This window comes from Amphiura filiformis, chromosome 19 (genome assembly GCF_039555335.1).
Source record: "Amphiura filiformis chromosome 19, Afil_fr2py, whole genome shotgun sequence".
NCBI lineage: Eukaryota > Metazoa > Echinodermata > Ophiuroidea > Amphilepidida > Amphiuridae > Amphiura > Amphiura filiformis.
The window spans coordinates 47,698,458-47,770,546 of NC_092646.1; the positions used below are offsets into that span (position 1 = coordinate 47,698,458).

At 37.8% G+C, this 72,089-nt stretch overlaps 1 protein-coding gene across 1 annotated transcript; it reads left to right on the forward strand.

Annotated features, from left to right (window-relative positions):
* Window positions 1-2,370: 2,370 nt before the first annotated feature.
* Window positions 2,371-47,392, forward strand: LOC140141635 (uncharacterized). The gene is made up of 12 exons (XM_072163546.1): window positions 2,371-2,546; window positions 7,855-7,930; window positions 8,501-8,588; window positions 15,454-15,621; window positions 18,642-18,718; window positions 21,981-22,003; window positions 23,701-23,788; window positions 24,300-24,390; window positions 33,664-33,740; window positions 35,960-36,055; window positions 43,638-43,706; window positions 45,959-47,392. Exons 1-12 carry the CDS (start codon window positions 2,484-2,486, stop codon window positions 46,084-46,086), a joined length of 1,044 nt encoding a protein of 347 aa, XP_072019647.1. The 5' UTR covers window positions 2,371-2,483; the 3' UTR covers window positions 46,087-47,392.
* The last annotated feature ends 24,697 nt before the right edge of the window (window positions 47,393-72,089 follow it).

Genomic DNA, 72,089 nt, shown 5'->3' on the forward strand with positions numbered 1-72,089 from the left:
GTACATGTATCTCGCAGCCAGTTTCGAAAAGAGTAGAGTGTTAACCCCTGACTGTTCCCAACCCGTCCCGGTGTTCAAATGGACCCCAATGGAAATAAGCTTCAATAGAGGCTTTCTTGGGTTATCCAGGGTTATCAAAACCCGAACAAATCAAATCAAAAATGGTGCTCCCCATTACGGGTAGGTCGAAGTAAGGCTTTGCACCCCCAGCCTCTTGACTTGTAATGAGTACCGCAGGTTAGTTTGCGAAGCTCCCCTGGTCGGGTAGTATCCCGGGGGTTCTTGCCTAGTAGCTAATTTGCATGGACCGTTGAGCGTTTTTGGGTTGGGTAAGGATAAAGACAGATTCCCTTCTAAAAAACAATGGCAAGTGTATATACATGTACTGAGTATACATTCAACGAAACTGTTACTTTTTATTTATGAATATTTACTTCGTTATGCTAATTAAAATTAAATTTGCATAAATTTAACTCCAGTGGTGTTATACGGACTTCAGGAGCCCTCGATAATTTTCTTTTGTCATGTAAAATTTGCATTTAAATCGAGCTGTAAATGCATTTGTTCCGTAATTCTATCTGAGACTAGTAACCAACTCAGATTCTACATGTATGTTGTGATTCTTTCCATAGTGTTTCTAGAATGTCCATGGTATTCCTTTTGTTTAGCTCGCTGCCCGAGACCGTTATCTTGAGCTATTGTGTTGATAATGGTCTCTGGGCAGCTAGCTATCTCCATTACTCTAGGTAATGGTTGAGACAACGGACCTTAAACAAAAGGAATACAATGGATAATCTGTGAATAGAAAAGGGCTAGACGTATATTTATAAATAGTTGCTCGCTACTTTGCATCGACCTCGAATCATTGACCTGTATTAATAGTATTATTAAAGCACCCCTGATTTAAATAAATGAAATGACACAGTTACTGTGTGTTTTGTTTGTATTGCTGATGTCAAAGTAGTGGTCACTTTTGATATGGATACACCAAGACCAGCAGAGTACGTATAAATAGTCGCTCGCTAATTTGAATGGACTACGAATCGTTGATTCGTATTGATCTTATTATTAAAGCACCCATGATTTAAGTAAATGAAATGACACAGTTAGTGTGTGCTTTGTTTGTATTGCTGAAGTTAACTTTCTACTTGACTATGGGAAAATTGTATATGTCAATCTGTTTTGCCATCATTTACGTCTACATATTATGGAGTAACGCTTTTTAAAGCCATACGATTTTGGTCAAATATTCTATTTTTGTTACTTTTTGTCAAAAACTATGAAAAAAAAACCCCGATCTTGGCCGCTTATATATACTGTGGTGTTCTGTGGGGATATAATATCTTTTGAAATAAGACATAATTTCAAGAGGTCTCTGTTTCCTACAAGCTCAATGAATTTGGCTGATCTCAATTAGGTGTAGACTTGTATATTACCAATTTGACAAGCAATCATAATGTTTATGGGTCCAATTTGCTGCAAGTTCTAAAGTACAATTAAAAGTACTTTTAATTGTACTGTGAGTCCTAAAGAACAATTAAAAGCTGCCAGTTTTTTAATCATATTGGAACTAGGTGCTTGAGAAATATTGACTGATTTCATAGAAATTGTGAAATGATATTGTTAAATCCATTGTTTATAATATAATAATGGCGGAAGATCACTGGGATATATGGCTTCCTTGCATTATACAATGTCATTGGGTGCGGCGGGAGTCGTTGGGTTTCCGACTTGCAAACAAAAGAGGGCCTATTGACAGGTACATCATGTACATGACGTGCCCCAATATTGGTGTTCCCCATTATGCTTTGAAGAGTCGTCCCTGGCAACTTTTGCAGATATGGGTCAAATTTCCTCCACTTGAAGTCGCCCCATTTAGAAAAATTATGGCTACGCCAATGGGTACATCAGTATTTTGAATTAAATTTTTAAAAGAATATTGTTAATAGTTGGTTTCGTGTTAAGCAATCAAAATTATCATAGGACTTTTGGAGTCTGAATTTTATTATCAATTCTTTTGATATTAATGTCCATATTGATGTCGTGCTGAGAAGCAGAAAACACCCGGGTTAATTATTGAATGATGACACGCCTTTCCCATCCATACTGTTTCCATGCATATAACCAATAATATCCACCAATATTGTCCTTACACCTGCCCTACACCGATGGAAACGAACAAAGATTTTTCCGAAGTGGTCCACCCACTTCGAAACTATCCAATGAGTGCTTGAACATCACCACCATTTCTTAATACGTGCTGTAAACACGACAAGAGGACCCGCCCACACGCCTGATTGGCTGGCTAAACAATAGAACTTCACAAACCGGTGCCAGGATTCACCAACTTTACAAATAAAAGCGATACGCACAAGTGTAACCGTCGCAGTTGGGACGTTTATCTTCTCAAGTTCAGAAATCACAACTTTCGGATTATAATATATATTACCTCTACAAGTTGGCTGAAAGAATAGCTTTTCATCATGCGTGTGTTTGTATGCCTGCTGTTAGCTTGCCTTGCCATTGGGGCCTATGGAGCTGCATTGGTAAGATTAATATTATTCATTGTTTCTTGTTTGAACCTTGTTAAAGGTTTCAAAATATATGGTTTCTTTAGGGTATCAAGTCAAACACAAGTTGATTTTAAGTTACTGTCATGCTGGCCTATGAAATGCTTATTATCATTTAAAGGCCTATTCAGCAATTAACTCATTAATAAAATCGAAAAATCATCAACATTCAATATTATTTGCACATTTCTTTGTAACATAGATGCACCAAAATAGCCTGCTAGTGGTTAAGCCGTGTTCAAAATATCACATTTGTGTTATTTCTCTACTTAAGGGATCTAGAATGAGCGTTTTGAGCATTACGACGGTATTGTTTGTGGGACATGAGAGCACACCAGACGTATCGAATTGCATTCTGAATACGAAGCATGTCTTTCTGATATTAAATAATTATTTTTATATATAACAGTCCTCGAAGTACATTTTATAAATCTAATTATATATTCTCAAAGTGTATGTAGCTGGGAGGAAAAGCCGATGATCAATTGAACATTTTGACCTTTAAATATCAAAAATATCAATTTTTAATGATTTGCCATAAAATGTGTATTACATTGCGAATTTCAAAAAATCAAAATTATTTGATATCAGAAGGGCATTCTTCGTATTCAGAATGCAATTCGATATGTCTGATGTGCTCTGATGTCCCACAATAAATACTGTCCAAACGTTCATACCCATTCTCTTAAGTAGATAAATTAGCTACATGTATTTGAATGGGGCTTAGCCTTAAGTTGTCAATACTGTATTGACAATTTTAATGACTTACCTTTCACGTTTAAGCAATACTATTCAATCGCCAGGGATTTTTCTATATTTCTTTTCCGTCTCACTTGTCATGCGTATGTCACATTTTGGGTTTAGCATTTTTTGTGTGTTTGTTCTCCTTCTTTCATAAAATTATTTGCTTTGTTATTTCGTATGTTGAGTACTTTATTTGATTGGATTTTATAATGGCTTCAAAGTTTTCGAGAATTCGCTTATTCTTAACTTCTGTATTAATTCAACATGTTTATTATTTTTTTCCTGTCTTGTCTCGTTGACTTATTTACCATCATATCGTTATGAATTCGGCCATGTGAAGAATCGAAAATGTTGAGTAACTTGAGTTTACCAGGTCATTTGTGCCTAGCCGAAGTATCGTCAGCGTTATCTCTTAGGTTTTCTGTTAGTGCCTAGATATAATAAAAATCGTTAATACTACCTTACACGACGAATAAGCAAATAAACATCTCAAAAAAGTAACTAACCCCCTTAAATAATGGCCATATGTAGTTGCTGTAGTTGTTGTTGCTGCAGTTGTTGTTGCTGCTCCTGTTGTTAAAGCTGGTGACTTATGATGATGATTGTGGTGATCATTTTTATATAGATCATTATGTTACACTGCAAAATTCAAGTGTTTAGATTCTAAACAATTTTTGTAACACTTATGAAACGTGTCACAGTAATTATTTTCTAAACATGTCACAGTGTTTAGTTTCTATAACAGTCAACACCGTGTTTAGAAACTAAACACTCACCGTGTTTAGAAACTAAACACTATAATGTCCAGCTCAACTAAACACTACAGGTAACACAGCTTCTAAGTTCCCGACTAATACTTTTTAAAATGAGTCGAAACATACGAGTATTTTACGAAATGTAAAAATGTAAAAAGATATGTATAGCCCTGTTTGTTTTACACCTGTGAACTAATTTATACCTCATTGCGTTCAGACACGTTCAGACGTCAGAAATTTGCATACCTGGCTGGAACTTTTGTGCGCTACATGTTGTTTTCATTATTTTGGAGGAAGCGGCTAAATACTGCTCATTTAATTATGTAGTTCTTTTGTTGCTATCAACAGGAAAGCATCGATCTTTTTGTGTTTAGTGGCAATGACAAAACTGGTCATTCCTCATGAAATAATCGTGTGAATTAGACGATCTTTAGCTTGTTTTCGTTCTTGAAAGGGATTCGATCATGTTTCGCCGTTGTTTATCATCGATTAACAATGATGCGTCTGCGTCGTCTGCGTGGTTTACTTCGCAAGGGCAGCTAAAGGCCCGGTCACACTATGACGGCAGATAACCAACGAAAGGTGACGAACGTGAAAATCACAAAATGTTGGCGGCAAAGCGACGGCAAAAGGGGAAACGCTGACGAGAGGGAACGACCTTCAGCGACAACACGACGGCAAGGGACGAAAGGCTGCGGCAAGAAACGGAGACTATCGACCAAAATCGGACGTTGTCCGGGCGGCGAGTGACGATGTCTCGGCGGAGCCCGACAACAAGCAACGAGGTCACACGGCTTGCAGCGGATTTGCTGGCGGCAAGGAACGGCAGTTGACGGTAGATTGCGGCGACGATGACGTGACTCAGTGGCCGACATCAAAGCATGTGTTTGCGGGTCGTATAGTCCACTTTGGCGTTCCCACTCTTCACAACGTTCTGGTCATCCCCTCAAAAATATTAATATCAATAATAATCATAAATATTAACATCAATATCAATAATAATAAAAAATAATATTGCACATATCAATAATGATAAAAAAAATGAATATAAATAGCAATAATAATCCGAACTTTTAATATCCATATCAATAATAATCAAAATATTAACATCAATATCAATTATTATAATCAAGGATATTAACATCATTATCAATAATAATCCAAAATATTACACATATCAATAATAATAATAATAATAATAATAATAATAATAATAATAATAATAATAATAATAATAATAAATTAATATAAATATCAATCAAAATATTAAAATCAATATCAATAATAATCAAAATATGTCAAAAATCGCACACAAATCGTGGACAATCGTTTAAAAATCGTAACCCATCGCAGACCACCGTTTCAATGCCGCAGGTACTCGCAAACGACCCGCCATCAACAGTCAATATCCGTTACCCTCCGGACAGAATTCGCAAGTCACTGTCGCACCAAGATCGTTACAATTTCGTTACTTGCCACAATGTGTCGTCAGGGTTCGAGATGTGATGTCACTTGCCGTTGTTTTTTCGTCAATGGTCGTTGACAAGGACTACCAACGAAATTGTGACGACCTCAAAACGACTAAAGCCGGCCTCGCACGGTATGGAAACGTCAAAGAAATGAGGGTTGCGGTCTCCAAAGAAATCTGAACGGAATCACAACTACTTCTTTTGCCGCCACAACATTTTCAACATGTTGAAAATTTGCCGACGGACGCGACGAATAATTTCGGCCGTCTGCGGTCGCTAACGGATTCGTCAGCGACAACTAACGGCGATATACGATGAGTGACGGTAAATTCAAAATTACAATTCGCAGCTTAACGTCGCTTAATGCGCTTGCCGTTCACCCCTATTCGCCTTAATGTGACCGGGCCTTAAAGCTAAACATTAAGCTGCCCTCGCGAAGTAAACCACGCAGACGATGCAGACGCATCGTTGTTAATCAGTGATGAACAACGGTGAAACACGATTGAACCCCTAATTACAGAAAACCTGACTGCTATGGGCTCAGGTGCAACTTTTAAAACGGCCTCTTTTCTTACATAATTAACCATTGTGACTGAACGCAATGATGTGTGACGCTATAAATTAGTACACAGGGGTAAAACACACAAGGCTATATATATCTTTTTACATTTTTACATTTCATAAAATATTTTTCGACTTGTTTTAAAAAGTATTAGGGGGAACTTAGAAGTTGTGTTACCTGTATATTATTTAGTTTCTAAACATGGTTTTGACTGCGGTAGAAACTAAACATGTCACAGCATTTAGAAACTAAACACTGTGGCATGTTTAATTACCTGTAACACTTATTAGACACTGTGGCACGTTTAGTTTCTACATCAATCAACACCATGTTTAGAAACTAAACAATATAGTGTTAAGTTTACCTGGACATTATAATGTTTCGTTTCTAAACATGGTGTTGACTGTTCAAACTGAACACAATCAACACATGACATATTTCGGACAATGTGTTTAGCCAAAAGTTTTTAGGATTTTCAATCACATACCTAATCTTGAACATGTGATATGTTTAATGTGATTTCAACCAAAACATGATAGATTTTCATTCCTACACCATTTTACGTTAAAGTAAAATATGATCATGTCATTGATGCACTGCCTAGTGCTACAATTGTTGTATACAAACATACAAAAAACATTTTCTTTGTCATTTTATTAATTAACCAAATTTCAGAAAACACATTACTTTCTTCAACCATTTCCATGTTTTAACACATTTTGCAATGTATCAAATATGAATGTCATTAAATAAGGAACACTATTCCACTACACGGTACAATATATCCTTACAATTTATCTGACATAAATATGCTAATAAACATGCATAATTAAATATTCACAAACATGCTCATGAAAATATCAGAAAATGAAATAAGTTAAATCAGTTATATTAAACCTGTTAATGTCTGAAACTATTTTTCAAATTATACCTTAAAACGAAGTGACAGAAAAGTTGAAAAGGAATAGTACGATCTGACGAACTAATTTTGTGAACAAATTGACATTTAGCAACTTTGTCTAAAATAGTGGTAAAAACATGTCTTTAAATTTAATCCAAGCATCATTCACATTACTAATAGATACAATGTCTTGCCAATGTACAGTTGACATTTCTGAGATAAATGAAACAGCATCAGTTTTCAGTGATCTGATTTGAGCATTGGGTTTCTAAGCTATCATCGGTCAAGTCATTTCTATTCCTAAACACAATGTCATTTCTGATAAAAGTGGAAACCCTACCCCTTCTCTATTCTCTAATTCTGTCCTTCCTTATAACATAGTAGCCGTCTATCATTATTTCACTATCAGTCACAGAATCATTAAGCCAATTTTCGCTTATAGATAATGACGGCTGCTTTTGTTTTCCTAACCAAAGTTCTCAGTTCGTGTAGCCCAGGCTATCAAGACATGGTTGCAGAATTCATCTAAGCTTATTGATGATAAAAGTCTTGTCATGCAGAACATGTTTATTACCTTAGCAACAATTCACCTAGAAGCATTCACCTATGAGCTACAACCGGAACAACAAAGATGTAACTTCAAGGTAGATTTTCCCGGTGATGTAGAAACACGCCTTTTATAAACAGCCTTATAGCTAAATACAGCTGGTTTCCCAACTAAACACTGTGTTCAGTTTCTAAACACGACACATTCTCGGTCACATGCCACATGTTTAGTTCCTAAACGCGTCACACGTCACCAATTTTTACAGTGTATGTAATTAGTATTTGCGGTTTGTTCATATTTCTACAGGATAACTTGAACCGTCAGAATCTTGAGCGGGCCCTTTTGATAGATCTTCTTGAAGCGAGAAGTGGAGGTTCCTCAAGTAATTATCGTTCTTCTTTTTATTGTATTTAAGTTTGTTCCATTTCTTTTGTTTGTTTTAAATGTAAATGAATGCTTTCAGTCAGGCCTACGCTTATGTAACATGATCTGCTCCATGTGGGCCAAAGGAGGCATTTTTGACAATTGAGTTACTATAATTATTACCTACACTAAAAGTCTAGCATACTTGGTTCTAAAGTTATGAGGTTTTGTGATGTGCATTTTCTTATGTATTTTATTGTTTTTTACACCATATTCTTGCCTTTATCTCAGTTTCAAATTTGCCGCCTTTGGCCCATGGGCCAGTTCGTGTCACAATTGATTGATGAAGTAAACTAATAAACTGGCAATCTATCAAGTAAAGTGGACAAGCTTGTTGCTCATAATAACATGCCGCTGGCATCGTGAACGAAATACGAGTAGATGAAAGATCAAAATTGATAAATTGTTTATCTGCAAAAGTTCGTCATGTCAGATGTATTTGAAGATTTGATCAAAAGTGTTTCAAAAAGTATCCTTGTCATGTTTAACAAGATAAAAGCAGCATTGATATTAAATCATTTGTCAACAGAACGGCCAGAGTGTGAAGATGATGACGATTTAGGTTCACATGACTGGCCTAGACATTGTGGTGAAACAGACCATGGCCCATGTACATGGTAAGTGACAGAGACATGTAATACAGACTGTATCAAAATAATTATTCACCGACTTTTTCATGAATTGTTTTATCATGTTGCTGAAATCTGTTGAAATGTTAGTTTAAATATTCATATATCTAAGAATGTCAGGTTTATTAAGAATTTTAGCACATGAGAATAGCACATTCTATGCAGATACGAGGGTCAATCAAAAGTTCTACCTCCATTATTACATCTCTGTTAGCTTACGTGCTAGGCAATTGAAAGTACCCATGATTATACTCTTAAATTTAGGCTACAAAATAGATGTTATTTGATGATAATGTGGTTTTGGTTGTTAAGATAAGCCGGCTAAAGCGAATACAGATATGGTACATTGGAAACAGTTTAAAACTGAAGCCAAACATGTAATAAGCATCATATTGTAGCCTTGGATAATGTCCATAAGAATGTTTCAACTGCTTACTCAGGAGAATTATTTTGGTCCTATCTGTGCTCCCTGGTATGCCTTGGGACTTCAAAACAAAATGAAACATGTTTTATATGAGAAGAAAACATCTAAGGGTTAAACAGACACACAGACGTTAGTAAAATTTGCCAGATTTCGACTAGACCACGCTTAAGTGTAATTCAAAATTACGTCCTATTTTAAGCAAGGGATGCATCTTGACGTGAAAAGAAGATGAACAGGTTGTTAATTACCTTGTTAATAACATTGTATATACTTACAAAATATAAAAACTGTGTTAAGGTGGTATTGGTGGCATTATGGAAGTGCTCTAAGCATGTTTTAAACAAATTAATTGAGTAGAGCAAAGCACACTTATCAATATGCTTTTTGTTTTGTTACGGTTTCCATAATACATCATTTTATATTTTCCTTGTATTCTATTGTTTTTGTCAATAATCAATGTAGTTAATGAGCTAAAATAACTAAAAAGGCTCATCATTATCTATAATTATTTTTGGCAATACTTTGCTAAAAATCCATACATATATGTTCAGGGTACTTTTATTTTGGATACTTTTGCCCTGTCAAAGTGTTTCTAATATGTTATAATGTATTATATCGTGAATCCGACCCTAATTTGCATATTTGCATAAGCAATGAGCTAATTAACATGAGTGCTAATGTAATATACTTTACCCTACTTAATTAATCTTTTTAATTTTCTAGAAAATACCTCCAATACCACCTTAACTTATGAACCAATTAATATACTTGAACCAACAAGTGCTCACCCGATCGAAGTCAACAATCTATGGAAAAGGGTCAATACGAAGGCTATTCTGAACATGTATCGGTTGTGTTGTGCAAAAGACATGATACACATAAAACTGTCCTATCTGCAAGCAGGGTATTAATTAAATATTATTATTTGAAACAAAATAAACCAATTTAATAACTTTCAAAAATAAATCTGTAATGGTTTCCACACAGATGTTGGCAACCTTTTTAAATCCAAATTAGCCTTTCCTTTTAGACCGTTTCCGATATACTAAATCTGTATTCACTTTGACCAACACATTTTAACAACCAAAAATCACATTTTAATCAAATAACGTTTTATTTTGTAGCCACGATTTAAAAGTATATTCTCGGGTAATTGCAATTGCCTAGCACGTAAGATAACAGAGATGTGATGAAGGATGTAGAGCTTTTTGAATGACCCTCGTATGAAGCGGTTTTTTTTAGGAAGGTCTTTTTTCACGAGTTCATCACAAAAATGGGTGAAAGCATTTTTAAACATGTAAACATGTTTACAGCCCTACTATTATTTTTCAGTATATAGTAACGTAGCAAATTTGCAAAAAGTAAGTTCCAGTATTGCATGTATTTCCAAAACTCTATTTCAGTACATAAACTGGCCTCAAAAAGAAACTGAAATGTCAAAATGCACTGACATGGAACAGCTTCCTGGACCACATTCACAGCCAAATAATTGGTACCCAACACAAGAATTCTGTGAGTAACTGGAATAGTGTAGAACAAGAAATATTTCTTGTAGGAAGTGTGTGAAAAGCAGAAGCAGCCCATTCCACACTATTCCACATACTCTTTGGAAATAATCACCTATGTAAAGATCTTGTATGCATTCTCACAGATTTCTTTTGCTGGGTGCCAATTATTAACCTGTGAATGTGGTCCGGGAAGCTGTTCCATGTCAGTGCATTTTGCTGCTGTGTCAGTTGGACAGCTGCTTGGTTACTGAAATGTGTTTAGAGTAGAGTATTGAAGCAATCCTGCGTGTAATTTTTGTTCATGTTTATGGACAGAATTTTAAGATATGACCTTGTGAAAAATTATAAGTTTCTTTTTTAGGCCAGTTTTGTTTGAACACATTTAAGACAAAATTATGACCGCAAAGTACCGAACTGGCACAGTGGAAGCACTCGTGTAATAAATCTTTCAACCAGTGAACACATTATTTTGTGTTGTGAGTGGAATTTGCGGTATCAACTTGCTTCATTTAAAGAACAATCCATGATCAAGGGGAATTAGTCTCGTATCGGCAATTTGCAATTAGAAGTTTTGCACGATGCTCACTTTATGGCGGTTACAAAATTAATGCTATATTTTGATGCAAACCCCATAAAAATCGGACATCTGGCTATGAAAATATATCACTGGCTGAAAACAATATAAAACAAAAGAACACTGTTTTTGCCAATTATCTCAAAAACAATATTGGCGACATCTGACTGATTCCCCTAAATTATGTCACATATTGAGAATACGGCGGCAAATTCCAACACAATCAGCAGACCATGTAGTACATAATCGGTATAATTTACATTCAAAATGAAGTCGATTTTTAATTTTTCTTTGAAATGACGCATGGGTCAAAAACAATCATTTTGATACAAACAGGGTTGATTTGAGTGTAGTTGTAGAAGTCATATAATTATGTGAAAGTTATGCCCATGTTTGGCCATTTATATTATAATGAGTGCCCCCACGGGTGGGTGGCACCCCAGCAAACACAAAAACGTTTTAAAAACGTTTTAAATAGGTTATATTTTGGCTTTTGGTTTAGGGAAAAACGTTTTAATAACATTAAAATGTCGTGAAATAGATGCATTTGTAGGATTGTAGAAATTAAACTTGGTTAAATTTTATGATTGCCAAATCCATAACATACTCACTAATTTTAGACTTTCGCCATCTCGGCTGATGGCTTCTTCAGAAATGACCATTGGGATCCACTTTTCCCGCGGTTTTGGCCGCTGCTTCCGGCGATTTTCTCATCTCTCGGAGGCTTGGTTCTTATAAGTGGATCGTATACATGGTCTAGAGAGTAGCTGCCGATGTCCCTGTTGACTGTTTTGTCCCCCGCCTTCTAATCCAAATCGCTTCTCTGATGAGTCTTGTTTGCTGGTTCCCGTCTTTTTCAAGTAGCTTAGGCTCCTCCCAATTGATGACATGGTTCTCAATGGCAATGTGGTCGGTTATGGCAGATTTATTTAATTCCGAAGTTGATACAGTTCTATTTTTTCTGGTGTATTTTCTGTTTGCGACTTTTTCCGCATCTTTCTGGTGCTCTTTTAGTCTAACTCCGAAAGGACGACCTGTCTCACCAATGTACGACTTGTCGCACCTTTTGCAGCCTATCTCGTAGACCGACCCCACTAGTCTTGGTGGTATCCACTTTGTCCTTTGGGTGTACTAAAAGTCTTTTGAGTGTGTTGTGTGGTTTCATGGCTACTGATATTTTGTGCTTGCGAAATATTCTCTGCAGTTTTTCTGATAACCCTTCCACATATGGAATTACCACCATGCCTTTCGTTTCAGTCTCCTGTGTGGTGTTCTTCTGTTCTCCTTTGCTCTTTACCAACTCCGCTTTACCTTCTACCTGTTGTTTTGCCTTGTCGAATGCCCACTTTGGATATCCACAATTGGTGACTGCCTTTTGGATTCTACTTTCTTCTTCCTTCTTGTCTTCGTCCTCCGTCACGATGGAATGCATTCTGTCAAGTAATGTTCTGATGACGCCTATTTTTTTTTTTTGAAGTGGGTGTTGTGAATCGAAATTCAAATATTGGTCGGTATGTGTTTTCTTTCTATATACCAGAAGCTTAACTGTTCCATCTTCCTTTCTCACAATCAGTGTGTCCAGAAACGGGATCTTGCCATCACACTCTTCCTCATAGGTAAACTTGATGTTTCCTGTCGTGTCTACCGTGTTTAGGTGCTCGGTTAGCTGTTCTGTAGTGTCTTTCTTTATAATTTCCAGGACATCATCGACGTAACGACGCCATAGCCGGGGTTTACATTCTAACGGAGCGGTGGCGATGGCCTTCTTCTCCAACCACTCCATGAAAAGGTTTGCGATTATCGCACTGACTGGACTTCCCATTGCTGCGCCGAATCTTTGTCGGTAGATCACCCCTCTGAATGTGAAGTAGGTAGTAGTCAAGATGAACTCTAGTAAGCCCATGATGTCGCTGGCAGTTAAATTAGTCCTATTTGATAATGTTGTGTCCTCTTCTAGTCTCTCTCTTATGATTTCCATTGTCTCCTGAATTGGTGTGTTGGTGAATAAAGCGACCACGTCGTGGCTATTAAATCTCTCCTTCTTCCACGAGAACGCCAGACAACTCCTCTGCGAGGTGCTTTGAGTTGATGACATGATGTTCTGATTTACCCATGATAGGAGACAAAATTTCCGCCAATGCTTTTGAGGTCTGGTATCCAATACTGCCCATGTAGTCCACTATGGGGCGGATGGGGTTACCCTCCTTGTGTATCTTAGTAGTACAATACAGCCTGGGTATTGTTTCCGAAGTGGGATACAAAAGTCTGTATTGGTTTTCCTCATTTTGCCAATTATCTCATAAATCTGCCATAACCGACCACATTGCCATTGAGAACCATGTCATCAATTGGGAGGAGCCTAAGCTACTTGAAAAAGACGGGAACCAGCAAACAAGACTCATCAGAGAAGCGATTTGGATTAGAAGGCGGAGGGACAAAACAGTCAACAGGGACATCGGCAGCTACTCTCTAGACCATGTATACGATCCACTTATAAGAACCAAGCCTCCGAGAGATGAGAAAATCGCCGGAAGCAGCGGCCAAAACCGCGGGAAAAGTGGATCCCAATGGTCATTTCTGAAGAAGCCATCAGCCGAGATGGCGAAAGTCTAAAATTAGTGAGTATGTTATGGATTTGGCAATCATAAAATTTAACCAAGATTAAAATGTCGGGTTATATAAAGGTCATAATAACGCTTTAAAATATTTTTTATGAAAACACACTACAACAATATTTTTAAATGTTTTCAAATGTATTGAAAATATTTTGGGCAAACATTTTTCGCAAAACATTTTTTCAACCCCAAAATAACATTCTGTTTAGAATGTTTTGTATCAAGTTTTCAAGAACGTTTTTGGAATGTTATTAAAACGTTTATATAACCTTTATATAACCCGACATTTAAATATTTTCTGCAAAACATTTTTTTATTTGCTGAGCAGTAGATTATCAAAAATGTTTTTAAGGTTATGAAAACGTTTTATACTCTTAATATACCCTTTATATAACCCGACATTTAAACGTTTTCTGACAACCTTTTATAACCTTTTGCAAATGATGTCGAAAAACGTTTTGTGTTTGCTGGGACTTAACAAAATGTCCATACGGATAGGTTCCCGGAAAGGCCCCTTTTGGATTTCGCAGCTCTGAAAGTCCCCAAAATTGATCAAAATAGAGCTCCAAAAGACCCTTGATTTGGACATATTATTTCATCTCTAAAAGATCCCTACATTGCTCATTCCTCACATTTTTTTTTTTTTTCAGGTGATTTTCAACCAGAAAGCCCAGAAAGACTCTTGATTTTGACTGTTCGCAGCTCCAAAAGACCCACTTTTATTTGTTCGCAGCTTCAAAAGAGCCCCTTTTACCTGTACGCAGCCAGCTCGCAAAGACCCACCATCCCAATCCGGATGCCATCAAAACCGACTTTAAAATGTCGGGAAATGTGGCTACTATGGTAACTATCGAACCTGTGACTCCTGTAACTATCCTGAATTTGTGGTACTTTTTAATAGTCATTGCGCCTTCTTTTTCTTCTATTTCTGACATGTTGATTAAATATATTTGGATATAAAAAGAAACCTTAAATCGTTAGCTTTAATAAACCAAAACAATTATTTCAATCGGCTCCCAACTTTTGAAGATATGCCCTTTTGAAAAAAAGTACCCGTTTTCACTCAGTCCACGGATAGCAAACAGAGTGGAGGGGATGGCTCATGCTGTGGAGTGGCCTGCAGGATCACCACACCTCACAACACTTGATTTTTTACTTTGTGGCAAAATCCAAGATCTTCGCAAACGTATTACTGAATGCATTCGCAAGTATCCGGCGCACAAGGATGGTATGCAACGCAATTGATGCAATGAGGACCAGGGCTGAAACCTGTATTCGCCAAGGAGGCAACCAGATAGAGGGCAGAGCAGCACAGTAAACTCACTTCAGAAGAACCGAAGACAAACCAAACAGCCTTTTAGGGCTACCTTTTATCCTAAAAAGATAAATGACTTATGTTGTAAATAAAAAAAAAAAAAGAAAAAAAAAACAACAACAAAACAAAGCAAAACAACAAACAACAAAGTAAGAAAGTAAGAAAAACAATAAAACAAAAAGGCATAAATAACAAAGAAAAAAATAAGTAATAATTGCAAGTAAAGCAAAAGAAGTCCCATTCGGCTTCAGAATACATAAGATGAACACGTGGGATTGAAACAAATATTTGGAAAAGCGTTTACAAATGTTTTTTTTTATTATTATTCTTTGGTTCTGCTTTTTTTTTAAAACAATTTTTGTCCCATTAATTATCATTAGAAAAACAAAGTAACAACGGTTGCTGTTGTTCTTTCAGTACATTGGCATGTGTATTTGAAGATGATGAATATAAAGAGAAGGCGACTCCAATTGATGGTGGCGAGTGTCCTCCTCCACGACCTCCACGACCTCCACCATGTGACCAAGACCGAGATCCCAAAGTAGTCGACTACCCGAAGAACTGCGTAGACGCTGAATGTACATGGTAAGTGAAAATAAAGTTAACCATTTGTTATCTAATTATTTATTTTAGCTTTTTTTAGCTTCAAAAGAGAAAAAATATTGAAAGAAAATAAATGAATCCATGCAACTGCGAGCGTTTATAAAGCGGGCTTTTTTATGTTGGGCACCAGTTGCGTTGCATGTGTAGTTTTCAAACAAATCACATGCTTTTACAGGTTTGGTACGATAACTTCAAAAAGTTTACATTAGAACTCAATAAAAGTATATATATTCTGAGAACATACTCAGACGATTTCAGAAACGATACAATGGGAGTCATTATACAGGGTGACCCATATAATATACAGGGTGTAACAAGCAAAATAAGGATGCAAATATTAATTCAGTTAGGGGTGTCACCCCTCGACTTACATTGATAATGTAAAGTTTTGACACATGTTTAATATAGTTAACTTAATTGCCCACCCAGCCATATGGAACTTTTAGTAATTTTTAATTGTCTAATTAACAAATACTGAGGCAATGAATACTAAATATGATATCACTTGGCCGAGATCAAGTACAGAAACAAGTAGACTATGCCATAGTCGAATTTTATTAAAATATGTTATTAGTCATGATGAACCCATTTCGTTGAACTCAAAATTATACTGATGTTTATTAAAATTAAAGTATTCAATAGTAAAATGGTCATAAAGAGTTTTAAAAATATCAGATGATTAGTGGCAATAAAAGTAATTGAATGCAACATTATCTTGCATAATTATAATGGCTCACTTTAATACTGAACAATTCTGATTTTGCAATCTACCAGTTTATTGATAGCGAACCCCGAAAATCCTTGGGAAGCTAACAAACAGAGGGAGTGCGGTGACTGAAAAGATCAGATACAGATGTGAAAATCTATCAGTTACACACAAATCAATATAAATCAGAGTTTTATGCTTAAATGTAATAGCCAGAGTATGCAAAATGGGCAAGTGGACTACGGAGAAGTCTAAGAAACAAGTAGAAATCCATTTTACAGCATTGTGATCCTCCGCCACATGATCACCATTGTAAAGCATTGTGATCCTCCGCCACATGAGCCACCCCTGACTAATTAGACATAACGATTTACAGTAATTAGTACAAATGAAAATCATTAATTTTGTTTCAGAAATTGAAAGACCAATGTCTAAGGAAAAGATAGTACCAAACAAGCTCATAATTAATTTAAAATAAACAAGCTACATGCATGTAAACACGTTTTGATGAGTAAGAATGCAACAAAGCCACCCTTTTTAAGTTGTGGTCATTCAGCCATGAAGTCATGGTCATCTTTCATTTTCACACAACACAAACAGTCATATTATATATAAGTAAAGTTAGTTATTAGTACAAAATTTTGAGAGGGGAACTTATTTCTTGTGATGTGTTTATTGTATTATAAGTACAGACTTATTAAATCTATTACGGACAGCGTTTGAAATAAGGCGCGTCATTGCGTTAAATACCCGTGAAAGTAGGCGCTGACCCGCAAATTTCCTACGGTACGGGTCCACGTGACCAGGGCCGTTCCTAGGGATTTTGCCGCCCTAGGCAAAGCCTCTCCCTGCCGCCCCACCAGCATACCAAAAAGTGTTAAGGGGGGTTACCCCCTTTAAAACTAGCAGGGATACATAATGACGCCCCTTTCATGAAACAATTGCGCGCTTACCACTATTTAATTTTGGTTATAATGAAATTGAATATCGGGCTAAAATTGATATTTCAATTGATTTTGTGTGAAATGCGCAATAATCTGGACTTTCAACATTTGGAGGGGCGCAGAATCGATCCTGAATAATTGGTCGATTCGGCGCCCCGTAAGGGTGGCGCCAAGTGGCACGTGCACCCCCCCCTCGCTACGCCACTGTTTTTTTCCGCCGTTTTCTATTTCTCTTTTAGCCCCCTTTTTATTTTCCTTTCATTGTTTCTTTTATCCACCCTCATTTTTTCGTCCCTTTTCTTTCTCCATTCCTGTTTTGTTCTTCTTTTTCACCTTTTATTTGCGCCCCTCTACGTTTGCCGCCCTAGGCGACCGCCTTACCTGGCCTAATGGTAGGAACGGCCCTGCACGTGACCCGTAAAAATTGAACTAAGCAAAGCGCAGAAAATCCGGCACATAAATCTATACCTCACACCAACGCGCTTTTATATGGGCATAAAAACAACATCGTGGTATCATCCCCATTCACCCGTGGTATGGAAACTCTTGAGGTATAGACGCATTTTGAGTGCCTCATTATAATAATTTATTATGTGAAAATTAGCGAGGACCCTTGAAATTTCAAAAGCAAGGGTCCGGCGTGGGACCCTTCAAAATTGGCGAGGACCCTTAAGGCAAGGGTCCGGAGGACCTCTGGAGTTTTGTCTTATTTCAAAGCCTGGTTACGGAGTGATACTGAATCCTATAATTCGTTATGGAAAGCAATTGAGATTGAGCAACTGACCACTTTAAACTGTTAAAAATAGTTAATGGTCTTCACATTTAGATTTTAAGTACTACAGTAGCCAATCAAAGTTGATATATTATTATATTCAGAAAAGATTGGAAGAGTTTACTTCGTAGCAAAAAACATTTCAACTATTTTTATCAAAGCTTTTTTCTACATTTATATAAACCATATTGTCAAAAACATTAAGGGAAATATTATATCTAACCCAATACAGATATCATATTTCATTTAATGAAGACTACCCTTTCTCCCACTCTTTCTGCATAGACGGCCAATGCAAACACCCCCGACTGCAATCGGAGGTCCCGGGTTCAACCGTCTCTGAATTCCACCTGTTGATTCCTTTTTTCAAACTCTTACCATCACGTCACATTACTTAACCCATGAAGACAAAGCAGTCCACTTTTATCGACTGCAATTTCTTTTATCGTCATTATTCGCAACTCACGATAAAAGGAACTGCAATAGCCTAATTCGAACAATTTTAATTTAAAAATATTCGTGTGAATCCATTTATGTACTTCTGACTTGTAATCATGGTAATATATAATATTTGTTTTAGCACACTTACATGTGCAGAAGTTACTGAATCTGGCGAAACTGAGTGGGAATGGTCAGGAGTGGGTACCGACTGCCCCGGTAAGTTTATCTTACGCCCACAATGCGGCAAAGACAATCCGCCTTTTCTTACCTCATCTATAATAAATTACTGAGTTTTTCGAATTTTTAAGGCTAAACACTTCTACGTTTTACATTATTTCGGAAAACGGATTTTTGCATTTCGTAGAGTAAAGTTGTCTGCACCCCAGCAAAACGTCCAATTTTGTTTTTGTTTACGTTAAGGGTGTCAACTTATGTTAATTAGTTTCAAAGGCAGGGCAAAGTCAGTGGCAGCGCACCTGCATGCTAACGCCAACACAATACACTAATGTTGACAAAGCCTGAATTAGGCCTTCTATCCTGTCATCGGTGTGAGGATATTACGCCTGTAGTCTCAACTATTACATGACACAGTAGAAGCAACTATTACATGACACAGTAGAAACTCAATTAACATCTATTGTTTATTCAACTAATTGATCAACATTAGCATGTATTCTGTGTTTTTATGGATAACCTATAGTTAAAGTGAAACTTTTGAAGGACAAATTAATCAGGGCTGCCAAACCATACCATGAATAGGCCTACTCTGCTTTGTGGTAGTGCTATGTTTAATCATGTTATCAGCATAATGTATGATCAGGTATGATCATAACTTATATGAAATAGAGTGTAAGGAAATGTGAATAAAATTGTTTCAGCTGCACAGTGGTGTAGCCAGGACTTTTTCAGAGAGAGAGAGATGGGGGGCCGAGGCAACTTTCATGGGGGGGGGGGTGTCACAAATGGGCTAAAGAGTACGACTAATTTATCCAAAATGGGCTAACAAATAAAAAGTACAACAAATGCATAGAAATCTAAAATATCAGATCAGCCAGCAGGCCACAGCGGGCCAAGAGGGGTGTGAATAAAATTGTGTTCATCTGCTCAGTGATGTAGCCAGGACTTTTGCAGGAGGAGGGGGCAGCAAGGTACATTTCAAGGTGGGGGACAAACTTTGATGAAAACGATAAAAAATGAGCTAAAAGGTACAACAAATTTGTCCTAAATGGGCTAAAAAGTACTGTAGAAACAAATGCATAAAAATCTTAAATATCAGGGCGACCAGCATCACACAGGGGCAAGACATGATCTAACTGCAATTTCAAGCCATTGATTTATATGGAAAAGATACTAAATATTATACTTCTAAGTTCTAAATGAACGGGTGACCGCTAGTAACTCTAAATTCTGTTCATGTCCCCAAAGCATTATAGATATCACATAATGTACCAGTACTATCTAGTATATTACGACGTTAAGGTACCCAGGCGAGATCAGAGTGACTTTCTGTAATATTTAACCCAGGGTTTTTATAATATTACTTGGTCAGCATACTATCCTGTAATTGACTTCCAAAAAACACGCCAAATTGGTCCGCACATGTTTGTTGCTATGGAAACGGTGGCCATTTTTGATTTTGAAAGGACATAGTTTCTCACCTCTTTAATCTATTTTTTCCCAAAAATTGAAATAGCTAAAGACATGATCTTGAAAGTTACAGAAAGAAATGGGCAAAAACAAAAATTTCGAGGGTGAACGACCTTGAAAATTCCAAGGTTTGTGATTTTTTAGCATTATTTCGTGCGTAATTGCCTATATTTCGCAAAATAAAACGAATTGTTAAAAAGGTTTTTCCACCATCCCTGTGCAATTTGGACATGAGGTTTTGAAAAAAAAAAGCTGCGCATAAGATGCTGCCTTTAAAGAAATGACATTTTGCGCAAATTGCATTCAAAGTCTAGAAACACTGTTTGTTTTAATTTTTCGCAAAATTATGTAAATTTCGAGCCGTTGAATCAATGTTTTATTCACATATTATTATGTTAGTCCAAACCACTAATAAATCAAACTTTCCCTATGATATAGCCTGTTTTATTACATGTAGTTTGTATTGATAAAACCTTAAATATCGCAGGGTAAAAACAGTAAAATACATAAGAAATACAATACATGCGTTTGCATAGGCAAAAACAAAGAGGATCACATTTTTGCGTCACCTTTGATCGTCCACAGATTTGGAACCAAACGTCCGATTTGAATAAAATAAAAAGCAAATTAAAGCCGTAATTGCAAATTATTTTGTAAAAAAATAAACTAAAAATGCCCATTTTACCTATTTGTACTGATTCTTCTTGCCTGGGTTACCTTAAATGACCGTGTTACATTTTGTTGCATGGAGATGATAGCAGTTTCTTCGTCTGCGTTCTGTATAAATAGTACAAACCCGACCACACCACTCCACGCCATACATAAATTCTCCCAGTCACATTTCCCCAATATGAAATTTAAAAAAAAGTTAAATTTTAATATTACTTCTATTAAAGTTTGGCAGAGGCGGGGTTCGAACTCACGGCGCCACCACGTCGCTTTGAATATGCTCTATGAGCCTAGCGCCTTAGACCACTAGTCCACTTGTCTTGATGGAATCCATTTGAAACTTATTTGAAGATATAATCGCAACTTCAATATAGGCCTACCACGTGACAAGCAAAAGCAGAAAACGTACCATATTTTGGAATTTTATTTGCCTAAAAACATTAATGTGTATTAATAGCGCTCAACTGTTGTTAATCCGACAATAATAAATGATAAATGCGCGTCTATATGGACAATACATTATATCGATTTTGACATGTGCTCGCACGGTGTCAGTACATTAGCATGGTCAGTAAAATACTACAGAGGAACCTACCATTTTCTTGTATACACGTTCGATGTTTTTATCAATTACATAAAAAATCCATTTTAGACCCCAAATGTTTCTTCGGGAAATAAAAGATTAGAATACCATAAAAACGAAACAGTAATCTTTTGCCGGGTCTAATGTTATTTATACATAGATTTTTAACGTTTTTTCTATCCTTATTCTTGCTCAATTAAAAAAATATTTTGGCGTATATAAAATTGAAATAAAATTCTCTGCCTCATAAACGACCTCAAATATGCCACAATTGGGTATCACGAATAGTTATATATGATGTGCAGTTAATATTCATATTTTCTTTTATACAGAGGATGCTTCAGTTTTGAGAGGAACAAATATTTTCTTGAAAACCCTCTCACTCGGTTATTTCAAAACAGTAACCACGCTTCCCTAGAATGTGCAATAATTTAGCATTAAAATTTTTCTTATTCTAACAGCAAGCGTTTCTAGAATGAATTATGGCGAAATGTGGTGTAAAACCCGACATTGATTACTTTGCCGTTGATTAGAATTGATTAGAGCTATTAAAACGTATTCTTATATTTTCTTTTTCAGATCATGACGATAAGAGGGACATGGTAAGACGATCAATTATAAAGCCCCATGTACTGCTTTGAAATCGTATTTTACAAAGTATAGAGTACAATGATTCCCAACAAAACGCCAGGAATTCGATACCTATATAGGCCTATAGCTCGAAAAATCGTGCCTGGCTCGCTAATATCTACAGCTAGTTTTAGGCAGATTAGAGTTCTGCACCGAAAGTTGCATCCCTGAATGACTGGACTTAAAGACCCATCTATACAATGAGGCATTCAAAGAGTGACTCTTTTAGTATTTGACTCTTTTTCAAATGAACTGTGTCACCATGTTGATATATATTTTCTCAGATCTTTTGAACGTGTTGTGTCAAGCGCCATTGAGCGTCGAAAGGCGGATACCGGCGCTATATTAAATCGTCATTATTATCATTATCATTATCATTAATGTTTAATGAAGTCGTGCTTTGATTCTTAGTTAGATTACAAGTTCTGAAAAAAAAAAAATGTTGGTATTTATACAGCGCCTTTCACATGTGAACATGTACCAAAGCGCTTTACATTTATTCCGCCGTCATTAGAATATGTCAGCTGCCATACAATGCCCAAGGCATGCTCATACCTTTGGGCGGCGCTCAATGGACAGTATTCATAACAGCTCCCCATTTCACACCTGGGTGGAGAGGAGTAATCGAGACATGTGCCTTACTCAAGGGCACAACACGATGGCGTCGCCGGGGCTCGAGCCCGCAACCTTCAGATTATGAGTGCTAGCCCGTTCCGCTCGGCCACCGTGCTCTCTTCTGAAGTACCCAAAACAGCTAGTTATATCACAAATACAAAAGGACACCGACATCGACGACGCTTACTTGTCAATTCAGGGCAAAACATAATATCAATGTCGTCATGGACCCAGCTTCACCTGTTGTTTCATACAGTTGACCCTCACCTATTAAGGCGCTCTATCAGGTCGCACAACCTTGCCAAGAAAATATCAAGGTCCAACATGGTCTTCCACAGAAGATCATATCTCCCATACTCTGTAGGCATTTGAAATACCCTGCAAGAACATGTAGGTTCATATTATATGAATCTTAATGTTTAATGACGTCGTGCTTTGATTCTTAGTTAGATTACAATGTTTTCTGACCAGTCCCGAAGTACCCAAAACAGCTAGTTATATCACAAATACAAAAGGACACCGACATAGACGACGCTTTGATTTGACAGTTTCGAAGTACCCAAAAGTGTAATGACGTCGTGCTTTGATTCTTAGTTAGATTACAATGTTTTCTGATCAGTTCCGAAGTACCCAAAAAGAGCTAGTTATATCACAAATACAAAAGGACACCGACATCGACGACGCTTACTTGTCAAGGGCAAACACGATATCAATGTCGTCGTGGACCCAGCTTCACCTGTAGTTCATACAGTTGACCCTCACCTATTAAGGCGCTCTATCAGGTCGCACAACCTTGCCAAGAAAATATCAAGGTCCAACATGGTCTTCTACAGAAGATCATATCACCCATACTCTGCAGGCATTTGAAATACCATAGCGATATGTTAATAGCTATCTACGCGCCAACCCATCAGTGTGACATAAATAGATGCACCTCGTAAACATAATTTTTACCTATCTTGGCGAGAACAGATTACATCAAAATAATAATGGTTATTATGACGTTGACGCGATGATAATGAATGATGATGACGATTAATATTTCTTTTTGTAGTTAATTATGTTTTTTTTTTTAATCAGCATTTTCGCTTGGCTTACATTTTTGCAGGATCTTCTTGAGAGTAGAAGTGGAGGTGGCTCAGGTAATTTTAGCGGCTTTATCTATTTATATCATTTGTTTTTTACATTTCATCTATTTGTTTTACATATAATTGGGCCTTTTTTCAGTTACCCTTAAAACATTGGTAAAGTAAACTGTCATACAAGAAGTGGCCAAGCTGGCTGGTCATATACTGCGCCAATAAAGTATCCTTACACTTGGAAAAATAATCACAATTTCCAAACTAAACAATATTGTCACTTTTAAAACGGGCCCTTCGTCTATTCAATTGCTTGTAATATTACTTCTTGTGGTCACATTGGATTCAATGTGGTGTCATAATGTGCAGGATTAGATAGTGCATCTATTAAATAAATACCCAAATAGTGATTATTTTTCCAAGTGTAAGTATACTTTATTGGCGCAGTATATAACATTAGCGTGTTGCTAGCAACTGGATCGTAAATTAATATTCTCCAAGAAGTCGCCATGTCAGATGTTTTGATAAAAGTGAAGATAAATGCATCATCAATATTGAATCACTTTGTCAACAGGACGCCCTAAACCAAATGATGATTGTGATGAAGGAGAACCTGCCCATACATTTGATCACCCCAAGGACTGCACAGATAATTGTGAGACATGGTAAGTTATAGGCCCATTTAGTGATTTGCTCATCCAGACGATCGTAAAAAGAAATCATCAAAATTCATATCTTGGTACGTTTGTCATTGTCATAGATGTGCGAATATAGCATGCGAGTGGTTCAGTCGAAAGCCGTGTATTTAAGACAAAATAAGACATTTTACACGAATCTGTAACCTAGCAACATATATTTGAATGGGGCTTAAAGTTCGTCAGTACTGCTGTTTTCTTCATTTTTTGCCAAATTTTTCATTTCACAGTTAAACCTGGCTACAAATAAATTCACATCTCGATCGGCACACTTGAGAAAAATAAGCAAATGACTGTGCCGGCATGAGATTCGAACCCACGACTTTCAGATCTCTAGACGGACGCCTTATCCATTAGGCTACCAGCTCCCACTGAAATAAACAACAACATTAAAAATCCAAATGTTGTCTTAAGTTACATAGCATAGTAACGCTACTTGTACATAGGCATTGATGTTATAAGGTGTTTAACACATTAAAACATATTTGATGTGTTAAAACACATTTGGGGTCAAATGTCCTTAAGGGGTTATTCTGGTCCGAAACAAACATCTTTTAAATACTTCTTCTGTCGGTATGTTTACACATTAATTGTTGTTATCCAGTGTAAAATGTGGTATTTTTGTTTGGGGTTAGAGGTCATTAAGAGGGCACTTTCGGTCTAAAACCCAATACCGTCAACATGTTTTAGCAGCCAGAAACAACCTAGCAGAGGTCCGATATGTTCACACATGAATTGTTATTATTCAGTGTATGCGGTATTTTTATTATAGGTCATTAAAGGGTCACTTAGAGATCATTAAGGGTTACTTCCGGTCCGAGACGAAATGCTTTCAAAAAATTAATGCATCTTCTGCTACAAACAGCAAAGCTGGATGATGTCCTTCTTCTTTCAATCAGCTTCTTCTACCACGTACATTGTTTTGTTCAAAGATTTGGGGTCAAATGTTATTACTCCTGGTTTACGGCCAAAAAACGTGATTATCGACACTCAAAATGATGTTTCATCTACAAATAACATAGCACAGTGATGCCACTTGCACACATGCATTAACATTAACCAGTGTCTATGGGGTGTTCACAAATTTGGGGTCAAAATAATAAGAGGGTCATTCTGGAATATTTCCGAGGCGAAATAGCTTTAAAATACATCTGCTGCCACAAACAACATAGCTATAGGTGACGCCACTTGCACACATGCATTGCCAACAGCCAGAGTTCATATGGTGTTTACAGATTTTGGGTCAAAGGACATTAAGGGGCCACTTCCGGTTAACAACAACGAACGACTATATTCGTGGTCGCAGGACCACACATGTCCTGTCTAGGTTAATTTTATTTTGAAAGAAAACTAGGAAATCAAAGTCTCTATATACTATTTTTTCAAATTAACTTATCATTTTAATGTAGTTTTCACAGATGATTGGCAACGAATACTTGTATGGATGAGCAAATGAATGAAGAATTTAGAAATAAAGGATAATGATGTATCCTTTACACCCACATAATGTGTATGAGACAGTAAAAACCTAATCAATGGGTAAGGATCACTGAAACCACACAGTTTTACTTCCGAGGCACATTTGTCGGGTGCAAAGGATACGCAGCGACTTTTATTTCTATTATTTTACCACAAAAATAGTGCAAATGAAAGAGAAATTGTCACTTTGTGGCCCAAAAATAAGGTAATTACATCAAAGTAAACAGCGACAAATCGGTATGATTTGAATATACAATTCGCAAGAAGCATAAGTTGGGACAAACTCTCAGCTAACCCCATTTGACATAAAACGTCCGTTGCAACTGAGTACTAAGCAGTGCCTAAAATGTGGCACTAAAAAGTACCCAGCTCAGACGAGAGCGTAAATCTCACAGAGACGCACGCGTAGTGGCTTGCGTTTAGCCAACGCAGTGTTATCGGAAATCACGATGAATTTCTCGCTCTGCCGTCCCTAAATATGACAAAAAATTACACCTTGTCAAATTATCAAGATTTTTAGTTGTAATGAGAAATCAATTTAAAGGTCAATAAATGTGTGTAAGTCCTAACTCTGTACTACCTAATTTGTGCGAGAACATGTTTGCATTTTGAAGGTATTTTGTAAATGATCGGAAGTAACCCCTAAATGACCTTTGACACCAAATCGGAGTTCAATGGTCAATGCATATTTTGTACAAAAAGTAGCATTTTGAAAAAGTAGGTAATGGTGAATCCAACGGACGAGGACACAAAACACATCAAGGATCAATAAATGATACAAGAGGATACCTTGAATATATGAACAACTGGAAAGAAAAAAAGCAAGGTACACCAACTTGACGTGGGGGGGGGGGTCAAAATAGGGATTAGAAGAAAAAGTGTACTAGAACAAGCGATGAAAATCACTGAGCATATATGTAGACAAAAACCAAACAACCAATGTAGGCCTAAAAACAGGCAAAGTTCGGTGCCGAGTGCCAAAGTTAAATGGCCAAAAATTGCCAATTGCAGAACTCACAGAGGTGTCAGGAATACAGTACAAAAGTACATTGGAGTGATGAAAATCACTGTGTACATAGTCGACAAACAAAACCTAACAGACAAAAAATCAACCGACGTTTCGAGCAGATAAACTACTCCTCTTCAGGGACAGACGACAAAATATTAAATTGAACAACGAAAACTACATGCTTTAGTTTAAAACCAAATACAAGACAAAAACTGAAGGCAAGTAAAGGGTAGCAAACAAGACAAGCCCAGAGCAACTATAAGCTATGTCTTTACTGTAAGAGAGCATGTTCACTACAAAGGGCAGAGAAGCAATATGCAAATAGACAACTCCAGAGGACAATAGGGTATTGTCCTAATTGACAGGATGTAAATGTCAAGAAGGGTCGCAATCAATAGAAGAGAAATAGATTAAAAAGAGGATATAGGACTAAATAGGAAAAAAGAGTCACTCAAACATATAATAAGAAACCGCATCATCAGTTCCTATCCTGAGGCGCTTCAGAAGAGAAAATATGAAGCAGATTCAACATGTTTAAGACAACTTAGACAAGACGGATTTGGGGATAAGACGAGAGACAAAGAAGGGGGGGGTTCTAGGTCCGGAACCATGACGGCTGCAGGGGATCACCAGCAAAATCAGAAAAAGTAGGTAATGGTGAATCCAACGGACGATGACATAAAACACATCAAGGATCAATAAATGATACAAGAGGATACCTTGAATATATGAACAACTGGAAAGAAAAAAAGCAAGGTACACCAACTTGACGTGGGGGAACAAGTAAAATACAGATTAGACAGAACGAAGGGGGGGGTCAAAATAGGGATTAGAAGAAAAAGTGTACTAGAACAAGCGATGAAAATCACTGAGCACATATGTAGACAAAAACCAAACAACCAATGTAGGCCTAAAAACAGGCAAAGTTCGGTGCCGAGTGCCAAAGTTAAATGGCCAAATATTGCAAATTCCAGAACCCACAGAGGTGTCAGGAATACAGTACAAAAGTACACTGGAGTGATGAAAATCACTGTGTACATAGTCGACAAACAAAACCTAACAGACAAAAAATCAACCGACGTTTCGAGCAGATAAACTACTCCTCTTCAGGGACAGACGACAAAATATTAAATTAAACAACGAAAACTACATGCTGTAGTTTAAAACCAAATACAAGACAAAAACTGAAGGCAAGTAAAGGGTAGCAAACAAGACAAGCCCAGAGCAACTGTAAGCTATGTCTTTACTGTAAGAGAGCATGTTCACTACTAAGTGCAGAGAAGCAATATGCAAATAGACAACCATAGGGCCTGCACTTTGGCTCGACATTTGAAAGGGGCGTGAATTCATTTTTGGATACGCCCCTATTATAATTAATACTCAACTCACACACATTCCCTATATTAATATGTATATACATGTACCACATGTAGTCAATCTGTCTGCTTTATCTGTATTGTGCCGTTCTTAAAGGCCGGTTTACACGATGCAATTTTCCATGCAATTGCCTGTTGCACAGACCTTGGAAAAAGATTGCACCGTGTATTTTGGATTTGCAAGGAATTAATCCCCCAAGCATCAGGCAAATTAATCCCCAAGCAACAGGCAAAAAGGTAGCGACATGCTCTACTTTCAAGGTTGTTGCATGCAATCTAACCTCCTTCAGCCAATCAGCTGAATGAACACCAGCTGGTCGCTGCATTCATTTCTGAAATGTAGGGACCAACTTGATTCACCAACATTGTAGGCTACATTGTAGGCCTATGCTGTTGCTGTCAAATAAAACATCATGGCCAATTCCAAAGCAACACCTATGGCACGGAAATTCCTTGATCTGTACGAGGAACATGAAGCACGATAAGAAAAAAAGAACTATAGCCCTGGACAGCACAGGTGCCATTTTGATATGATTATGAAAATTTAACCACTAAATATGTTTTGAGTATATCCCCAAATCTATGACCACGCTCATGGAATTGCATGGCCACATATTGCTTCGTGTATTTCGATCAATTGCACAGCTTCATGGTCAGTGAGCACATAATCTCACCCACTAAGTAATGGGCCTTGCAATGGAAATTTCATCGTGTAAACCCACCTTAAGGGGGTACTACACCCCTGTCCAATTTTGTGCCTATTTTTGCATTTTCTCAAAAATCATAGCGCATTGGTGACAAGTAAGATATGTATATTATAGGGGCAAGGACTACAACTACTGCACTGGAAATTTTATTTCAGCACAGACAACAGTTGTGGAGTTACAGTCAAAAATTAGGGAAAACCTGTATTTGATCAATAAATCAATAACTACTTGCCTTGAGTTGCTGAATTTTCAGTGCAGTAGTTGTAGTCCTTGCCCCTATAATATACATATCTTACTTGTCACCAATGCGCTATAATTTTTGAGAAAATGCAAAAATAGGCACAAAATTGGCCAGGGGTGTAGTACCCCCACTTTAAGCAAATACGGTAGTTAAACACGATTTCATCAAACATTATAACAATAGCTCTTTTACAGTGTGCAATCATCCCGGGCAATAATTGGGCAATAATAGAGGATGTGCGTGAAATTATTGATTGGCTCCATACAAAGGAATTGAACCGGTGTCCTTCACCGTAATCATGGCACAATGCAGTGCATTCAATCAAACGTTGTCGTCAACCTATTTGATCGTATTTGTGCATTTGTTATGTGTGTGAGATGAGCTGTCGCGGTAGATTGCAATAGCTTGTAATCATGCTTTTGTTGAATGAATTTGAGTACTCCGCGATATTTACGGTATGATACGTCATAATCTAGGTGATTATTTGCATTGGATGTCTTGAATACGCTGGCGAGGTTGTGTAATAATCGGATTAATGCTATAACAGTAGGTGAATACAAGTTTTGAATATATCGCGTTGCAAAGCCCCATTCAGTGATCCCAGCGAAAGTGAAAAATAAATAAAATTGTTACTTTTATAAAAAAAATTAATGAAAAAATTGGCACAAAACCCAAGAAAACGGCAGTATTGACGAAGTTGAAGCCCCATTCAAATACATGTAGCTAATTTATATATACTGTCAGTATATAAATTACAGATTCACGTAAATGCATTATTTTTGTCTTAAATAGGCCTACACGGCTTAGGGCTGAACCACTAGCAGAAGACACCAAGTTGATGTTTTATGACCTTTGACATTCTTTTGTGGCGAGTGACATGGTCAGTTCAATTCACGCCGAGTGTCCTTGACAGGTTTAACTCTGCTTCGGTGGTCATGAAAGAATTCAAAAGATAACCTCTGCCCCAACAATTCCAAGCAATTGTCTGAAACTGCTCTTCGGATGATGTATCATAAGAACTCAGTCGTCAAATGATGATAGTCATATAATGACCAAAAGATTATTACTGACTATATCATTGAAGACTGAGTTCAGCAGTCTTGTACATAATCTGAATTTTGATGATTTTTACGATCGTCCGGATGAAAAAAAATCACTGAATGGGCCGTTAGTTCCCTCCTCTCCTTACACTGGCAATATGGATCAAAGAAAAATAAAGAAAAAAATAAAGAAAACAAGAAAAAAAAAGACAAAGAAAAGAAACAATAAAAGAAAAACAAATATGAAAAGTTCGAACAATATTTGGTTTATAAAATTAATGTGACCGTGATGAGGCTCGAACTCACCACCTTCCGATTTAAAGTTCGAAGCGCTAGTGTACCAAATTCTGATGCCTTACCAAGTGAGCTGTGCTCCTGAGATACGAAATAAAAATAAAATAATACACTGTATACCTGCTTGTGTCGGTAATTGATTTGCTCAAATTCCATAATGGTACAGTGCAACAGAGCAAAAATGCCCAAAATTTAAAAGCTATATAATTTATGACCACTATACACTACACATAAAAATACTAATACAAGGGAATTTCAACGTAAGAATCCAAACAATTAAGTACCAACATGCACAGCTTTGTCCTTATATCACATTTGGGTTTTAACAAAATGTTATCAAACCTCTACTGTGATTGGCAGCTGCACAAGGCATCTCTTTGATAGCTGATCATGGCCATCCATTCAGCAAGTGGCTACTAACTGACCTTGACAGGCTTGAATGAGCACTGTCATCTGCTACAAAACCATCACACTCTAGGACCTGGTCACTCCATAATGCTACAGCTACAGGGAGCACAGTACTTTGACAATGGAGTGAAAGACTATTATTATTGATTAGGCGCGGATTTTAAAAGTACAGCTCCTATGCGTGTATAGCAAAAAATTGGAATAGAATGTTTGGAATCATGTAACTAAAGTAGGCCTACTAAATGCATTCTGCAAAATGCGCTCTGACCAATTTATAAAGCATTTCATTAGCTTTAATTTGACATATTGTTTGACATATTTGGAATTATGGTAAATCATTAAATAAAATATTTATTAATTAATGCAAATATGCATATTTTCTCTGACAGAATTGTAGGATTTGACAAGAGCCATCTTTCTTGTAAGTTTGATTCTTATAACATACCGGTATCGTATTGCGTCCCGTTATAGTTGCAGAAAAAATACGCGTGCAGGACACACATACGCACACACACACCCAGAGGATCGTACCGTTTTACAATCGTATAACATTCATTGGCGCTAGTAGTAGTAAATTTCAATTTTCTTTGCTTTACCTCACTTGTTCTGCTCAAAATTAAAAGGGGACATATCTAGATGACAGTAAAAGCTTACATTTTATGGAAATTATGTTTAACTATTTGCTTAAACAGCACAAAACAGATAAAGCAGACAAATTTACTATACATAGGCCTATACATGTATGGTATCATGCCAGGGACTGTTTAAGAATATAACATTAGATTTATGATATTTACTTCGAGGACTGTTATATATCAAAAATGTGAAAAATATCAAATTTTAATAATTTGTCATAAAATTTGTATTATATCGTGAATTTCAAACAATGAAATTTATTTGATATCAGAAAGACATTCTTCGTATTCAGAATGCAATTCGATGTCTGATGTGCTCTCATGTCCCACAAAAAATACTATCGAAACGCTCAAAACGTTCATTCCAGATCCCTTAATTTTCTTTTCTTGTTTTCTTTCTTTATTTTTCTTTGATTTATATTGCCAGGGTAAGGAGAGGGAACTAAAGGCCCATTCAGTGATTTTTTGATTTTTTTTCATCCCGACGATCGTAAAAATCATCAAAATTTTGGACATTATTATGACTATCATTTGAGGACTGAGTTCTTATGATCCGAGGAGCAGTTTCAGACAATTGCTTGGGATTATTGGGGCAGAGGTTATCTTTTGAATTCTTTCATGACCACGGAAGCATAGTCAAACCTGTCAAGGACACTCGGCGTGAATTGAAAGACCATGTCACTCGCCGCAAAAGAATGTCAAAGGTCATAAAACACCACTTTTGTGTCTTCTGCTATCTAAAGGCCTATGGCTGATTGTGTACCTTTCGTCATTGTCATAGATGTGCTAACATAGCTTGCTAGTGCAGTGGTTCAGCCGAAAACCGTGTGTCTAAGACAAAAAATAATGCATTTACGTGAGTCTGTAATTTATATACCGGTACTGACAGTATAGGCCTATAAATTAGCTACATGTATTTGAATGGGGCTTCAACTTCGTCAATACTGTCGTTTTCCTGTTTTGTTTTTTTGCCATTTGTTTTTCATCAAAAAATTTATAAACGTAACAATTTGATTTTTTTTTCACTTTCGCTGGGATCACTGAATGGGACTTTATAGCGCGGATTATTCAAAACTTGTTTTTACCTACTGCTATATATTATTAAACCCTTTTATTACATAACTTTGCCAGCGTATTCAAGACATAGGTTATGTAGGGATAAACTGTACATGGGTATAGAAGCCCTGCATGCTTTTATCGATTGGCTCCAAACAAAGGATTTGAACCGGTGTCCTTCACCGTAATCACGGCGCAGTAGCCTACAGTCCATTCAATCAAATGTTGTCAGTGTGCGAGACGAACGATGTATAAATCTGGAGGTCACATCATCACTTATCATGCTTATTGTAAAAAGTTTGTCCAATGCATATACTGTGTGTATTGTTCCCGGGTATTGTCAATACAGTCAAGCAAACAGGTATTATATTTTGAAAAGGCCGCTATAGTATATTCACAGGGGTGTCTTGAATGGCCAATCATATGGGACATAATCAAATTGCAGTGACTGCTTCCTTTGTTACCACATGTCAGTCATCTTGTGATTATTGGACCATGTAAACCTGCAAAAAACGAGCCAAAGTGCAGGCCCTATGTCCAGAGGACAATAGGGTATTGTCCTAATTGACAGGATGTAAATGTCAAGAGGGGTCGCAATCAATAGAAGAGAAATAGATTAAAAAGAGGATATAGGACTAAATAGGAAAAAAGTGTCACTCAAACATATAATAAGAAACCGCATCATCAGTTCCTATCCTGAGGCGCTTCAGAAGAGAAAATATGAAGCAGATTCAACATGTTTAAGACAACTTAGACATGACGGATTTGGGGATAAGACGAGAGACAAACAAGGGGAGACCGTTCTAGCATTTTGAAGGTATTTCGTAAATGACCGGAAGTGACCCAAAAATGATCAAATCCGAAATTAACTGTTGTGCATTAGCGAAGGTCAATGCATCGGTCGCAACTATGTGCTATGGAATGTGTGGTAGGATTAGCATTTCATAAGCTGAAATCACGTTTTGACTTATGTTATGTAAAAATATATTTGTTTTCAGTACACTTACATGTACTGCAGATGATGACGACCCTGAAGAATTTTATTGGAAAAAAGCAGACAACGGATGCCCTGATGGTAAGTTTGCCTTCCGCGATAGAGACCCTATTTTCTTGAAAGTCTAAAATCGATAACGCCCTACATTATTATGGAATATCGTAAAATAAACAACCACCATACAACTTAGCGTTTGCATCTGTATTTGACAATGAGTCCTTTTATCTATTCGTTTTTTGCAGTTCCGATCATATCAGTTGTATACTGTTTTGATTTGGGTGTCGGTCTAAACCAATCAAAACAAAACATATAGCGAGGCAGATATGTGAAAAATGTGTGGGTTTTTACGAACAAGCATGAAATTTGAAATAGTTGTACACCATGACTTGGGGATGGTTAATCAGTTTTCACTCACATTCTCGAGCCTGTAAATAGGACTAACCGGCCAAACATTCCCATTCACAGAGGGAGTGTGCGGTTTTTTTTTTCAAACGGAGACAGCCATTCAGATTAACCCACTTGAAATTTACACTCCCTGTGTGGAAATTTAAGATTATGTCTCTGTCCATAGGTGGTGTGTGGATTTTAACTGGAATAGCCTAATAGGCGATTAGGAAACTGAAACTGGAAGTATTGTTATGAAATACAAAAAGATAACGCCCGATGCAATGTCATATTTGCTGCGTTAACATGTGCTGTCGATGTCTTTATAACACAATTTAGATCAAATCATACGCACTCTTTAATACTGTGTAAACACATCAGATGCTTCCCGTGAGTGCAAGTACAACAGGTTACAAACACAAAATGGTGCTATTATACTTTGTGTGTTGCAAGTAACAAAATGTAAAGTAAAGACATGGTAAATGATGCCTACGACCAGCTATACTTGCAGCTAGCTTGCAGAGATTCCCATTTATTAGGTCGGCTCAACTCTTTAATGCTCTGCGTGCTAGCCATACGCTTCAACGGAAAAAGTTGAAATTTTTGAAGTTTTGAAATATTTTCTCAAAATATCAAGATTTATCTTAAGAACTACTGAACCAATACTAGGCTGGTTTTTACTCATTTTAATGCAATTTTCATGATTATTCCAAATATGGTCATGAAAATTTACATTTCTGAAATTTTAGCATTTTTTAGCAAGTGACGTGGGCTGAGATTTTTGGGTTGAAAATGCATTTTTTGTGATTTTTTTTACCAAATATGTCACATTTATATTCAAAACAGTGAATTTTACATGTTGAATCATGCATTTTTGTTTTTATTTAAGATTTAATATTATACCAATGTATTGATGTGAATATGTATAATAAAAAGTCAATCAACACAACTTCCTAAAACCCAAATGTTTTTGACCTATGACCTCTTGAAAAAAAAATCACGACCGACCCTACTTGAAAAGTCCATTTCCGCCCGTAAAACTGTTTTTTTTTAAATCGCTTAAACCTATTTTTGCTCTGATATTATTCTCTTTTTGCCTGGATGAAGCTGTTGAATCGTTGAACATTTACCTTGATTATATTTACATAATTATTAAATTATATATTTTAAAATTTTACATGTTATCAATATATTACATAGGCCTATATTATAACTTTATTTTTGAGACACCTTGATATTGATGTAATAGTTGTAAGCACGATTGAATTTCTCGAAGTAGGCAATACATTATCAATTGAAGGCTGCAGTGCACAAGTGCCGAGAAATCTTTATAAAAAATGGAAAGTATAGGCCACATGATTAAATGATAGCTTCCCACGTGATTTTTTCTTGACAATCGTGGTGTTAATAATTGTTGCAACATTATGCATTCATGCATTTCAGGGCTTGGATAGCTACGTTTGCTTTGTATTTTTGTGGGAGCTGATTGTCCTTCTAATATGAAATAGTTCAGATATTTTGAAATTGGCGATAAAATACAAATATATGGCAAAATATTAAAAAGGTTGAACATTTTTGACATTAAGAAATTCTTTTTTAATCTAATGATAGGTAGTTAAAGTATGTAGCTGGTATCAATTGAAAAGTTTGACCTTTCGTATTGAAGATATACATGAAATTTTATACCGTGCCCAAAACATTTTAAGTCTTTTGGGAATTTTTAATTGTTGTTCGTTTTTTTTACTTCGAGGGCTGTATGTCAAAAATTTATATATCGTGAATTTCAAAATATATTATTATGCAAAATGGACTATTTCATGCATATATTGAAATATTTCTACTACTCTAACATTATATTATTACTAAATCTATTTACAATTTGTTCGACTAATGGAATTTAATATATTTATCTTAAGATCATCCAGGAATCTGTGCCGTTCAAGAGTTTGGCTTAACTATCGTACACGTTCCATCACCACCACCACAACCAGAAGATGGCGCGGATAAACGAGGTAATTAATAACTAATATTAAAACAAATACTATATATTTGCTGGGACAAATTTTAATGTAATTCATATTGTGATATGAGGCATGCACGTTCTTATTATGTCACGGATTCCATTATTGATCAAGTAAATAACCCAGCCAAGGTATCCTAAATACTTAATTAACTCTAGTGTAAGGCATGTTTCTGAATTATTTTGTACCGACTAACGGTCAAATTACATAACCGACCGGGTGTGGGATGTTACCACCTTAAATTACTAGTGTAAGCAATCTGTATCTACTATATACTTAACCTAGTCACGCCCTTTATGATAACTGTGTCTAAAAGATAGACCAAGCTTCGTTATATTGCAGCCCCCCAAAAAAAATCACTCGTGACTCACATTTTATCAGAAAAATTTGGCGCGACCCACATATGTGTGCTGTTACTACAAATGTTGTTACTTGCTGGCAGTTACCAGGCAAACAAAAAGTTGTTTGCTTGTCCTCGTTTGACCGACCGGCAGTCCCGACCGTATTTTTTTTTGAATTTTTTTGAATTTTTTTTTCATCTTTACAATGTTTCCAAAGGTGTCATAAACTGAAAAAGTGAAGATATAAAGGAAATGTTGTAAAATACCATTTCCTGCATAGTTTCATTCCCCAAATCCAGATGTGCAATGGCTGTTGGGCCTGTCGTGACTATAGAGAGGTTGCGAAATTTACGCGAAACGCCAAACGTGATACGTGAACGCCAACGGCAAGCTACATTATTCGAAAATCAGTTAGTATGTCCTCTAGAGGGTGAAATCTATTGTGAATTGGTCAATCGTGGAATTACCGTAAGGCGATTACGGTGCGGTTGGTAGCAAACAATGACGTTCCAAAATGACAAAAACAAAAACCGCATTATAAAATGCAGGAAATTATGATGTTTGTCGTGTTATGAAGCAAATCAAAGTATCCAAATAGAACAGGTAGAGTCCGACATGTAATATAATCCGTTTTGGGGGTTACAATCTGACCTAGTATAGACGAGAAGAAGTGAATAAATTTAGATTTTTTGGCGCGAATTCGAACGGGAAGATTGCCTATTCATTTGTGTGTGGAAAATGCCGTCCAAAAATCAACTTGCGAAGAGGTGTTTTAGGCAAGATCGTGACGTCTTACGACATAATGCGGCAGAATTGTCTGTTTGGGGCGGGTTACTGCAGTTCGTGCAACGTTAGCTGTCAAAGTGTTTTGCTTTGGATGCTATTCAGCAAACACCAAAAAGTTGATAATGCATTATGTTTTTGGTTTTAGTTTAAACAGTTTGATAACATACCAATATTGGTTTATATAAAAATCATGAAAACTCTTTTTTAAAACGTGTTTAAACATTTTAAACCAAAATTCAAAATTTTATATAAAATATCGTTCGGCAAACATTTTGTGTACTTAAGTCTATTGTGTTAGATGTTTTCCAACAGGTTTTGAACAAAATGTTTTTTGAATGTTAAAACCTTTTTATACCCTTGACCCCCACATACCCTTTAACCCGACATTTAACGTGTTCTGTAATATATTTGTGTTTGCTGGGTAGTAATCGAACTAGGCACATTAGATTATCTATTTTCATTTTGTTTTAAAAAGTAAACAGGGTACTATTTATATGATAATGGAGTTTGTTTCTTTTTATTCGAATATATACACCATAACGACTTCCTAGGCATCCAACACCAAACTCTGTTTAGGTTATTTAGACAAATATCATACACGTGTGAACATAGGCCTACACTCATTTTCCAATAGCCCTCAAAACTCAAATATCGCTAATCTGGACTGAATGCTCAGAGCAATTGTAGATACAGCCACATGTAGTCTCGGTTCAGACCCTATGCGGCTATCACAAACATACTAGGAACGACGAGCGTTAGGACCGACACAAAAGAGACATTCGCGTACCTTTTTATGTACGTTAATGCGGTGTTAAATATGGCTAGTCTCGGTTCCAAACTGGATTGTGCTTATTCGTCACGAAGGAGAACAAATGAGCTGAAATAAAGACTATAATATTTGATCTAATCTAACAGCTTCTAACCTAGCAGTGCTCATAAGGGTCGTTAACCCCAGATAAGGCATCTAAACCCCAGATAAGGCGCCTTAACTCCAGATAAGATACTTAAACCCCAGGTAAGATACGTAAACCCCAGATAAGGCAGTCTAAACCCCAGCGCCTTAACTTCAGATGAGGGAAGTAAACCCTAGATAGCCTAAGTAATTTAAACCCCATATGAAGCGCCTTAACCCCAAATACGGGATGTTAACCCTAGATAAGGCAGTCTTATTCCCAGATCCAGTTTTAGGCATCTACACTCAGATAAGGCGCAACCCCAGATAAGGGACGTAAACCCCTGATAAGGCAGTCGAAACTCCAGATAAGGCACCTTATGACCTTTGACCCCAAATAAAATTTTATACCGGAAGTGAACTTTAAATGGCCTTTGACCCCAAATATGTGTACACCATGTAGATACTGTGTAATAACAATGCATGTGTGCAAGTGGCGTCACTGTCCTACGTAATTTGTGGGAGAAGATGAATTTTGTGTTGAAATCACGTTTTTGACCCCTGTGACCCCTGCGTGACTTTTGACGCCACGAATTTCATGTGACTAAGTTCGGTCAAAATCGATGTACGCATGTGAGTGCTAGAGCAGATGTACTGGTTGACAGAAGAAAGAAAGAAAGAAAGAAAGATAGAAAGAACGAAAGAAAGAGAAAAAGAACACAGCGTGACTCACGTCAAGGCTGTGTAAAGAAAGAAGAACCTATAAGAAAAAAGACACAGCCGTGCGCGTGACTAACGTCACGGCTGTGTAAGGACCTGTAAGAAAAAAGACACTGCCGTGACTAACGGCTGTTTAAAGAAGAAAGAACGGAGTGGATTACAAGACCTAGCCGTTAGTCACTGCTAGGTAAAGAACTAGAGTCAATAGAATCTGAGTACAAGCCGCCGAACAGGAAAACACGTTGGGTCAATTTTGAACAACTATGGAATTTGACCTTCGACCCTTAAATTTTGACCTTTTAGTCAAAAATATTTTTAACATGCTTAGAATGTCGTAAGAATCCTTCCTGTTGAATTTGAGTTCGATTGGACCAACTTTAAAATGTAATCTTTGACCCCTATAACTTGACACCTGGGTCACAAATGTCATTAAATACACTTTGCTCGTGTTTAGATTGTCACAGTGGTTATTACTATCAAGTTTGAGCCCAATCCAAGCATGTCGGTGATTTAACATTTGACCTCTATAATGTGACCCCTGGGTCACGAATAGGGTCAACTGTATTTGTTTTTGTTAAGGATGTCACATGGATTACTCTTGGTGAATTTCAGCTCAATCGGCGCTTGTTTGTTGATTTTAACCTTTCACCTATGGGGTCAAGACTATTATAGACCTCACCGGCCACTAATGCAGCATCACTGTAGTAATAACGGGCCATAGCCGTCTTCCATAGGCTGAGATATAGCCAAGTTGGCTGAATTTTAATCATTTTATCGAGTGTCAGAAATGACCTTAGATGACCTTTGACCCCAAATCGGTGACCCTGCGGTAAATATCAGTCAATGGCCATGCATGTGTGCAAGTGACATCACCTAGCTATTTCACACATAGTAGATTTGATTTTTTAGACCGGAAATGACCCCTTAATGACATTTGGCCCCTTATCTGTGCACACCCCATAGACACTGACTAAAGTTGAGTCACATGATCTAACCATGCCATCATCGCATGGAATTTGGGGAAGGAGTAGCATTTTTTGTGTGAAATCATTTGGGTCAAGTATGGTTGAAATCTGTCAATCCCTGGCGGAGGTAGAGCATTGGTTGCCAGAAGAAGAATTGACGTAAGAAGGAACAAGCCGACGTTAGACGTCGGCTTGTAAAAAGAAAGACTAGGTAAAGATAGAAGAACCTGTAAGGAAAAGAACGCGGCGTGACTCACGTCACGGCTGTGCAATGTTTACATATTTATATTAGCAATAAAAAACTATATAAAGGGAATAAAATTGTTCAAAACACTCCATTTAAAGGAGGAGGGGTAACGTTATTGGTTTTGGATATGGATTGTCTTTAACATGACATAATAATACCAAATATCATGCTGCTTTCTGAAAAAACGAGAGCATTCCCACATCCAAGCTCCACTATTACACGTTCCGATACTAAGTTGTGACATTAGTTTTCAAATTATATAGACATACCACTCACCACTTTTTTCATGTTCGTCTTTATTGTTCATGATAGATTATAAATTATGGCAATAGCAGATATCAAAAGCAAAACCATGGAAAACAGATCTGACTAAAATGCTGCAAATGCCCGTATTGAACATATTTTTTGTCGTACCGTTTGAGAAAAAAAGGAAACAAAATATATTTCCCCTTGAAATTTGTACATTTCAAATGAATGTAAAAAAGTTTGAGTTAGAAATGGATAGGAAAAAGAAACTTACCACTACCGGGAATTGAACCGGGTACCTGTCGCATAAAGTCATAACGCGCTAACAATTGCGCCACGCAGCCAGCTTCGTCCATATTGGAATTTGTAGACTTATATACTACCGCCGTAAAGCTGGTGTCTTGTTGCCTATTCCCTGCAAACGGACGATATGCAAAGTCATATTCTAGTCAAGCATTTGAGCACACTCTGGGCCGGTCGGAATCTATAAAGAATTATAGTGATTACTAGGCCTAAATGACGATGAGCGTTGGGTTCAAAGTAGCAGAGCATTATGTCAAAATAGTGTAACATTTACCCCTTATTCCCAAAACGACGTTGGATGGCGAAAATCCGATCCTTTTTCCACGGGGGATGCGTAGCTGAAATGCGTGGTTCCCCCATTGCAAAAAAAAAAAAATCTTAAAACAATGGTATGACGGCACCACTTCTTAATTTTTTTCAAAAAATGTGCCCACAAAGTCCATATAAGAGTCCAATACAAGAATCAACTGCAAATAATTCATACTTTAATAATCTTCATGTATGTCCGGTTATTTGAGATATTGATCACCCCGTTATCTTGCTATCTCATGACAAAGTCATACAGGAAATTATATGTACAATGCCATATATCATCAGAATTACATGTACCCGACTTTGTTCCGTGCTCTCTACGCGTATTGGCCGTTGGCAGCGGGGTGTTAGCGTCCAGTCGTATAACTGGCTGAGGGTTCCGATTTTTGTATTATCATCCTCAGCATCTACATGTTGAACCAGGGCCGTGACACTCGTATTCAATCCTTGTATAAAAATTGAAGTCACTGCGCCGGCATTCCCTGCATTCCGCAGCAAGTTTGATTGACGGTAGCTAGGGAGTTTGGTACCATCGGTATGTCGATTGACAGTTTTGGTAGTTTGGTACCCTAAATTATGTTGATTGACAGTTTTAGGTAGTTTGGTACCCCCAACTTTTTCCAAGATGGCGCACATCGACTGCCAGTTATTCGGACCCTTTCCAGCAAGAATACAGCTTATTTAGCCAGTCTCGTCATGGGGTCATCGGTTATAATATTTTCCTAGCATATTGAGCTAACTCCTCAGCTATTTGGTTTTTCACGCCATTTTCGCCATTTTTGTTGTTGAACCGATGACGTAAACATGCATCATCTCTTCCACAGGTACACTTAAAGGGGTACAGCTATGCCATTACGTACATGCATGATCGCGCATTGGCTATGACTGACTTCACTTGCGCAAACGAGTGGCCTATCCTATAGTATATTAGTACTCGAGAATCCTTGGTTGAACTTAAAAATGCAGTATTTGAAGTCTGCCAGACATGCACGTGTCAAATAAAGTAGGATTTACCTTGAAATTGTCTTCGGTGGAAGTTATGTGTTTACTCCCTGTTCCAGAAAAATACAGCACTCATTTTTTGGGATTAAAAAAAATATTATCAAGTTCCGGAGTTATTCGGACGGGGTGTGCATCTGAAGCCTTGAAGCCCTTACCCATTTTTAAGGGTCATTTGGCAGAAAAGGTTACCCATTATTAAGAATTTTCTTCAAGAAAGAGACCCATGTTTAAGGTTTTGTTGTATTCTCTTTGCACGTTTGATTTACAACTTTACACACCTTAATTTGCTTAGTAGGCCCCGGGAGTAGGCCTGTCACTTTCTTTGTTCAGTTCATTTTAATTTTTTACGATCCAGAGGAAGCTTCATAAGCAAAGTTCATCCTCTTAGGACAGTCTCCAAGGAAGCGGAAAGACTCACCCGGTGGAAAGAGAGATCTCCCAATTCACCAGCTATGGGACTGTAACCCAATCAGCTGTTATCACCTGGAGCTGATTCCACGCGGCCTGAGTGGCGGTGTCGCAACAGACTAAGATCAGGGGTCGGACGGAAGGTGCAAGGTCGCTTTGCAGAAATGGGACTCCCTACCAGAAGGACAAAACGCTACATGTGAGTGTGGAACTGTTCCACAGACTATGGATCACCTGCTGGTCTGTCCACAGATGGGGCAACACTGCACACATGCGGACCTAGCTGAATTTAACGATTCTGCTCGTCACTGCGTCAGCTATTGGCTAGGGCGCATTTGACCATGCGCTTGGACACGCAAAGAAGAAGAGGCTTACTACACATATAATTGTCCATTTCATATTTTCGTCTTCCATATATTTATACCTGTATTTTAATACTTTCATATGCGCACTTTTGTTACTTTTGAAGAGATCACGAGGCTATATTGGTACTTTCAATTCGAAACTTGGATAAAATAATGCAATCCTTCATCCATCCAACGTGCAGGTTGTAGCTGTATGAAATTAAGTTTGAAATGATGTAAACCCTAATTTGAATGTATCTGTACATTATATCAACTCTGGGTCTACAGAGTCTTAAATCAGGCCTTGTCTTTTGAAAATTGCTGGCGAGTGACAATTCGCTCTCCTCACAACTGTTAGGTGAGCTGTAGGTGAGTGGCTCATCGCTGTCCTGGTGAAGCTTAGGCGAGGGGTTCATCACACATGTGCATTTTGTCACGTAATTTGTGCCCTCGGGGATCGGCGTATGTTTTGAAGTGTTTGATTCTGCGATCGGTCAGTATCTTGTTGAGATAATTCATGTTTTACAGTACACGCTTGTATTAAACCATAACAATTCCATTTTTCACTTCCGTTTCGAACCCATAAGCAACCTCTACCTTCCAAGTTCGGAATATCTTGAGCTGCACCGAATTCGGTATGATTTTGGTCTTTAAAAAGTTCCAAAAAGATCTGATAAAAACATCAAAAATCGTGCAACCGCCCCGGCGTGTCAGATTTCTACATGTCAAAACATTTACAGCTTTTTGTAGCCTATCCACCGTCAGTGGTAGCATTTTAAACCAGGGGATCTCAGAATCCCCAAACCCCCTGAAAGTGTTTAAGATATGCGCTCAAATCCTAAAATGTAAAAGTATTGAATGTATCGTTTTAACATGTTGAATATAAACTGGCCCCCAAAAGAAACTTATAATTTTCACAAGGTCATATTGGGTGATATTTCACAGGAAAATATATATATATTTTTTTTTTATGTTCATCGCACTTATACTTTCCACTTATTTTTCAGGCCGTGGAGGCGACAGACCAGAAATATTCGAAATGATTCGTAATTGGTATGACGACAACGAAGGTGGAGGTAAGCTCCAATATTCCTACAGACAATATTGAGTTGATTATGAATTGTAACCATGGTAACCTATTTCGATCACACACGTCAGCATATTAAATACGCAAATCATTGTCGAAAGCTTAGTTTGGGTGACATAATAATTATGCTCATAGAAGCCACTTCTGTTAACAGTGCACTCATTTTAACAAGCACAAACATTCGTGTAAGAATAAGTTGGGATAGACATATCTCTCTGTTTTGTTCTGTTTTTGTGTGAATGTGTTGTGGTGTGAGGATTGTGGGAGGGTTCTTGTCTGGGGATGGGTCTGTTGTTGTTTTTTGTTAAAAACAACCCTGGGTATGTATATTTGATTGAGTGTTTGTTCAACCATATGATTATGATGCCTTGAATTTGATACTCTCTTGAATGTGGTCTCCTTTATATCTCAATTGACACTCACCACTTATGACAGTGATGGGATGGTCTTCGTTTTGTGCTTTTGTCAGGCCTGGTCCAGCTTCTGCATTTTTATCATTCTTTTTCTTATGTCCTGGCTTCAGCTTGTGTGGTGTATACATCACAGCACTCGTGAGCGGTGGGTGTCAATAATTACAAGTGTAGCTACATATCAAACTTTAATTGGGGCTTAAAGGAATAATTCCATATTTGTTTATAATATTGTATGGCTGACATGAAGAAGGGGCTGGTGGTTTTCTGTATCTTTTCTCCACCCACCAGTCCCAAGTACAGGGCAATACAAATGAAAAAAAAAGAGTGAGTCTCAGAAAGTGAGTAATCAAGGGATGGGCCTATAGGAATTAAAGACCACGCAAACATGTTCTTGCTTATGCCGTAATATTGTACTAGTTCAACCATTTCACAACTTCAGCTGTGTAACTTACAAAAATTCCCGCTAAAATGTGGTTCTTTTAATTTTTGAAAATACATTAAAAATCGCATTGGACTTTTCGTACTGATCGTACTATAAGTGTCCACCAGCCTATAATGTTCTGATCACACTATAGACTGGGATTATATGAGACGACATTGCCAGGCAATTTGTCTTTATTGTTCCTTGCCTGGAAATATGCCCAAGCACCATGTTGTGTTCAGGGACCGTGCTTTTAAAATCCCCGCCAGATCACAATAAGGTCATTGACCAGTGTAGTGGTCATACGTTGTTCGTTCAACCATAAAAATCTTCGAGTCCCTAATTATTAATGCGTTGCATCAGATCAGGGATTCTATTGTGATAATCCTAATCATTTCTTTGAGGTCAATATATAAAAGAGTAGGCCTTGAAAAACAGGTGTGAGGTTGTAGATAATATTTTATCATCAAAGTTGCTGGCATAGGAAATTTCGTGGCGGTGGCGCTTATTATTTCTAGTGTATAAAAAGTGCATAAATCAAAATCGCGAACAATAATAGCAACAACAACTATCTACATTTCCAGCGGGGACGCTTTTAAAAACATACCACCTTTTTTCGGGCAATCGCTGAAACCGAAATATGAAATTCCAGGCCATCTGTAAACATTGCGTGAGCAGAAATGGCCATGAACTTTGGTCACCGAAACAAATGTTTATATTGATGTCGGGCCTTTCATAGTGATACAGCAATTAGCCCCCAATGCTGGCTTCCATTTAAACCGTTATTAGTTAAACTGCGATTTCTACTTTTAATTAATTAATTAAAATAAATTTTACTTAAAAATTAATGAACGTATCAAAAAACTTTTCGAAGATCAATTTAAAATTGCCCGACCCGTTAAGGTGTCAATGTTTGACCATGAGGTGTAGCTCGGGCAGCTACAGCTGCCCTCGCGAAGTAAACCACGCAGACGACGCAGCCGCATCGTTGTTAAACGGTGATGAACAACGGTGAAATATATATGATTGAATCCCTTTCAACAACGAAAAGAAGCTAAAGATCGTATAATATATACTTGATTATTTGTGAGGAATGTCCGTTAATCAATGCCACTCAGCATTACGAAAACTTCGATGATTTCTCTGTTGATATCAGCAATACAACTACAGAATAAAGTTGCAATATTTAGCCGGCGTCTGCGTGGTTTACTTCGTTTGCATTGTTGTTAAACGCTAATGAACAACAGTGGTACATGCTTGAATCCCTAATTCACACATACCGCTTTTCAAGGTGTATCTTATTTAGGCTAATGTAATGTTGGTTTGATTGATATTGATTTAATTGATAAATTGGTTTGCTGATTGACTGATTGTTTAATTGATTATCGCTCGCCCTTATTTTTTTAGTTCCGCTATGTGACGAAGCCGAAGACACCGACATTGTCTGCGTCCATGACGAACAGGCTGTTTTCTTCATATTTGGAGGATTGCTTGGTGATATCGTTTTTGATATGGTCGACAACGAATGTGAATGACCAGCAAACCACCAGGATCATAAAACTTTATGAATGCACATGTAAATGGCTGAAATATCGATTAAAATATTAATGCAATTTAAGTATAACTAAAACAATAACATAAATAAATACGTGTTCATTAGTTAGTTCATATTTTGTAAAGAAGTAACCTTTAATTGTACAACCTACATACATACTACCATAATCAAAGCCCGAGAATTTTTTTATTTAAATGACGTGTAATTGTAATGTAAATTATGCGCAAACAAAAATGTGTAATTGGCGTAATTCGACATTAAAAAGCACTTTTCATTACTTTTCCAGAAATTTCTTTGCCCTATATCTTTTCATTTTTCAGGAAATCCAGTACTTATATATACATGAAAATTTATTGTGTGTATTTCTTCGCATATTTTTTTATATATTGTATTGAAGTTGAGGGGGGGGGGGGGTTAAACGTAACATGTATTTAATCTTTATATCCTTTGTAGAATACAACCCAAACCTTGATTCCTCTGGACAAAAGACAATAATAAAACTAAATTACGAATAAACATGTGATAGGCCTGTTACGCCAATCACACAAATATATGGCTTAGTTGTAAAATGCAAATAATTTACATAATCCGATACTCTCCATTTTAAGATCAAATTTCGGTTCTCACTTATTTTCATATGTCATATATGTAAACGAGCTGATCAAGATTCTATAGTCTTCTATCAGCTATTTAACCACTTTTTGAAGCAAATAGATATAAATATATTTAATCTTACAGACATTCCTGACGTTCTAAAATATAAAACCGTAAAAAATATATAGTTCAGATATGTCAACATTGAGCGATATATAGTCGGGTAGTTGCAATCAAATTAAAGTTATATTCATTCAAAGAATATATATAAACTCTTCTAAATTGTTTCAAAATAGTATGGTGTATGGGATCTATCCTGCATGATAAAATACCTTTATAAGCATATCATAATTCGCCAACGAATTGGTTACATACATCCCTGGTATGGATTACGGACCTTAATGATGGTATAGATTCGGTAGATCATTCTGATCGTGGTTCGGAACTCAAAAGCATGACTTAGTAAACATCGTGATAATCGGATTACACGTAACACTTCAATGGCGAATGGTTTCACATACTTATTTGTTGACTGTTTTTTTTTTTGGTTAAATTATTATTATTATCATACTAATTATACTATATTTTAAACATTGTTAGTGTTGAAATTCTCCTCACTTTTCATGATTGTTTTTCGAAATAGCATTTCAACATGCTACTGATATAAATAAAGAATTTGCTTACAAGGTAAATGTTACTTCTATTGTGTTTCATTTAATGTAACTTAACTAAACTTGCAAAAGTGTAGCCTCATAAAATGTGCATGGAAGGGGCATTTGACTATTTAAATCTCTGATAGGTGTGAGACCTTCGAAACAGCTGTTCGTGAAGTTGCTGAGAAAGTTATTGGAAAGCAAGAGCCATGCGGACTACCAAGTTGGGTATCAGATGCAACCATCAGACTTGGATGAGGCCCAAAACGGGTACTCCATTTCAATCTAGTCAATCTAGAGAAAGATGGAGGAACTGGAACACCAGTCTTAACAACTCTTATAAATCTGATGAGCTTGCTACCCTCAATAAGCAGATGGAAGATTTGAAGCTGGCCGACGAGATGGGGAATTTTACCACCAACTGGAAACTTATACACTCGCTTTCTGGGAAGAACTCAAGGAAAGGGGTGAAAGTCAAAAAGAGAGATGGATCAGCTCCAACCAGTGACCATGAACTGCTTGAGGAATGGAAGGAATATTTTAGCTCACTCCTTAACAACGACAGTGGCACAGCAGCTTCAGAACTTCCTACACCAGCTGTTGAAGATCCTCCTATTATCACTGACCCGACAACGCGCGAAGAAGTAGTCGAAGCAAAAGCAGCCATGAAGACCAACAAGGCAGCAGGATTGGACTGTGCTATAACTGCAGAAGCACTTCAGGGAGGAGGGGATAGCATGATTGATATGATTTTCGAATTCTGTATGGAAGTATTCTCAACGCTGACACCGCCACGTCAATGGGTTACTAATGTAATCATTCCTCTACTAAAAAAAGGTGACCTCTCTCTCATGACAAACTACCGTGGTATTTCGCTTATGTCCATTGCCGCAAAAGTGTACAACAAGATCCTCCTGAACAGGATCCGACCTCACATTGAGAAAAAAAAAAAAAACATTCAAAAACATTTGAAAGCTTATTTAGTGAATAATAGCACTGAAGAGCAGGACTCTTAAATTTTGCTGTCTCGGTTTTCTGCTCAGTTACCTACTTTATCCGTCTTCATGGCCCGTGTTGGTCTGGTGGGTGGGAGTGGGGTGTTGCTGGGTGGGTTGGTTGGGTCCAGGTGGGGCGGGAGGGGGGGGGGGGAGGATACATCCATATCAGGAGGGTGGGCTTGTCGGCTGCTGCATGTGTCTCTTTTCAGTTGTTGGCTTTGGGTGGATGCCGGACTCGTCCCGGGTCCCGATCGCTTGGGGTCGTCCCCGGGTTGTCTGGTTTGGGACTGTTTTCTATATTCTTTCATGTGGGCAATGTGGCTTAAATTTGGGGATGATGCTTCTGACTCTTCCTGGCTAGCCCATTGAGTCTATTTATTTTACTTTTTTTTCCTTTTGTATGTATTGCGTAATTTTACTTTGCTTTTTGATGTATTTTAGCCGAATTTGTAAAATAAAAATAAAAATTGATCCTTTACTGAGAAGCAACCAGGCTGGCTTTAGAAAAAAGCCTTGGACTCCATCAACAGGTCCATCATGCTGCGGCATTATGGAATACCAAAGGTTGTGGTCAATGCCACCCAGGTGCTGTACAAAGACTCCAATAGTGCCGTTTTGTGTTGGCATTCCTATTCATTATTTATTTTATTATTTATTATTATTATTTCTGAGGAAATCAACTTCTGTAATAATTGACGCCAAGATACTGAATGACCTGGGTTGTGCTGATGGTATTGCCCTGCTGGAATCTGCCATAGCCCAGGCCCAGTCAAAGCTTACTAGGACTGCATCTGCAGCAGCAGATCTAGGCCTTGTCATCAGCGCACCTAAGACAGAATATATGACTGCAAACGGTAACGCCCAATCAGCACTTGAAGTATATGGTAGTACCATCAACCATGTCACAGACTTCAAGCATTTGGGTTCCAAGATGGGCTCTAGTGTTGGAGACCTAAAAAGAAAAAAAAACACTAGCCTGGGCTTTCTGGAAACTGGAACGCCTTTGGAGAAGCCCGTCCCTGCCAATGGAATCAAAAATCAAGCTGTTTCAGACAACGTGTGTTACTGTCTTTCTGTATTTGTGTTTTGTGTTTGCTGGGTCATTACCAAACCAGCAAACACAAAAAACGTTTTAAAAAGTTATATTTTGGCTTTTGGTTTAGGTAAAAATGGTTTAATAACATTAAAATGTCGGGGGGGGGGTCATGATAACGTTTAAAAAACGTTTTGTATGAAAACACACTACAACAATATGTTTTCAAACAATGTTATTGTAAACTATTTAAGAAAAACAAAAAATTGTGTCAATACTTAAACAGCATTTTGTTTAAATATTTGAATCCAGTAAACACAGAAATGTTCTTAAAAATAATGTTTTTTCAAAACCTTTTAATAACATTTGAATGTCGGGTTATACAAAGGTCATGAAAGCGTTTTTAAGACCTTATTGAAAATATTTGAGGCAAACATTTTTCGCAAAATATTTTTTCAACCCCAAAATAACATTCTCTTTAGAATGTTTTGTATCAAGTTTTCAGCAGCCGACTGATGATGATGATAAAATGGATATTTGATTTTTGTTTGTTTTTACATCCACTTCGAAATAGACATTTTGTTATTTTACCAACATTACATTACATTGCAAGCATTTACGATGCGTTTGGAAACACAAGAAACAGAAGGAACAATGGAATAAAAGACAATTAATGCAAAATAATTTTGAGAGACTTCTTAAAAGTGGATATGGAATCAGAGTTTCTGACAGACTTTGGGAGAGCATTCCGTGTTTTGGGAGCAGTATTATTAGTACACTTAGTCGAGTGGTACAAGATGCTCAACGGAGACATGATCATGCTGAATGGTACAAATGCAGGCAAGATAACAAATAGCCTGGAGCGAGTCCGTGTAAACACTTAAAGACGTAAACCATGATCTTGAAGGTGATGCATTCAGGAATCGGTAGCCAGTGAAGTTCTTGAAGGTAAAGTGAGGCATGATGTGGACCTTTTTGTAACACCCACACTATTTTCTTTTGACATCTAAGAACACTGATATAGTTTTAGGGCTATTTAACGGTAATGATAAAGCACGCACACTCGGCACATTTTACGATAAACACTCATGTAGCAATTTATTGGTTTATTAGTAAACAACTAAGAATAAAGAAGACTAATTCTTCTTAATACTAGCAATTATAAATTATTTTCGGGCCTAATATTAAATGCTTTTGACGAGTTAAATTATAGATTCACGGATAACAAAACAATGTCATTTTTGAAGGGAAATCACCGATATTGTATCAACCAAATGTCGTCACCATAATTCACACTTATTCTACACACTACTTTCTAGTTTGTTTGTACATTAAATCTGCTTTGAACATTAATAAACGATGCCTTATCAATAATATTTTGGTTCATATTGTGATGAACAACCCTGGTGAGAACCTTTTGTTATTGCCGCTATCAATGTTTAGATAATGAAACTTTCCCACGTTCACATGTTTTGTGCGGAAACTACGAGGAGGTATCCAAAAGTTTTTGACATCACCCAGAAGTGAGAGAGATATACCAATGAAATCTTGTCAGTGTAATCACTGGTCCTTATGTACATTATGGTCCAAAAATGGTCTCATAAGTATGTTTACTTTCTTCACAGGTGGCGCTAGATGGAAAGTAGGCGCATAAGCTTTTCATGATAAGATCTTCCACTTTCTTGAGTTTCTTCACTGTGGCCGCATCATCCGTTAGTGATGGACGTCCACTTCTTGGCTCATCTGTGAGGGACATGTGGCTAGTTTGGACATTTCTTTTTCAAAAAGCAATAGTGCCATATGATGGGCAATCATCACCGTAGATTGCTTTCATTTCATCATAGATTTTCTGAACATTGTAGGCCTAACCCTCCAAATGCAGGAACTTAATCACGCTGCGTGCTTTAATTTTTACCATCTTGCAGGCTATACACCTACTGCCCATCTAGTGCCACCTGTTAAAAAAGTAAACATACTTATGAGACCATTTTTGGACCATGTACATAAGGACAAGTGATTACACTGACAAAAGGGTCTACACAGTAGACTAGTCCTTAAGTGAGTTTTGAATTTTAAGGACTTTCTGCAGTTTACACATACTCTGTTTTGATGGTCTATGAAACTGTCCACAAAATAGGTATTTTAAGTTCTGGAAAGGCCATCTGCATTTGTGTTGCTGATGCCTTTTTTGTATACCATAGCAAAGTGGTATGGTTGTAAGGACAGAAACCAACGTGTTAGTCGACTGTTTGTGGAGCGATTATTTTCTAGCCAAATTACACTTTTGTGATCAGAATATACTGTGAACTGGAGTTTTCCTATGGCCCATACTACGGCTAGGCACTCTTTTTCTGATACAGTATATTGAACTCTCTGTCAAGCATCTTTCTGCTTAGGTAGGCTATAGGCTTTCCATTGCCATGTTCATCTAATTGGCCTTAAACTGCTCCTAGACCAATTGTGATGCATCTGCCTGCAAAATGAACTTATGAGGCATTCTTTGAGCTGCTTAAAGGCATTTTCACAGTCTTCATTCCAAAATACGACATTGGGCATGGCCTTTTTGGTCATGATAATAGGTGGGCATGCAATATCTGCAAATCTGGGAATAAATTTCCGGTAGTAACCGGTCAGGCCAAGAAATGCCCGCACATGTTTGCTGATGGGTGAGGGAAATTCTTTGACTGCCTGAACCTAATCACACATGGGTTTTATGCTACTATTGCCAATTTTATGCCCCAGATATGACATGTTATGTCTACCAAATTTACACTTTTTGGGTTTTACTGTTAGCCCTGCTTCACTGATGCGGGTCAGAACTTCATCCACATGCTTAATGTGATCCTCCTATGAGTTGGAATAAACACAAATATCATCAATGTATGCCTGTGAAAATTCTTCACAACCATTGAGGACTTGATGGACTAATTTCATTGATGTGCTAGACGAGTTTTGGAGTCCAAAAGGTAATACTGTGTATTGAAATTACCCGGAAAATGTGACAAAGGATGTATGAGGGAGTGATTCAGGGTCTATAAGGACTTGGTAAAAACCCTTGGTGAGGTCTAACGTGGATATGTATTTGGCGCCTGAGACTTGGTCCAAAATGTCGTCTATTCGCGGCATCTCATATGGGTCAAAAATACATATCTCGTTGAGGGCTCTCATGTCGGAACATATTCGGATGTCACCACCAGGTTTCTGCACAATGGTGATGGGGGAGGCATATGGGCTATATGCGCGCTCAATGATGCCTAACGTTAACATGGCATCTAACTCTTTCTTTATTTTGTCACGCAGTGCTTGAGGTGTCCTGTAAATCTTTTGGCGCACAGGTTTATCTGTTGTTGTTTCTATTTTGTGTGATACAAGGTGTGCGCGCCCAGGGACTCGTGTTTACAAAATAAAGAGTTCAAATCCTGTTTCTGGTGGTTTGACAATTCATCAGGGATGGGAATGTCAATGTCTGTGTTTGCTGACAGTTAGGAATGATAGCATCCATGTTTTGCACAGTAATTGGTTCTGATTCACTTGATTCCATGGTGTCACTAAGCATTCCTTCTACCATGAAAGGATTCACAAACTCAAAAAGTCAAACCCATCTGCTTGGTATAAGCAAATACGTGTTATGACAACGGGCAATAAAGGTCAACCGCGAATTCAGCCCCCTGTTGGCGTTGATCCCAACGCAGACAAAGATGTCGCAGATAGTATTAACAATCACTTTGTTTCCATCAGTGAAGACCTTTGCCCTCTGGAGATGTGTGATTTGCCTAGTTTTAGACCAACTATGGTCAATCCCCCTGTAGTTCCTGTGTGGAATGTGTATAACGAACTCAAACAGATAAGCTCTAACAAAGCGAGTGGTACGGATGGTATTCCAGCTAAACTTATCAGCGAATTCGCGTACGAATTGAGCTCTCCACTTACTGAAATCTTGAATACTTCCTATCAGGAAGGAGTTGTACCTCGCCAATGGAAGAAGGCGGTTGTAGTGCCGATACCTAAAACTACTCGCCCTACTTGGGACAAACTACGACCCATTTCACTCACTGATCACTTCTCTAAAGTAGCTGAATTTTTCATCATGAATTGGGTCATGGAAGACATTGAGCCTCGCATTGATGTGAACCAATTCGGTAATAGAAAGGGCAGATATACATCCCATTATCTTGTGAAACTGCTCAACGAGTTGTATGAGCATACTGATAAACCTAAGAGTACATGTAGAGTAGTGGTAACTGATTTTAGTAAAGCATTTGATCGGGTTGATCACAACATCATCATCCCCAAGCTCCTTGATATGGGTACCAGGCCTGAAATCATTCCATGGTTGTGCGATTTTCTTAGCAATAGGTCTCAGTGTGTGCGTTACCAGTCTATCACGTCTAGTTGGAGAACCCTGAAAGGGGGTGTTCCACAAGGTACCTTGGTTGGCCCAGGTTCATTCTTAGTGTTAAACAATGATGCTGCCATCTCCAATGTTCAGCAAATTTCTGCACTGAAATATGTTGATGATATCACACTAGTGGAGAAATGTAGGTTGAATCAGCGAAGTCATCTCCAAGAGCATCTTAATAACTTTGACCAATGGTCTGAGAGCAATAATATGTCACTCAATGCAACCAAGTGCATGTCGATGATGGTTGGTTTTTCTAAATCACCAGTCACGCCTTCTCCGCTATTATTATGCAATCAGCAATTAGCAGAGGTTGATGTTGTCAAGGTATTGGGTGTTCAGATCAGCAGTGACTTAAAGTGGGACATTCATATCAACAGTGTCATAAAACGTGCTGCAGGTAGATTGTTCATGTTAACTACTCTTAAGCGGTTTAACTTGCCCCTGCAAGATCTGATCACCATTTACGTTGGCTTCATCAGACCACTGCTAGAGTACTCGGTCCCTGTGTGGCATAGCAGTCTCACAAATGTTCAATCCGCTGCTTTAGAAAGAGTCCAGAAGCGGGCACTGAGAATCATGTTGCGTCAACAATACATATCTTATCATGATGCACTCCAAGTATGCTCCCTAGACTCGTTGGCTACAAGAAGGCATCAAATATGTCTTGACTTTGCCAAAAAATTACTTGAAGACCCAACCTTCCGTGACTGGTTACCTACTGATAGGCGTTCTGCCCATGGCAGAAACTTGCGTGGAGCTCACAAACTTACAACCCAAACTTGGAAAACCAAACGATACTATGATAGTGCAATACCTTACCTAACCAGACTGCTGAACTCCTAACTGCAATATGTACCAACCATTTTTATAGTGATGTTTTCATACCTGATGTGCATTTCAACAATTTAACCATGTATCGCTTTTGTTTACAATGCCTGTGTTACATCTTTTATATATATTCCATACGTGCAATAGTATTTAAACTTTTGATCTTCTTGTATGCTTTGATATGTTTTATTGGTGTAGTTGCTTTGGAGCGAGTGGTCATGCCCTCATTAGGGGTTTGGTGCTTTTTCCATCTCTTTCTCTCTCACCCCTCTGGGATCATGATGACTCGCCCCAACACGACTCCTTCTTTTTACTGTTATTTATTTTGAATAATGTATTTCTTCACGTGCAATATCATATTTATTGGTCATTACTATTTGAATACTTTTATCCTTGGGGTGAAACCACCTCCTTTCCACCATTTTCCCAGGTCCAGTTGACCGCACTTTTCGCTGCGGACCTCTCTTTCTGTGGGTTCTGGTTACAGGATGAGGTTTCGCCCTTGGTTTATTTTGTGTACTTTAAGGGGGTACTGGACCCCTGTGGTTAATTTGTGACTATTTTTGCATTTGTCTCAGAAAGTAGTAGCACACTGGTGGCGGGGGTTGTGTATGTTGTTGGGGCGGGGAGTCCAATTGCTGCACTGGGGTTCGGTGGCTCGGGACGGGCGGTTCAGTGTATATGATGGGAAACGAGGTACATCCTATCGGTAGCTTATTTCTTATCATGAATAACGGACCGCTTGTCTTGGGTCACTGAGATTCCGGTGTGGTGGTTGGATTCCTTGCCCCTGTGATGTGCATGACTTTTGTTGCCACTGTGTTGTTGGTTTTTGGGAGGGATGCGAGAGTGGACACGGGTTTATCGGGGGGTGTAGTATGCGTCTATGTGATATATAAATCTGTGTCATGCTTTTTGTTGTTTTTAATGATTGTAAATTTCACAGCAATTCAGCTTTTAGCTGCTACCGTGTCTTTTAATAAACCATGAATGAATGAATGATATCACTTTGCTCAGTGTGATGCACTAGTGTATTGTCATACTGTTAGTGTATTTTAATAGGGTTATTTTCTTCTGTTACCCAATTTTGCTTAAGGGTCCTCTCACTTGTCTCCCATATATTTGACCCGGCAGCACAAATTAAATTCCCTAATTTGTATTCTGAGTTACGGTGTAAAATGTGCACGAAGGTCGTATTCATCGGTAACTTAAGCTGGCCCGACATCGATCTCATTTTGATAGTGAAACACTAATCAATTATCCTATTGTTGAAGTGGATAATAAGCTTCTACCTTAGATGGCTATTGAACCTTTTATAGCTCTGGTCTTTGTTTGCTGTTGCTAAATCCTGTTCAAGTGGTGGGTTACCAGGCATTGTATTTTGCATAGGTATGCATAACCAACAATTAACAATGAGAGAACTTTCTTAAACCTCGTTGACTTGGGGATGATTTGAAACGATGATTAAATTATGACTGTTTGATATTTATTGCCAGCAATGTGGAAAAAGAGACGAAAAAGCTATAATTTTGTTGAAGGAGCAAAGTTTAACAAACCATAACCCCGCTTCTGGATATCGTTTGAAGTCAAATGATATACCATTTTGAAGTTTATGATGTTTATTTTTTAAACACGAAATAAAACAAAATTGTCTGGGGGAGGAATTTACGGCTCATTCGCCGTGAACGGTCACATATTAGCTCAAAGGGGAAAAAGCCCGTAGACTGGTTGAGGACTTCTCTGTAGGCAAACAAGAAGTGGGGAATGAACTCGTCCCATCGTTTTCTTCCTTGCCCGGATAAGGACCTCGTCATGTTGCGTGAAAGCGTTCTGTGACACCATTAGTTTGATGGTGGTATACAGCAGACTTTTAAGTCTGCTGTATAACTATTTGTGTTGTCTTATGTCAACTTAAAAGTTGTGTAATTTGTAGTCTTTTACACAGCGAAACCATAACCTTTGATCTAAAATTGGACCCTGATCATGGACAATTTCCTCTGGCAACCCTACACGTGCAAACACTGTTACGAGGGCGTTAGCCACGGCGTCAACCCGGCTATTTGAAAGGGATATTGCCTCTGGATAGCGTGTGGCATAGTCCAGGATAGTGAGCAAGTATTTATTTCCTTGCCCGATCTATTCACAGGGCCCATGATATCAATGCCGATTCGTTTGAATGGGGTGTCAATTATAGGCATTGGTATGAGTGGCACTTTTCGTTTTGTAAGCCCTTTGTCCATAAATTGACAAGTGTGGCAACTCCTGCAATACTGGGCCACATCATGAAATATTCCTGGCCAGTAAAAGTTTGCCAGGATTCTGTGCTTCGTCTTTTCCACACCGAGGTGTCCTGCCATGGTAATGTCATGAGCCAATGTCAAAATATTAGGCCTATATTTTGTAGGGAAAATTACCTGGTGGATTGGCTCATAGTCAAAGTGTGTGTCTTGGTGTGGCTTATTTTTCTGCCACTTTCTCATAAGGATACCATTTTTCTCATAAAAACGCACTATGTGGTTATTAATCTCACTAATGGGAGTTAACCATTGCTTGACTGCGTTGAGAGTTGGATCGGTGTGCTGCATTTGTCTCAAGTTGGCTTGATCATTATTTGGCCATTTGTCTTTTTCAGACATATCTGCTTTGTCTTTGGAATTAGACAATTTTTTTTTGTCTTTAGACCTATCTGTGTTGTCTTCTGACAAGTTTGATTTGTCCTTAGGCCTATTTGTGTTATCATCTGACAATTTTGTTTTGTCCTTAGGCCTATTTTTGTTGTCTTTAGACATTTCTGTGTCTGGGTTCTGGGACATTGTGGGACCGGTGTCCTGTTCATCATCACTTAGGCCTAAGTCTTTTATGTCACCTCTGTGTATCATTAACTCTATTTCAGCACGTTTCTGTTCATCATACTTTTGTTTTGCTTGCTGTCTGGTGAGCACACAAATTTCTTTTTATGGAGTGCTGGCAAATAGATCACCAGATGTTTTGTCTAAATCATGTCCTAGGATGACTTCTCTATGTAAACATGGGGCAACAGCAACTTTGACCTTCCCTGAAACTATTTGACACTGGGTGTCTATTTCTGCCAGGGGCAAGGATACTGGGCCTGTTATGCCTCTAATGTTTACATCCTGGTTAAGGTAGCATTGGGCTAGGACAAGATCTGCGGATACCACAGTCTAGGTGCAATGGGATACTCTATGTATAGTGACTGGTACACAATTGACGAAGCCGGGTATCTCACATTTTCTATGCCGAGCTTCTATATCTCTATCAGTACTTTCTTCCATGTGGGTACTGGTATCACATTTTTTTATTTGTTTTTTTGAGGTTAGCTCCTGTGCGCTTAGAACCTAAAGTTTGACTGGGGTTTTATTTCTGAGCCTGATGAGGACTAGGGCTGCACTTCTTGTCACAGTGTTTTTGTTCAGGGTTGTATTGTTATGTACTTTATCAGGACAGTCTCTGGCCCTTTGTCATATTTTGTTGCATGAATAGCATCGAAAATCTGTCTCCACATTAGCTTTCTTTTGATCTCTTTGTTCACCGGTTTTGTACTTTTCAGTACCGGTACTGGGTTTCTGGTACTGACCATGCTCCCTGTTTTTGGTTTTGTTATTTTGAATTTGATCACTGCTTTTCCTGTGCCAAAAGACAGACCCCCTCGATTTGCAACTGCGAATTCATCTGCGAGTTCGGCCATGCCTTAAGAAGTTTTTACCTTATGGTCTCGAAGATGTGTGGCCATCTCGCGAAGCATGTGATTGAGCGCATGTTCCATGATGATGAGTTCGGGCAGCTCAATTCCATCTGAGAATTTTAACCAGTTTTTGAAATCAGATGAGAGTTCATGTACCCACTCTTTGATGGTTTCATTGGGGTGTCGCATCCTGTTCCGAAACTTGTTGCGGAAAGCTTCAGCCGTTATCTCATATTTGATGAGGATCACCTTTTAGGGTGTTGTAATCTTTAGCCTCATCAAGTGACAAATTTGCATAGGCTTCGAAAGCCTTTCCTGTCAGTTGTGGTGCCAAACGAGCTGATTAGGAAGGTTTGGGCCACTCATTGCTTTGAGCCACATGTTCGAAAGCACGTAAATATTTCTCAATGTCTTCGGTGTCCCGTAGCTTGCGAAATCTCAGCTCACGGCGGCACGGCCTATGGTTGTCATTATTTTGGTCGTTTTGATTTAACAGGACCATATTATGCGAGTATTCCCTTTCTTTGACCTCTACGGCTCTTAACTGTATTCCTTTATCCGCTCGAATGCGCATGTATTCTAGCCACAGTTCGGGTGGGAACAGCCGGGGGAACAGCATCCCTGGGGAAAAGTCTGTGGGCCTCCCTTGTGGAAAACCTGTGGGCATCCCTGTGGGAAAACTTGTGGGCATCCCTGGCGGAAAACGTGTGGGCATACCTGGAGGAAAGCTGGGCAATCCAAATTCAAACCCTGGTGGCGGCCCTTGACCAAAGTGAGGTATGGGACTACTCTGACTCTGACTAGCACTTTCATGATTAGGTCTGGAATCAGTAGGCAGTGCTAGAACTAGATTACTTGTATCGGGTGCAACATGTTCATATTCATCATGATGCCCTGTAATGCCTGTATCACCTTCAGACATGCCCTTAATATTACTGTCAAGGTCCGTGTTACGAGTATCATCATGACCTAGTGTTTTCCCAGACCGAAGTGTCATATTCGGGGCTGCTGGGGTGTCATCTTTATCTTCTGTGTCAGACATAATTGAAAGCTTACAGTGTACCCAAGCACCCTACTGTACTGATACTGACTGTTACAATTAATTGACAAACGAAATGCAAATACTAAATTATACACTGCTTAGTAATATGGTGAAGAACATGAAATTCTTAACTAGCCTTGTATACTTTTTACTAGTAAAATCTGCTGTGAAAATCTGCTGTGAAACCAAAAACAATGGACACATTTGCACAACATACACTCACTGATTATATAAATACTGAACATAGACACACTACGTAGATACCAAACAATGCGACGAACGAAGATTGTCTCTTGACCTGTCTGTCGAACGTTGTCATCAACTTGAATTGCATATAAATCCGTACGTAGACTTGAACTGCCCAGTGTCTCTCAATCGGCGACGTGCCTGTACAGTGTACGTGAAGCTTCCCGCACAGATAAAAAGTTTCACCCAGGTGTTTCACACAGCAACATTTTTCATTCAGATGACGGTATTCTTTTACCGCTACATACCATGTCGAGATATCGGGTCTGGTATCTCGCAATTAGGTTGACTCGAACACAAAAGGAATAGTAGAATATTCACGCTAGATCTTGCATTTTTAAGATAATTTATTTCAACGATCCACTCATTCTCTGTCTCCCTTATGTGCCATATTTTTTTATTAGTTTTTGAACATGAAGAAGTCATTTAGATATTTACAATATCAAAAATGGCTACCCTATACCCCCAAACTCAAAATGGTGGCCAAAATGCTTTATTTTGAGTGAAAATTACTTGAAAAGTATTGTCAGGACGACTGTGATGACATTGGTGTCCAGGTTCATGTTCGTAGACTTGACATGACAAAGGCATTACGATAGCTTAGAAAAAAATCCAAAAGGTCTGCCATATATGCTCGATTTTGTAAATGACGACAGAGTGTCAAATTTATTCATCAGGGTCTGTAAAATATGTTAACTTTGTCAGAACTCAGAACTTTATTTTTTGAGAGAAAATACAAATTGTGAATCTGGTAGATTTACATAGTGAAAAAAATCCCCGTCAAAGTTACGATTGCATCGCATAGTAACCACGATTTTACGGTTTGTTTAGGCAGGCTTATCAGGTGGTGTTATTGATGTATAGGCATAATCATATATAATGGACATGACAAAGTCATTTAGATTTGGCGACCAAAACTGGTGAATTATAATTTAACCATGACCATAGCAAGAAGTATTTGGACAGTTTACCAACCCAAAGTGTTACAATTAAACATGACAACAAATAAATCCCTACCGGCACACAACCCAACTTGAAAAAAAAGCAGCAAGGGAATATACCGGCATGGGAATCGAACCCACGACCTTCCGATCTCTAGACAGACGCCTTATCCATAAAGGCTACCAGCTCCCGCATTGATAAACGGTGGTTAAAACTGAGTCTAATGTTAGCAGTCGGTGTATACAATACACACAAACAAATATTACGCAAGTACACAAGTGAAGGAGATCATTACTGTTGCTTAATCGTTTTCCCAGTAAAATTATAAGCAAAGTAGGTAATGGGGATGCCGTACAAAAATCGTCTTGCGAAAAGGCGTTTTAGGCAAAATCGTGTCATCTTACAGCATAATGAAGTATGCATAAAAATAGTTGTCTGTTTTTGACGGACAACAGAAGTTCGTGCAACGTCATTTTTCGCTATTGCAATTTCGGTATAGACAGCTGTCAAAGTGTTGTACCTATGGATACTATTCAGCAAACACGAACATGATAATGCACGTGTTTTTGGTTTTTAGTTAAAACATGTTGATAACATATCAATATCTATACAAATCTTGAAAACTCTTTTTTAAAACGTTGCATATACTAAAAAGATAATAAAACAACATTTTAAAAAGCAAAATTTAAAATGCTATAGTAAAATATCATTTGCCAAACATTTCGTGTACTTTATTATATTTTAATAAAAAACGTTAATCAGAAAAGGAATTGTTTTGAACTTTATTTAATTGCCTTGTCATTATTTTTAATTACCTGCAGCTCCATGAAAGTACAAAGGTTCACTAATGTCATTATTTTTATGTTATATTGTAACGAGTCGTACTTGACTCAAGGCCAAAATCACCTTTTACCCGAACTCACACGAATGCACAACACAAATACACTGTTCGTTTAAGCTAACAAAATCTAAGTCTTTAATTGAAAGCAAGTTTCGTTTGGTACAATATAATGACTACAAATGCACATATACATTAATCAAATATAATCACTCTTTATCTATTTTGTACTTAGCCAGCATTCTTCTTCTTGGTGATCATAAAGTTCTTGTAATGTTCTGGACGACTGATGTAATATATCCCTATTCACTTGTCCTGCGACAATCAGCGAAGTCCTTTGTACACTTGCATTGATAACTCCTTGCGTATAAAATCCTTACACGAAAATGGTGTTCTCCAAACACGTTTACAACTCCTTGCGCAATTCTCCTATACTAAACTCCTTGCGCCGTCCTCCTATGCTAAACTCCTTGCGCCGTTCACCTATGCTAAACTCCATGCGCCGTTCTCCTATGCTAAACTCCTTGCGCAGTTCTCCAAATTTAACTCCTTGCGCTGCTTTCTCCAAACTTGGTGCTATTTCCACCTTTCACACAATATCTTCAGGAAGCAGGACTGCGAAGCAGTTGTCCCCACTTATTTTGACAGTTGCGTTGAATCAAAATACCAGACTTCAGCAAGTCGACAGAAGAATATATTTCCTTTCTTGGAAGAATAACGTTCTTTGACGTATTCTAGATCTTCTCCGACAACACTCGTAAATAGTAGTACTTTGACTACATAAAATATTTCTGGTTTGTAATTTCCTTTCTTTCTAGGAATTGGACTGTAAGCATAGCCCAGATCAACACTATCAACTGTGAATCATTGTTTACATTTTCTTATTATATACCAAGCTTGGGAAAAACCCCATTCTATTCTGGGCCATTTACTGCCTTCACATTATGCTCAATCTGGGGAATTCCAAAGTCTTAAGTATAACATTAACCTTTCACATGACATCACTTCCTGAGGGGAAATCCCATTACATCACTTCCTGAGGGGAAATCCCATTACATCATTTTCAGGGGTTTCCAAATATTCCAAATTAGATATGATTCAGCTTGTTTTGCTCAATTTGAGAGGGGAATTCCCCTAAAATGTCATCACTCATGTAACTTTGTAAACAAAGATAAATCATCAAATTAAATTACTCAGGGCACATCACACCCTCCCCCTTAAAAGAAGAAAGTTTGAATGTAATGAAAACTTTCTTAATTGTTTTCTTCTTTTACGTCAACTTCAACATACTATTAACTTTGAGTGCTTAACTCAACATACACAGTGACTACATGTCACAGAAGTTCCTTTTTAAAGGAATTTTTGTTTGTCAGATTTTATGCAATTTTGGACAAGGCATCAGCCATCTCATTGTTTTTTCCCTTAATATGTTTGATGTCCAGATTGTACTCTTGCAAGGTCAAACTCCACCTCACCAGTCTTTGGTTTTTGTTCTTCATCCTGTTGATGAAGGTTAGGGGATTGTGATCTGTGAAAACAAGCACAGGGTATACTGTGGTACCCAAATACACATCAAAATGCAGCAATGCTAATAGCAATGCTAGACACTCCTTCTCAATTGTGGAGTAATTTCTCTGGTGCTTGTTGAATTTCCTTGAAAAGTAACATATAGGGTGGTCAATTTGATCTTCACCCTCTTGCATCACAACACCTCCACAGCCTATGTCACTGGCATCAACAGTCAACTTGAACTGCTTCTGAAAATCAGGTGCAGTAAGTACTGGTGAACTCATGAGTATAGATTTGACTTTGTGAAAAGCATTTTCACACTGTTCTGACCAAATGAATTTTGCATCTTTCTTCAACACATCAGTCAAAGGACTTGCTATCTCTGAAAAGTTTGGACAGAACTTTTTATAGTAGCCAACCATTCCTAGAAATCTCATGAGTGCCTTCTTGTTTACAGGTGTGGGGTATTGCTCAATTGCTTCAACTTTGGCTTTGATAGGTTTCACCTGACCTTGACCTACAACATATCCTAAGTATGTGACTGTGGCATGGCAAAACTCACTTTTTACCAGATTGACTGTCAATTGTACTTCAGACAGCTTCTTAAACAATTGTTGGAGTTGTTCCATGTGTTGTTCCCAAGTTTGACTGTAAACAATCAAATCATCTACATACGCTTCACATCCCACTATGCCTGCCACAATTTGGTTCACCATTCTCTGAAATGTCGCTGGCGCGTTTTTCAACCCGAATGGCATAACTTTGTATTGGTAAAGACCAAATGGTGTACAAAAAGCAGAAATCTCTTTGGCACGGTCTGTGAGTGGAACCTGCCAGTACCCTTTCAAAAGATCAAATTTGCTAACAAATTTTGCATTCCCAATTTTGTCTATGCAATCATCAATTCTTGGAATTGGGTACGAGTCTGTCTTTGAATGAACATTTGCAGCTCTCATGTCTGCGACCAATCGGTATGAACCATCAGGCTTGGGAACAAGAATGCATGGTGAACTCCACTCACTACTACTTGGTTCTATGATATCATTGTCTAGCATGTAATTGATCTCATTTTTGAGATGTTCCATTTTCAATGGATTGACTCTGTAAGGATGCTGCTTGATTGGTTTTGTATCACCAACATCTACATCATGAAATGCAGCATTTGTTCTACTTATGCGTATCAGGAAATATATTGTCAAATTTGTGAATCAAATTTGCAATTTGACTTTGTTGATCTTGAGAAAGATGACCTAACTTTGAGTCCAAATTAGTGAGCACATCAGAATTGTTCAATTTTACATTATACTCTTTGTGCTCCAGCTCTTTATCCTGGTCAAATGTGACATCAGAATTGTCATCTTTACTCTTGTCTACATTGGCAATTTTGTCTACATCGGCATGTTTGTCTACATTATCAGCATGTTTTACTGTACACAATACAGGTTTTGGAATGCCACTGTCACTTCTTTCAACATACTCTTTGAGCATATTTATGTGGCATAACTGCCTGCTCTTGCGTCTACCAGGAGTCTTGATAAGATAATCTACTTCACCCACTTTTGACTCTACCTCACATGGGCCATGATATCTGGCTTGTAATGGGTGTCCTGGAATTGGAAACAGTACTAGAACTTTGTCACCTGGTTTGAACACTCTCTCTTTGGCATGTTGATCATACCATTGTTTCATTTTGGCCTGACCCTGTTTCAAGTTTTCTTTGGCGATATCAGTTGCTCTGTTAAGCCTATGCTTAAAATTGGAGACATAATCCAATAAATTGATATCTGATTTCTCATTGAGCCACTTTTCTTTCAACAACTTTAAGGGCCCGCGCACTGTGTGTCCAAACACTAACTCAAAAGGACTAAATCCTAAAGTTTCCTGAACAGCTTCCCTAGCAGCAAACAACAACAAGTGTACTCCCTCATCCCAGTCCCTCTGAAATTCCAAACAGTATGTCCTGATCATGTTTTTCAATGTTTGGTGGAACCTTTCTAGTGCACCTTGTGATTCTGGATGGTATGCACTTGAGGTATACTGTTCTATACCTAATTGATACATGACCTGCTGGAATACTCCAGAAGTAAAGTTTGATCCTTGATCTGACTGTATGGACTTGGGGAGCCCCACAAATGTGAAGAACTTAGTTAAAGCTTTCACTATAGTCACTGCTTTAATATTTCTCAAGGGTATGGCTTCAGGAAAGCGTGTTGACGCGCACATAATTGTCAGGAGGTACTGATTACCTAACTTAGTCTTTGGTAGGGGCCTACACAATCAATAATAACCCTACTAAATGGTTCATCAAAGGCTGGAATTGGCTTTAATGGAGCAGGAGGTATTTTCTGATTGGGCTTCCCTACTACTTGGCATATGTGACATGTTTTGCAATATTCAGAAACATCTTTTCTGAGAGTGGGCCACCAGAAATGTCTCAGAATTCTTTCATGAGTTTTCTTAACACCCAAATGCCCTGCCATGGGACTATCATGTGCTATGTTAATAACTTCAGTGTGGTAGACTTTTGGTACCACAATTTGGTGCACTACCTTCCACTCTTCGTCGGCAGGTGCATCAGGAGGGCGCCACTTTCTCATTAGCACATCATCTTGTTTGTAAAAACAGACAGAATTTTGTTCTGCTTCTTCTAGGGTCAATGCCCTTTGATTGATCTCTTTGAGTTCTGGGTCATTTTGTTGCTCCAGAATTAGCTTGTCATGACTTAATGGGTCTCTCAATGTTTCCCCAATTTGTTCATGCTCAGAGGCTGTGTCATTTGTAGGGGTATTTTTATCCCCAGGAGAAGGAAGTTTATCTTCTTTCTCATTCAACTTTGACACAAATGTGTCTTCCAAATTGTAGCCTAAGTCATCAATTTGGTTGTCCTCAATTGTTTCTAATGAGGCCTTCTTACTCATTGCCCGTGTCACTGCACATGCAGGAAATATCTCCTTTTCCTCACTATTGTCATCCTGTAAACAGGGCTTATCTGTAACTATTGGGTCAGGAAAAACCTTCCCCCCTGCCAAATCATTTCCTAGCAACATGGACACTCCCTTGACTGGCAATTCATGTCTAACTCCTATGGTTACAGGACCAGAAACCAAGTCAGATGTCAAGTTAATTTTATGGAGAGGTACATTAAGTATTTCCATCCCAATACCCTGGATCAAAGCATTACCAGCTGAACTATCCTCATTAAAGGGCAAAGTTCCTTCCAGAATCATAGACCGTGCACAACACGTATCTCGCACAATCTTAATGGGCTTTGGACTACCATTATCACCAAGTGATACTACTCCCTCTAACACAAATGGTTCAAATTCTTCACACACCTTGTCTGTTTCACCTCCCTTTTGTGGGAATTCTTGTTTTTTGATTTGACTGACTTGTTTCTTTGACTCAAGTGACACTGCACACCCTACAGTATTACTAGCAGTTTGCTGCTGTTTTTGTGCATCTTGTTTGGCTTTTAAGCTCCGACACATGGTCACTGTATGTCCTGATTTCTTACAGAAATTGCAAACTAATTGGGATTTAAATTCAGTCCCACCTGTTGGTCTGGTACCTGAACTCCATGGGGTCCCTCTACCACCAGCACTATGCTGTGAATTAGACCAGGATCTGTGATTAGACTGAGATCTCCCTTCTTGTGTACCACCCTGATTTGCTCTAGGTTGGTTTTGGCTGAACCTGTTTGAATAACTTCTGTTATGACTAAATCTACTCGCATTCAATTTGTGAGTTAAGTCATAGTCGTCCGCCATCGTCGCCGCATCACTTAGCGTCTTAATTTTGCTAGCGCTTTCATCCAAGTGGGTTTTAATGTCAGCGTGGACACATTTTTTGAACTCTTCTATAAGAACCAATTGCTCAAGTTGGCCGAAATCATCTTTGACTTCTTTTGAACCAAGCCACCTGTCAAACATGTGTTCTTTTACTCTAGCAAATTCTACATGGGTTTGATCTGCTTGCTTTCTTGAATCTCTGAACTTTTGTCTGTATGCTTCAGGCACCAGTTCATAGGCCTTAAGGACTGCCTGTTTGACTTCTTCATAATTGTTACACTTCTCTATTGGTAGAGCTGAGTAAGTTTCCCTGGCCTTCCCCACAAAACTACTTTGTAGCAGTAGGGTCCAATGCTCTGGAGGCCATTTCAAATTTGTAGCTACCTTCTCAAAATGTTGGAAATACTCGTCAACATCTTTCTCTTTGAATTTGGGCACAAGCTTTACATACTTTGTAACATCAAACCCTGACTTTGAGGAGAAACTTGATGAGTATTTGTCACCTAGCTTTGCCAACTTCTCTTGTTCAAACTTGTACTTTTCTTCAATTTCTTTTTGTTTCAAATTTTCTTCCATTTCCAACTTTTGTTTTTCAAGTTCCAATTTTGCTACCTTTTCCTTTTCTTCTGTTTCTAATTTGTGGTGCTCAAGCGCCATCTTTTCTTAACTTGCTTTTTCTTCCATTTCTAATTTCTTGTTTTCCATGTCTAATCTTTCTTGTTTTTCTTTATTTTGCATATCTAGCTTTTGCATGTCCAACTGCAATTGCATTTTCATTTTTTCCATTTCCACCTGAACTTCTAGTTCTTTCAACTTTACTGCATCCCCGATTTCAGTTTTGACCTCTTTTCTCTTCTCCAAAATGGATTCTTCAAAATACTCTTCATCAACCAAAACATCAATTAAGGCATTTTTGATTATTTGTTTTCTGTTGGCTTGCTTTACATCCAATTCATAGTATTTTGCAAATGCTACTAAATCAGGTTTCTTCAACTTATCAAACTTCTCCCAATCTATAGTTTCAAGAAACTCTTCTGCTTTGAACTCTGTCATACTGTACTTTCACTTTCAAGACTCAGTAAATTAATGTCAACTTTTTTACAGTGTATTTCCCGGACGAGCCCCCAATTTTGTTACGAGTCGTACTTGACTCAAGGCCAAAATCACCTTTTACCCGAACTCACACGAATGCACAACACAAATACACTGTTCGTTTAAGCTAACAAAATCTAAGTCTTTAATTGAAAGCAAGTTTCGTTTGGTACAATATAATGACTACAAATGCACATATACATTAATCAAATATAATCACTCTTTATCTATTTTGTACTTAGCCAGCATTCTTCTTCTTGGTGATCATAAAGTTCTTGTAATGTTCTGGACGACTGATGTAATATATCCCTATTCACTTGTCCTGCGACAATCAGCGAAGTCCTTTGTACACTTGCATTGATAACTCCTTGCGTATAAAATCCTTACACGAAAATGGTGTTCTCCAAACACGTTTACAACTCCTTGCGCAATTCTCCTATACTAAACTCCTTGCGCCGTCCTCCTATGCTAAACTCCTTGCGCCGTTCTCCTATGCTAAACTCCATGCGCCGTTCTCCTATGCTAAACTCCTTGCGCAGTTCTCCAAATCTAACTCCTTGCGCTGCTTTCTCCAAACTTGGTGCTATTTCCACCTTTCACACAATATCTTCAGGAAGCAGGACTGCGAAGCAGTTGTCCCCACTTATTTTGACAGTTGCGTTGAATCAAAATACCAGACTTCAGCAAGTCGACAGAAGAATATATTTCCTTTCTTGGAAGAATAACGTTCTTTGACGTATTCTAGATCTTCTCCGACAACACTCGTAAATAGTAGTACTTTGACTACATAAAATATTTCTGGTTTGTAATTTCCTTTCTTTCAAGGAATTGGACTGTAAGCATAGCCCAGATCAACACTATCAACTGTGAATCATTGTTTACATTTTCTTATTATATACCAAGCTTGGGAAAAACCCCATTCTATTCTGGGCCATTTACTGCCTTCACATTATGCTCAATCTGGGGAATTCCAAAGTCTTAAGTATAACATTAACCTTTCACATGACATCACCTCCTGAGGGGAAATCCCATTACATCACTTCCTGAGGGAAATCCCATTACATCATTTTCAGGGGTTTCCAAATATTCCAAATTAGATATGATTCAGCTTGTTTTGCTCAATTTGAGAGGGGAATTCCCCAAAATGTCATCACTCATGTAACTTTGTAAACAAAGATAAATCATCAAATTACATTACTCAGGGCACATCACAATATCTTTAAACAATGTAAATCAGTATGCAAAAACGAATAGAAACTTTGCAAAATTGCATAAAATGCACACAGCTGCCTACAATTTCATAAAATTACAGTGTAGGATTTCTTTTCAAATATCAATTTATTTAATTGAATTATCGTTTTTTTACAACTCGATGAAAGTACACAGCTGGTTTAACGACATTAAGGTATAACAGTATTATCAGTCAAAATACATCTAGCTTTTGCCCATAACGATTTTGCATACAACAATTTCCATCAAGTTCACTTTTAGCCAAAAATGGCTGATTTCATATGCTTATCGTTATGAACACGGCAGAGTGCCGAATACGCAAAATTGCTGTTCTGAGTAAACGGCGTTTGAAAATCTTGGCACCTTTCCATTGAGCACTCATTTGAAATGTATATTATAGAAGTGAATGTGCACCAATTATTTGCAATCCCAGCAAACACAAAAACATTTTTTAAAACGTTTTAAATAAGTTATATTTTGGGTTTTGGTTTAGGTAAAAACGTTTTAATAACATTAAAATGTCGGGTTATATAAAGGTCATGAAATCGTTTTAAAACGTTTTGTATGAAAACACACTACAACAATATTTTTAAAATGTTTTCGAAATGTCATTGTAAAATATTGTTGCAAACATTTACATACATACATAAAAGCTTTTGTTACACGCCATTTCAAAAGATCACAGCGTGAAAAACCAAAACATATGCAAAATATATACAAGAAACAATTGAAAAACAAAAGAAAAATGAAGCAAGCAAAATTATGTTTGCGGAAACAGGTGGGTTTGAGGCCTTTTTAAAGGCAGAGACTGTTTGAGCACTTCGCACAGATGACAGTAAATTATTCCAGATCAGAGGTGCATTGTAGGTAAATGCCTTGTCGGCAGCGGATTTAAAAGTCCAACTGCGTATGATCGGCACATTCAAACGTGTGCGATCTGAGGCGGATCTAAGGCCCTCGCGAGTGTTCTTAAGTTCCAGACATGATGACAGGTATTCTGGTCCAATGCCGGCAAGGCATTTAAAACATACAGCATGGCTTTGAATGTTATTCTATCTTCTACAGACAACCAGTGGAGCTGATGTAAAAGCGGCGATACATGGTCCCTTTTCTTCGCACAAAAGATGATTTTTGCAGCCCAGTTTTGGAGCGTCTGAAGGCGAGCGATATCAGTAGTGTTGGCACCCATGAGGAGAACATTGCCATAATCAAGCCTGGATAAGATAAGATTTATAAGATTTATGGCTAAATATTTTGTGAACACTTAATTAATAACATTATGTTAAAATATTTGCACCCAGCAAACACAGAAATGTTCTTAAAATGTTTCTTACAAAACGTTTTAATAACATTTAAATGTCGGGTTATATAAAGGTTGTGAAAACATTTTAAAAACGTTATTGTAAATATTTTGGGCAAACTTTTCGCAAAATTCTCTACCCACATTTCAAGCAAGATTGGCGCCAATGTCCATAGCAATGGAGGGTTATAATTTTCCCCAAAGACGCTCCTCCAGCATTGCCACTGATTTTAGAGCATGTTATGGTTATTTGAAAGATGCCCTGTAAAAAATTGCTTGTGTCTCTTTTCGACCTGTCATTTCAGCTTAATTTAGCAGTTGCCGTGGTTGTGTGTAAATTTCAATTAGATACGTTGTAATAAAACATGAGGACTTGCAGCAAAATTATGATTTTATTTTCGTTAGTATGGGTTTGTGGCTAGTAGTTTGGTAATGATGCCCCGGTGATGGTGATGATGATGATTTGATGATGATGATGATGATGACGACGACGACGATGATGATGATGATGATGACGATGACGATGATGATGATGATAATGACGATGATAATTAATACACAAACGACAAAGAGGAACAAACATGCCTAGCATATAATTTTATTTTTAATATGGAAAAATTTGACCTCTTGTCCTCTTGCAAACTGAGATTATGCATATCTGATCTCTTCAATTATAAAAGTCAATTTGGTCTTGGCGAAAAATATGTCACATGCTGTTCTAATTATTATAAAGGCATAGTTTGCTGACCTTATAATACCTGTACACTCAGAAATTGACCTCTGAGCGTATTGGGTATAAACGCATCATACTCTATAACAGGTGGACTCGAGGTCACTGAACTGTGTATTTGGAGATAATGTCTTTTTTGGCTCATAGCGCACGTGTTAAGCAAAACATATACTAGTACATGACAAGTTGGCAGGGTAGTTGACACCAAAGACATGTGCTCTTTGTTTAAACATTACAAGTAACATGAAACCAGAGGTCCTGGGTTTAATTCCCGGACGGGATCACTTTTCCTCTTTCCTCCTTTAATCATTGCTCGACGGCGAAACTGATGAAATTGCATCATAGTTTAACATTTCTTTGTTTTTTTTTTTTTTAGGTTACAAAATTAGTGATAAATGAAAGTTGCTGTTCAAATTGAAAAATAAGGGTCTTTGGGTGATAGAGCAAATGGGAAAATAAGGGGTCTTCGGGTGACAGAGCATGTGTTCGTAAAAATTTTTTGGGGTCTTTGGGTGAGAGCGACGCTGAAAAAGGGGGTCTTAACAGCCCTACATACGCGTCACCAAAGTGGGAGTGCCCCCCGGTAATAGACTAATTGTCAGTTCTTGTCTCAGTATCAAAAACAACATTGACTATGTGGGTGCAGGAAGGGGGGAGGGGGGTGAAAATCCCTCATCAGTGTCATCATCATCACCACCATGACTCTAATAATCATCTGAACTGAACGGAACCAGAGATGAACTGATTATCCGCTTTTGCGAGCTATCACATTGGTGATACCGTCCATCACTAAAATATCAATCTTAGACGTGTAAGAAATCGTAGGCGTGTAAAATCTTAGGCGTCTAAGATTTCATTGGTCAATAATTGAATACGCGTAAGATGATTGACTGTTTGGGATTTCTGGTCCTGTGATTCGTTGATTTAAGTTTACCGCGAAATTCTTAGATGCATCTTACACGTCTAAGGTTAGGCGTATTATCTTGGGCGTATTTAGCATGTTTCCGCCATGATGGCGAAAACCCTCTAAATACGCCTAAGATAAAACGCCTAAC

What these genes read in the sequence shown, in the direction of transcription:
- LOC140141635 (XM_072163546.1), top strand. Translation starts at nt 2,484, where the DNA reads ATGCGTGTGTTTGTATGCCTGCTGTTAGCTTGCCTTGCCATTGGGGCC. An exon ending in AGTGGGTACCGACTGCCCCG is followed by an intron (nt 18,719 to 21,980) that starts GTAAGTTTATCT and finishes TTTCTTTTTCAG; the next exon opens with ATCATGACGATAAGAGGGAC. An exon ending in TAGAAGTGGAGGTGGCTCAG is followed by an intron (nt 23,789 to 24,299) that starts GTAATTTTAGCG and finishes CTTTGTCAACAG; the next exon opens with GACGCCCTAAACCAAATGAT.